Source organism: Silene latifolia, chromosome X, assembly GCF_048544455.1.
Source record: "Silene latifolia isolate original U9 population chromosome X, ASM4854445v1, whole genome shotgun sequence".
NCBI lineage: Eukaryota > Viridiplantae > Streptophyta > Magnoliopsida > Caryophyllales > Caryophyllaceae > Silene > Silene latifolia.
In genome coordinates this window covers 260,354,323-260,426,411 of record NC_133537.1, presented here as the reverse complement: position 1 = coordinate 260,426,411, position 72,089 = coordinate 260,354,323, and the positions used below count along the sequence as shown (strand labels likewise).

The window sequence follows — 72,089 nt, the reverse complement described above, 5'->3', positions numbered from 1 at the left end:
CACCACAACAAGCAAGCAATCATATGATAACATATTAGATTAAGCATGAATCTACCGACATGTTATATTCCCCCTAATCCCTGATTAACCCTAGCTAGGTAACTACTCACTCATGGTTGTGTTGAACATGCTAATAGGGGTGTCAATCATACTAACAAGTCCAAACATGATGAGTGATTAAGATAACAAACAATAATTAATGTAAAGAGTAAAAGAGTTGTACCAAACTTATGAAGAACAAATGGAAAGAAGGAATGATAGAAGAAAAACTTGATTGATGAATGAAGAGTTGTCAATTCTTCATTAAATCCCAAATAGTCTTCCAATTCCAATACTAGATCTAAGGGTTCTTCAATAACAATTAAGGAAGGATTAATATGTAATTAAGCTAATTGATTTCTAATCTACTCTAATGACTTGGTAATTATCTCCTAATACAATGGAGTATTTATACTAAGTACAAGTATTTGGGTAACTAAAGGCTTAAATGATGGTTAAGGTCCTAAGATGAAGATTAATGCCTTGCAAGTCACACGAGGAGTCCCACGACTTGCCCATGATTGACGCTTATGCTGCTTGAGGATCCGCCCGACCTGGACTCTGAAACCCATATCCTGGGCTTTGAGACGCCCGGATTTAACATCAAGTTGCCCGACTTGAGGTCGGCACGCCCGGATTGCTGCAGAGCTTGGCTTCTCTTTTTCTTGACTGCCTCAAGATCCGTGGGGATCGTTGAGGAGCCGTGGGGGTCTTCGCCAATGCCCATTTTACTTGATTTATTTACTTAGGCCTTTAGTATTAGTACCCTCTTTGTTGCTTGGTCGTTAGATGCGATCAATTTGGCTCCGCTTTTGCTTCCATATGCGCAAGGTTTAGCATTCTCCCCTATAAAGGACACTAAAACCTCATAGAATGTGCAAAGTAGGGAACATAAGATAGCAACGACCCTAATAAGCGCTAGAAAGCATGGAAACGAGGCTAGTTAGGGGACTAAATGTGCGCAATTATGGGTCACATCAAATATGCCCAAACCGAACCTTTGCTCGTCCCGAGTAAATAGGTGACTAAAAACTATGACCCTTATTAATATTACTAGCCGACATGAGATAATTAGCGGGTCTCACTCCGCCCCTTCAACTCACAACAAGACACTTATGAGGTAAGATGCCTTCTTGCAAGGCAAGGTGGGGCTTGCCAAAATGGCGATGCATCCTAAAATTAAGCACACAAGATCAAATAAAGGATGCATCTACAAAAATAATAGCCACTTTCCTCATCTAAGTGGAGGAAATCATCTAAAGGGGAAGCAATCTAAGGGTACACATTCCATTGTAGATATTATTTCTCCAAGCTACTAAGTCCAAAAGGTTACCAACAAATCACCTCCAAGTTGTGACAAACTAGGGTACTTTTATCCTCAATCGCTAAATGCTTTTGTCAAGAGTAGGTTCCTTATGGTATTAGAAACACTATAGGATCGAGGAATTCCATCTCTTGCCTAGATAAGAAAAAGGGTCGTCCCCTCTCCACCATGCAATAAGGAAAAGATCAACAATGGATAAAAGGGATCAATATGCTTTGAGTTTCACAATGGTAGTTTGCTTTTGTTTTGTTTTCCCCCAATTTCTTGTGGTATTTGACTTTTGAGAACATTTCTTTGTCACTTTTGATGTTTGGCAATTTTGATACTTGACAATTTCTTTTGCATTCTTTTTGAACATTTTCAAAGTAACCTCATTTTGTAGCAAGGGTACTTTTATTAAAGCTTAGGAGTCTATTTTTGCTCCTCTTTTCATTGATGCATTTTTGCAAACTTTTTTTTTATTGATTTTCACTTTGGTACTTGAACTCAATTTGGAGATTTATTGTGCCCATTCCCTTTTGTATTGGCAAAACATGATGATAGTAATGAAAGAACGGTCGCATGACATAAAGGGTCACCTTGGAATACATGGTAGCCAAGGAGTCATCACACCACAAGGTACTCTTGACTAGGCCTTAGTCCATGGGTCAAAAGATACTAGTATGACACACCCTAGGGTGTCTTGAGGGTATTCTAGCAAACAAAGTCTCAAGGAGAAATATTATCTATAAGGGCCTATATACACTTGCCAAGATTTCCAACTAGACATTTTCAGAAATTGTTTTTCTAAAATGCAACTACATGCTATGATGCAACTAGCATATATACAACCAAATGCAAATGCTACTATCACTAGTATGCCATATAAATGCAACTCCTAGAATTACATTGGTTTGCACCGCATCAAACAAAAAGAAGCCACATTGTTATTAACATAGAGAGAAAAAAGGATATTTGGAAAGATCATACCATGCGGTCTTCATTTTCCTCATGCCTCGGATATGGCATAGTCGGTCCAATGTAATAGGAGTGAACACAAACAAACAAATATATATAATATATACATTACTACACTACAAAAGGAAGAACATGTTTTTGGATTGAAAATTTTCAAATTTTTATCATTTTTTGAATTTTTGAGTTAAGAAGTGTTAGAATTCCCCGTCCCCACACTTTGAATGGACATTGTCCCCAATGGACAAAACAATAGGGAATTGTGTAAATGGAATGGAATGAATGATGCATGATTCTACACTAGATGCAAATTATATGGAATATATGACAAAGTGATGCAAACTAAGCTAGTCTAAGTGATGCATGCTTTCTATTGTTCGGAGAGATAATTTGAATTAACTCGGGCTGCTTGTGACTAAACTTCCCCAAACCGGTTAAATTAATGGGAGAAGTTTAGCCACAAGGCCATGCGTACAAAGATATGCTAAATGCAATTTGTCATTTTGGATTTTCAAGTGGGAACAAAATTTATCATCACCTTGATGTTGCAGGTGGAAATAGTCCTTAAATTTTAACAGGACACTAGGAATGGTCGAAACAACAATGATTACTTAAGTTAAGTTAGAATGCAATTCCAAAATTTGACATAAAAATGAGAGAGAGAGAGAGAGAGAGAGAGAGAGAGAGAGAGAGAGAGAGAGAGAGAAGAAAAGCTCACACAAGCCATGGTGGCTGCCTCTTGCCCGCTCCACTAAGCTAGAGAACTTCTTCATTTATCGCTATCCTCACCTCCAAGATCATCATCCCAATGTGCTCTAGACTCATCACTTCCGTAGGAATCCATGAACTCATCTCCTTCACTACTAACATCCATGGTGTCACCATAACTTGATCCCTGTCCTTCTCCATTGCCATTGCCATTAGCCCCACCATTTCCATGAGTCGAATTTGGAAAGAGTAATTTGACTTGAGCCCAAGAGGGAAGCATTCCCTCTTCATTTATGCGCCCTTAACGAGCCATATAATGGAAATTGGGGTAAAGAGCATAGTAGTGAAGGAAATCATATTTTACATATCACATATGCATGCAAAACAACTACAAGAGTGAAGAAAAATCGGTTCCTTACAATTGTATTTTCGGCTATATGGGCACAAGTAAGGTCTCCTACCTTCACTTGTTCTTGAGCTATGATGAGTATTAGGATGATCCTCCAAAGACCTCAAGTATAGAAGCCACTCCTCTTGATTTCACCCAAGATTATCCCTTATCTCCACTAAATGATATTTGCTAGATATTTGTTTAGTAGTTTACCTTAAAATTTATTACTAATACCCATATATTACACTAATAATATTAGTAATCTCATTTGAACAATTTGGATCATGATTTCTCTAATTTTGGAGAAAGATAAAAGAGTAGAGAGAAAAAATGCATGTAAATGAATGAACATGCATGCGTTGAATGAGTAGAGAACAAAAGTTCTCTAATGTCAAGAGGGGCACGATTATGGGGAGGTGGAGGACCAATATATGGTCCTTCCCTTTTTACTTTTGTTCTTATCTAAACCTTAGGCATGTAAGGCTAGGTAAGTAGTGTCATGATGGTGTTATTTTAGCTTATTAAAATAAACTACCACCATCCACTAAACCCTCTTTATTTCGGTCCATATTCATAAAATGGACTACCATTTTATTTTGTCAATTTGTCATTTGTCACACAATATGTCACATGTAGTATGTTACATGTTATTAATTAATTTTAATGCATATTTATCACATAAATATCATTTTATAAATTAATTAAATTACATTCAACAAATTGACTAGTGATTCTTGATCACATAAATAAAATGGGTCATTTAATTATAATTCACAACATCTTGTAATTATAATTAACCATTCATTCTTATCTCTATCGTTTCTCAAACAATAAGCAATTTTAGTAATAAAGCATTTTTATTACTAAAATAAATCTTATTTAATCCCATTACAATAAAATATCAATATTCTCTCTCACTAATTGAATTGTTCAATTTTAAGGAATTGATCAACTTGTATCGTCATACAATTAATCAACTTTACAGATTAGGTCATCATCCTTTAGGTGTGACCTTAAGGGATCAACTGACCACCACCGTCCCACGACAGTAACGTCAAACTCTAGCAAGCCAATCGTTACCGATTAATGTTGATCAGTTGACTATATATAATAGAATCATCCCAAGCGCATTCTTAATTATGAGATTTAATATGTCATTGACAATTGTGATCGCATTATTGTCGGGGACACTTACTCCAACAATCTCCCACTTGTCCTCGACAAGTGTGCGTCACCAATTCTCTTGTCCTATTACTATGTCCCACTCAATGCAAGGTGTCTTTCTGGTCGTACTTGCAAGTGATCATATTGATAGTGGTTTCCTCGATCTGGAGAATAACTGATTTGACCGGAATTATCTACCATAGATACCTTCCGAGCGTGGCCACTCATTTCCAGTTCATTATTCCTCGAGTGGCCCTGAGATATTGTTTTAACCCTGACAATGGGGTGGACAATTCCTATCGCACTATTCCCTTCGACTAGCCACAACCATCATAACCCAAAATATGCCCATTTGACCCCATTTACGAAGTTCGTAGTAACATAAATCAAAGTTAATCTAAAACCGTGCCACCTTAGGCGAACAGTCTTTAGTCAAAAGAATCGACTCATTAGAATACTATAGTAGCTCTCGCCATGACCAGGCTTTATAAATTTGCCAAAACTCTATAAGCGGTCACTACCCGACAGAGTGTTCCTTACAGTCTGCCTATGTGATCGACTAGTCATCTCACATGACTCTATGGCACTTGAACTTGCCATCAATCGCATCACACTCTAGTCACTTCGAGACGTCACCTCATACAAGTGATTATGGGTGAATACTATGTTAATCCGGGTTCACTTTAACGGGGTGCAACATTGTCATACAACCCGTTTGGATGTAACAAAGTACAAGAAAAGAGTTTTTAAAGTAAAAACTTGAACGACAAATGCGATTATCACATATGAATAGTCAATGCCTGATTACTATTTCATATTCTATAATCTAATTTGATCTTGTATGTAGTTGTTCATTTCAATCCAATTGAAATGACATAACTCATCATGTTTAGCCTATGATTAGGCCTTGCTAAGTAGGTTTTAGCAACTCCTTGCTCAACCTTGCTACATACTCATTTTCCTTTCGTAATGCATGTATTACAAAACTTTCTGAGTACGTGTCTAGATCCAATCTAGACATAGGACCTCTAGCCTTAGAATAGCTCCCACTGTTTTCACAGTGTGCGGGACTCATCCTTCTTGCGCATCTCATGATTGCAAGTGTACTCAATTTCCGTTGTAAATATCTCTCATTGTTCTTTATTGCCTAGAACGATTCTAGCAAATCTATTTCTTAAATAACATAGCCACAATGGTTCCTTAACCATCTTCACGTGTTTTGAATATGGTTTTGTCTGAAACCTTTCGCAATCTCAATTGTCATTTGTGTAACACCCTTACACAAATTAATTAATTGCTTCAAAAACACTTAACTTTCCATCCTTAATGCTTCCTCAAGCACTTAAGAATAATCTATATGGCTACTTGGTAACTATTACTTAAATTCGATTTTGAAACAATTCATCATACTCAAAGTATATGAAGTGTTATACATCATTGCTCATTTAATTGATCCGGCAGCGGAAGCAAATGGAATCAATCAAATATGTTCAACATGATTGAACTAGTCATGAATCTTATCAACATAGGACTTCTTATTTGATGCTAATATCATGTGGATTGATCTCCATAAATCCGGATATTGAAGATGTATTATAATACTCCAAAAGCGTCAAATCATTCCCAATGATCAATATGTCATCCACATATAAGACTAATTAAAATTTCCGTAACTCCCACTAAACTTCATCTATAAACACAACTTCTCAACCTATTGAGAAAAGTTTTATCACATGATCAAAATGTTGATTCCAACTCATTGATGTCCTACTCAAGACAATCTCTTAAGTTGCACATTATTTTAGGATTGCAAGAATCTACAAAACTCATGACATGTATTGAATACATTTCTTCTAATTGAAGAAGTGGGTTTTAGAATCACTCGCTATATATCATCATAATAAAATACAATCCCTAAGAAGATCTGAATAGTGCAAAACACTTTTCAATAAATCAAGCTTTGATATCTTTCTTTGATATCCAACAATTCCACTTGGAATTTATTTCGGATTTTCATGGCTCTAAGCCTTGTATTGAGTTGTGACTTAAACACTCTCACTTAAGTCATATGATCATTACTTTCCAGAAGTAACTTGAATCAAACAATTTCTTTGTAAGTTGCAAGCTCTTTACTTTCTAAAAGTAACACGAATTCATTATCTTCAACAAGTGATGAGTTCAACCTCCTAGGTTTCGAAGAAACAACATCATGTAGCCAAGAAAATACAATTTCTTGCGACATACAATTTTTGACACAATTCTTTTGTGGCTCTTGAATATTTTCTCCCACTCTGTCTTCTAGAAATAAACTTGTATTCTAGAAAGACAGCTTCACGAGCCACAAACTTGTTGTACTCGTGATTATTGAAAGGAAAAATGAGCATTTGTTTCTTGTGAAAACTTACAAGCATGGTACCCTAATTTTTCATATCTCATATGAATCGTTTTAGATTTAGTGGAAAAATAATTTAGACAAATAATAAAATCCCCAAAACGATCAAGTAACTCAAAGTAACTTGATTGAAGTCCAAACCATATCGAATAGGGTTTGATTTCTTTATCCAACCACACATTATCCCATAATGCGTGGAAAGAAAGATTAACTTGTGATACTATATCACATTACTTTGGCTAATATCAAAGTCTTCACTTTGATAATCCCATAACGATTAAATCGTGATTCCTGGAACTCTTTGAACTTCTTAAAAGATTTCTCTATGTACCTTATTAAGTGAACACATTAGTGTCAACTTAAATCGTTGGTAAAAGAAAATGATCAACCTATTCTGGATCAATGATTGACAACCTCGATCTCCTTTTTCAACCAAAAAGCACGAGACATGTTGCTTTGAACACAAGATACGCATATACCATAAGATTAACAATCTAATGGTTCCAAGAGTACTCGATAACTCTTTGCGTTCATCATTCCAGAATTTAAGGTTTAATCATGGGTTACCAATTTGAGTCTTGCATCATCTACATGATATATCATTCTAGTTTGGTTTAGAATATAATCACCTTTGATAATGGGCTAGCCATACATCAAATCATGGTGTATAGGGTCACAAAAGGGAAACCTCTTTTGTATCTTAACAAAATTATATTATTATTTAGAGTTTATTCACTTAATAGTCATAGTTAAGGTATAAATATAAACCCAAAACTAGATTGAGTACACAATGACTCTATATCTCGACATCATTGTTGCTAGTCGTCATATTCTAATCATCCTATGTATCAAATACAATGATGAAAACCACCACCGGTTTCTAATATTGACGAAGTAGTACTAGGAAAATTTATGTCAATCAAATAAACATTTAAAGAAGAAGGTCCCATTAGATGTCCCACAACTAACTTGATGATTCTTCAATAATTTGGGGTAGTTTCCTTTCTAGCGTCCAACAATTAAGACAATGGAAGCTTTATCGGTCGGGATTGATAGGTTTAGTATCGTTATTCTCAATAACTTTACTTTTACCATTACCTTGTATCAATTCCATTCTAATTTTACTTCTTTAAACCTCATCCTATTCTTAACGGTTTAAGAGAATGCTCCCACTCATTTCAATGAGTCTTTGCTAAGAGACATAAAATTGAAATTCATGAAGACTACTCTTCATTCGTTTGTTTAGTCTTAAAACTTTCATTGAAGTGGTTGCGGTATTTTGGCCAATTACGATTTCTAACAAATCTAGTCACCAAAATGATTTAACGTTTCAAAGTACTTAACTCAATTAAGCACATGAGAAACAATTCATTGTAAGTAGATATGTTAGTCAAAAATCAAAAACCCTTTTGATCACGAATAACTTTTATCTATATTCTTCACAAGAGATCCTTGCAATGGATAATACGAGGTTTTTAGAAGAAAATTCAAATTTGTCTTTAGTTACGTTGTTTTAATGGAGATTTGAACTAAAATCGAAATGATATCGTATATAATTTGAGGTAAAGAATTAGAACAATATGATTAATGGAATAATGAAAACAAAACATTTATCGTTATAATAATACTTGTAAATAATTTAACAAGTAAAGCATTTACATAGTGACCTCTACCCAACTATGATAAATGATTCCAAGATCCAAATTCATATTAACTTGGGCTTGCTTTGGCGATACAACTCTTATCAATATAACTCGGTGGATTAACTCTTTAATCGATTCTACTTTTAGAACTCTTGGTCGATAAAACTACATTAATATTTATCTTTAGCCCAAAACACATCCGGCTATGGTCGAGAATACTTTTGTTCAGTTCAACCCAAATTTCGAATAAATGTGTCCATGATCCAAATTCACATTAACTTGGGCACGCCTTGGCGATGCAACCCTCATCAACATGAATTCGGTGGATAGACATTTAGCACCCACTTCCCCTACGTAACAAGGTTTGTACCCCGGTTTGGCCGAGCGCACTCCCTCACGAAATAGGTTTTCATGGTTTCTAATTTTTGGTAAGGCTAAGTCTCAATTGTTTATTTAGCGAGAGGTCATGTCAATTTATTATCTATCACATTTTAAGTGAACTAAAGCAGTGAACTACGATAATTGTAATTGACACGGTCGATAAACTCGATTTAAAATGCATGTTTAGATATGGCGACTTAGCGATGCATGCAACATATAAAGAAAATGCTAAGCATAAAAAAAAATAAGTCCTAGTATGGCCTTCCTAAAATAGTAAATCTAATAAACTATTACAAATTCGGAAACCAACTCCATTGGTCCCTTGAACTTCGGTCTTGGCACGCATCTCGAGGCAACACCATCTTCTTTCAGAACTCCGGGAAATTACAAAATAAAATACATAATTTCCTATTATACATTTTTAATAAAAATAAATCTATTAAATTACAAAACGGTGATACGAGATCACAATAATTACAACCGAATCGATATTCCCATACATTTCGGGTAATACCAATTAAAAACTAAGGCCATACTAAGTAAAATTACATAATTCAAAAATTATATAAAATAAAAATATGACAATCATAAATAAAATGCAGCATTATAATATCTATGAACATGCTTAAGTTTTATGCTAAATCGCCTTTTAAGAGCCAATATCGTATATTTTATCGGTTTTTATGGATTTGCGTGATATTAAGCTTGTTAAAATCACAAAGTGTCTCATAAATTCATATTTATGTTCAAGTTAATTACCCTAACCATCTTAGGACTCAAAACTTAGTCTTCACTAATATTTTGACAATAACTCAACTTGATTTCTTAATATTGTTCATTATGGACCAAAAATACAATATTATACTATAAACTCCAAATTAAATTATAAAAATTCCAAATAATTTAAAATTTTGAAATTCAAACTCATGAACATTCTGGAAAAATACCATGATACTCATAATGTTCAAAACTTAGGTTAAAAATTTCGAAATTTTTTCAAGAAGAACATCGTTAAGGTTTATCGGTTTCATCAATTTATGACCATTAAAATATGAGCAAATTAACTTTAACCAACTTTTCACTTTTAGATCTGAAATATATGATAAAATAAAATATGTGACATTTTTCTTAAGTCATGAAGTATGTTTTAGCGTTATAACTAATTATAGTAACTATTTATGTGATTTTTCATCAAAAATTCATAAATCATGCAAAAGGATTTCACTATAGCCAAAAATTTTACACAAATCTTGTAAAATTTCATGTGACAACATACTAAATTTTCATGATTAAATTTGAAATATAACTCATATTAACCTATTTACCCATTTAAATACGATTTTAACTTATAAAATTCATATTTCGAGCAAAACAACTTATTTTAATATGAAAATTTACAGTCCATAATTATGTATTACATGTGAAAACATATCCATAAACCACAGGAAAATTCGAAGTTTAGCTATTTTTCGTCCAAAAATGACATTTTTCTCATAAAAATCACATTTTAATGCCAATAATATATAAAATGAACAATAAAAATCCATAAATAGTCCCATATGACCTAAAATCCATTTAGGACCAGAAAATTTTAACATGCAAAATTATTTCATGATTTATCTTCATAAATCCAAAATAATAAGTTTTATATGTTAACTAATTAACTCGGAAAAACAAACCCGATTTTGCATGCAACAACCATGTGCTCTGATACCACTTGAAGGAAATCATATTTTACATATCACATATTTTAGTTTAAAGTTTTAGTCATAAAAACTTAAGGATCTTATGCATGCAAAACAAATACAAGAGTGAAGAAAAATCGGTTCCTTACAATTGTATTTTCGGCTATATGGGCATAAGTAAGGTCTCCTACCTTCACTTGTTCTTGAGCTATGATGAGTATTAAGATGATCCTCCAAAGACCTCAAGTATAGAAGCCACTCCTCTTGATTGCACCCAAGATTATCCCTTATCTCCACTAAATGATATTTGCTAGATATTTGTTTAGTAATTTACCTTAAAATTTATTACTAATACTCATATATTACACTAATAATATTAGTAATCTCATTTGAACAATTTGGATCATGATTTCTCTAATTTTGGAGAAAGATGAAAGAGTAGAGAGAAAAATTGCATGTAAATGAATGAACATGCATGAGTTGAATGAGTAGAGAACAAAAGTTCTCTAATGTCAAGAGGGGGCACGGTTATGGGGAGGTGGATGACCAATATATGGTCCTTCCCTTTTTAGTTTTGTTCTTATCTAAACCTTAGGCATGTAAGGCTAGGTAAGTAGTGTCATGATGGTGTTATTTTAGCTTATTAAAATAAACTACCACCATCCACTAAACCCTCTTTATTTCGGTCCATATTCATAAAATGGACTACCATTTTATTTTGTCAATTTGACATTTGTCACACAATATGTCACATGTAGTATGCTACATGTTATTAATTAATTTTAATGCATATTTATCACATAAATATCATTTTATAAATTAATTAAATTGCATTCAACAAATTGACTAGTGATACTTGATCACACAAATAAAATGGGTTATTTAATTATAATTCACAACATCTTGTAATTATAATTAACCATTCATTCTTATCTCTATCGTTTCTCAAACAATAAGCAATTTTAGTAATAAAGCATTTTTATTACTAAAATAAATCTTATTTAATCTCATTACAATAAGATATCAATATTCTCTCTCACTAATTGAATTGTTCAATTTTAAGGAATTGATCAACTTGTATCGTCATACAATTAATCAACTTTATAGATTAGGGCATCATCCTTTAGGTGTGACCTTAAGGGATCAACTGACCACCACCGTCCCACGACAGTAACGTCAAACTCTAGCAAGCCAATCGTTACCGATTAATGTTGATCAATTGACTATATATAATAGAATCATCCCAAGCGTATTCTTAATTATGAGATTTAATTTGTCATTGACAATTGTGATCACATTATTGTCGGGGACACTTACTCCAACAAGTAGGTGTCTACCTTGTCATCATATTGTCGGTTGTGCAAAGCTTTAAGGAGACCCGTGGCAAAATCATCTCTTAGAAGAATGAATGGGTTGGGATGATTGTAGGGTTGGTATGGGAAAGGGTAAGGAGGGATAGTGATCCTTTCTTGTTCATTTCTTTGAGGTGGGTTTTCTTGTTGGTGTCCATTATTAGGAGGTGGGACTTGATTCGTTTGACTTGTGTTTCCCGGTATGAGATATGATGGTACTCGGGAAAGGGAGCCTCTGCTTGGTGTAACTCTTGTCAAGCCCTCCATTGGAAGGATTAGAGGGTTGCTTCCCTTAGTCATCCATTTGATTTTTCGCTCATAGCCCTCATAGGCTATCCAATGGTGATGTTGAAAAAGGAGAATTTCATTTATCCTTCTATTACCCGGAAGATGCATATATGAGTTCTTGTTGTTGAAGTTCGGGTTAAAAAACTTTGCATATCTTATCACTAGGCCTCCATTAACGATATGCTTCATCCCACTATCATTCCCATTTCTAAACCGCGCCCATCTTTCAAGTAGCACTAGTGGGGCATTGAACTTATAACCACTTTTTCATTGGATTTTCAAGTAGGACTCCATAAACGTGAGATCAAGTTCATTCACAATAGCGGGGTCACGACAAACAAGTAGGTTACTCGCTATGAATCGATAAGTAAACTGAATGATAAAGTTTTGAATATATAAAGCCGAGCAATCCTTGATTCTTGTTAAATCTCGGCATGTTAAGGCTCACCAAAGAGGTTCTACACTATAATTTTGGGGCTTTAAAGATCGAGTAGGTGATACATCTAGTCCTAGCACATCCGCGAACTCCACTAGGGTCATCATCCTAGTCACATTTTCAAGTCGGAACTCTATGCAAATTGTCTTTTTGAGGGTGGAGATTCTCAAGAAGCTTAGGCATTCAAGCACTAAGGGTCTATAAGTGAGTTCATTGATGTGACCATAATTAAAGCATTTTTAGTCCCCGAATTAGCCTTGTTCCCATGCTTTTTAGTGCATATTTGGGTCATTTATTGTCTTTAGTCCTTTGTTTTGCATATTCTTTGAGGTTTTGTGTCCTTGGTAGGAAAGGAGTACAAACCTTGCATTTTCATGGCAAAATGAGGCTAAATTGATTGAATTCAATGACCAAGCATCAAGCAGAGACAAGATTATAAGGCCTTTGTACATACTATAGTAGATGGGTAATGATGAGAAAAGATCCTTGCATCCCCGAGGAAATCCTCAAGGATTTTATGAAGAAAAAGGAAGAAAAGAAGAAGGAATGAAGCTGTTTGACAATCCGAGCGGATTGCCCTGAAGACGCCCGTCCAAGGCCTACAATCCGAGCGTCTTCCTCAGCTGGACGCTCGGCCAAAACCTCCACAATCCGCCCGTCTTCCCCCTCTGGACGCCCGTCCAGAAACACCCAAATCCGCCCGTCCCGTGCTTAAGACGCCCGGATTCCCTCACAGCCTATTTCGTCTTCTACAACTTCAAGGAAGGATGCGCATCTTTTTCTAAGACCGGCGAAAAAGAGACCGGAGTCTCCCTAGAGACCGGCGATTCCTCAAGGACTTAACCGTCATTTAAGCCCTTAGTAAACCCTAATTTATGTAACTAATCCCCACTATAAATACCCCATTAGTCTAATTAGAAGAGTATGTTCTTCTTAGCAATCTGTAGTGTAGTTAATATCAATCAAATCTCTCTTTAATCTTGTAATCAACATTTAATCAAGTTTTAATACAAGTTTTATTTCCTAAATCTCTCTCTTGTTCATCCTTTATTTTGGGTAATTGAAGATTATTTGGGTTATTATTGGGAGATTGACAACCTTCCAATCAAGCATCAAGTACTTCTATTATTCTTTGCTTTATTATTGGAATCATTAGTAGGTATAATTCTCTTAATCCTTTTTTAATTATTGTTAGTTATCTTCATTTATTCATCATGTTTTACTTTGTTGGTATGATTGACAACCTTGCTAGCATGTTCAACATGATAATGAGTGAGTAGTTTCCTTAGCTAGGGTTAATGGGTAATTAGGGGAAACCAACATGGGGAATGATTCATGCTTAATCTAATATGTTTTCATAGTTTATTTGCTTGCTTGTTGTGATCTCAACTTATGCACATGTTATGTTTGATGAAATGCGAGCCTTTGAATCCTTGCATTTTTTACCCATCACCTATCTTTTCAATGAGACTTGTAAGACATAAACCAACTCGAGTCTCATTAAACCATGCATATAGTTGAGTAGGGAAGATTAAGTCGACTTGTAGGTGTTGTACAATCTAATCGATTCGGCTCCGGGACCCAAACTTTCCTAGGATTGTAAGATATAAACCAACTCGATCCATCACAACAATAATTGCTTGCTTATAATTTGAGAATATGTTTGTATGATCAATTCCCATGAATCCCCTATGACCCCATGACACCCTAGTGCTTTTTATCAATTGTTTACATCCCTTTTAATTCATCTTGCTTGTTTACTTTCATTGCTATTTAGTTTAGTGATCTTCTACTCCAAACCCCAATTGTGACACCCTTAGACACCACTAGTTGCAGTAGAAAATCTCATCTCAATTCCCGTCCCTTGGGATCCGACCTTTACTTGCCTCTTTACTAGTTGTAGAGTTGTTTGTGAAGTTATAAATTGTGTTTTGGTCTAGGTGCTCCTAACGACAAGTACTGAAAACTAAACCCTCACGAGGGATCACGACCAAAAATGGCGCCGTTGCCGGGAACGGTGTTAACTTGATTTAGATTTTCTTGTATTTTTATTAGTTGTGTCTTTCTTTGCCTTGGGGAAGTAAAACTCCTTATGGTTTGTTCTAACTATTTTCAAGTTGTTTGATATTTTGCAAGATGGACCTTATAGATTGTTTTGTAGAGGACCACTTAAGTATATCTTTCTTCAAAGATCCCAAACAAGCATTGGAGGCCTTGGAAGCAAGTGAGGCTAAAAATATGTATTGGGAATTGGAGGTAGATCTTTTTGAGGCCGCTCTAGCTAACAAAGAAATTACTCATGCACAATCCGAATTAGTACATAACATCCTTGTGGAAGCATGTCAATCTATAGAAGATGAGCAATCCATCCTAGAAGACATCTTATAAGCTCAAGAGCAAGAGGAATTCGTCATGGAATTCGAATGTGACGAGATGGATGAGAATGAAGAACAAGTTGAATATGCAATGAGAATGGAATGTCTAATGGAGATGGAGCAAATTCTAAATGAACCTCCAAAGGAGGAAAGTGAGGTACAAACTCCTACTTTAAAACCCCTTCCCCCAAATTTGAAATATGCTTACCCTGATGAATCAAACCAAACCCGTTATTGTTAATGATAGACTTGATGAAAACCAATTGGGAAAATTGCTTGATGTGTTGAAACAACATGAGAAGGCTATAGGTTATTGTCTATATGACATTAAGGGGATAAGTCCCAACTTTTTTATGCATAGAATTCATCTAGAGGAGGACCATAGAACCACCATTCAACCTCAAAGAAGATTAAACCCCCACATGCAAGAAGTTGTCAAAGGAGAGGTTATGAAATTACTTGATGCGGGAATCATATATCCCATATCGGATTCTTTGTGGGTTAGCCCCGTTCAAGTGGTACCTAAGAAAGGAGGTACCACGGTGGTGACAAACGAAAAGAATGAGTTAATGCCCACAAGGAAGATCATCGGTTGGCGTATGTGTATTGACTATCGAAAATTGAATTCCGCAACAAGAAAGGATCATTTCCCCCTACCATTCATTGACCAAATGCTTGAGAGGTTAGCCTCCAACAAATTCTTTTGTTACCTTGACGGGTATTCGGGATTCTTCCAAATCCCTATACACCCGGATGACCAACATAAGACCACCTTCACATGCCCTTATGGTACTTTTGCATATAGGAGGATGCCTTTTGGTTTATGTAATGCCCCCGCCACTTTCCAAAGATGCATGATAAGTGTCTTCTCCGACTACCTAGAGACCATAATGGAAGTTTTTATGGATGATTTTAGCGTTTATGGAAAGGACTTTGACTCATGTTTGCATAATCTTTCTCTTGTATTGCAAAAATGTGAAGATGTTAGTCTTGTTTTAAATTGGGAAAAGTGTCACTTCATGGTCAATGAAGGAATTGTTTTGGGTCATTTAATTTCGGAAAAGGGCATCGAGGTCGATAAGGCTAAGGTGATTGTCTATGCTTTGGACAAATTCCGTTCCTACTTACTTGGATCCAAGGTGATTGTCTTTTCGGATCACCGTTCTCTCCGACATCTCTTGATAAAGAAGGAGGCAAAACCAAGGTTGTTGAGATGGATTTTGCTTCTTCAAGAAATTGACATGGAAATAAGAGACAAGAAAGGAGCCGAAAATGTAGTGGCGGATCACTTGTCAAGGATCCGGTTTCATGATGAACAAGGAGAAACACCGATCAATGACTCATTTCCCGACGATATCTTGATGGCCATTCAAACACAACTTGAAAGGCACATCACCCCATGGTTTGCCGATTATGCGAACTATAATGTTGGAAGAGTACTCCCTCCAAACTTGAACTACAACCAAAGGAAGAGGTTCTTATTTGAAGTAAAGAGGTACTTTTGGGATGACCCAAACCTCTACAAAGATTGTAGTGATGGGCTCTACCGGAGATGCATCCCTCAATGGGAAGTCCAAGGAATCTTGAAAGGGTGTCAATCGGGCTTCTATTGGCCTACAATGTTTCAAGATACAAGGGAATTCATCATTTATTGTGATGCTTGTCAAAGAACGGGGAATATCTTTTGGAGGAACGAAATGCCACGAAGGGGCATACTAGAGGTGGAGATCTTCGATGTTTGGGGGATCGACTACCAAGGTCCGTTTGTGATATCCAATGGGAATAAGTATATCCTTGTGGCCGTAGACTACGTCTCAAAATGGGTGGAGGCAATTGCCACTCCAAACGATGATGCAAAAACGGTCACCAAGCTCTTCAAGAAAATAATCTTCCCAAGATTTGGAGTTCCTAGAGCAAACATAAGTGATGGAGCAACGCATTTTCATGAAAAGAAACTCGCATCTCTTTTGACCAAATATGGTGTTCAACATAGAACTGGCTTAGGATACCATCCTCAAACAAGCGGTCAAGTTGAAGTTTCAAATAGAGAGATAAAGCAAATCCTTGAGAAAGTTGTGAACAAAACCCGAAAGGATTGGAGCACAAAGCTTGATGACGCTCTTTGGGCTTATAGGACGGCCTATAAGACTCCCATAGGAGCCTCCCCTTACAAGCTTGTCTATGGAAAAGCATGCCATTTGCCAATCGAATTGGAGTACAAAGCTTTTTGGGTAATTTGAGTACTTAACCTTGATCTCAAATTGAGTGGTCAAAAGAGGATGATTCAAATTCAAGGGTTGGAGGAATTCCGACTACAATCGTATGAGAATGCCAAGATCTACAAGGCAAGGACAAGATTGCTCCATGACAAAAGGATTAAGCAAAAAGCCTTGCACAAAGGGGATAAAGTCCTCCTATTCAATTCCCGTTATCGATTTTTTCCGGGAAAGTTGAACTCTAGATGGATGGGTCCCTATGTGATCACCGAAGTCGGAAAATCCGGAGATTTTGAAATCAAGGCGGAAGATGGAAGCAAATTCAAAGTCAATGGTCAAAGATTGAAGCCATACTATGAGGGAGCATTTATTGGAGAGGTCGAGGTCACTTACCTCGGGCCTCCTCATCCTTGAAAGAATCATCAAAGGGAGAGTTTGGTGGAGTCCTCCCTAAACCACCACTTGCAAATATACTAACCCTCTAACTTGTATTGATAATTTTGTTACATTTCCCTTTATCATAATCATAAATTCTTTCCATGAGAGTAAGTGAGGGAGGGTCACTAATGAATTTTGAATGAAGGAAGGAACCAATGTTCAAGTGTGGGGAAGCATTTATTGAAGACAAGGAAAATCAAAAGAAACCCGCAGCAGGGAACCCGAGCGTCCAAAGAGAGAGTCCGCTCGGTTTGTACAAAAACGTCCATATTTCTGAGAATCCGCTCGTCTTTAGGGAATCCGGGCGTCTTTGGCAAAATCCGTCCGTCCAATTGAACTGTAAAATTGAAATTTTGGGATTGTTGATGAATCCGAGCGTCCCAGCAGAGAAGACGCTCGTCTTGAAGAATCCGCCCGTCTTTGCAGAAAGACGCTCGTCTTTTTGCCAATGCATTTTAAGAAAAGTTACTGTCACAGAATCCGCCCGTCTTTGGGAAAAGACGCCCGTCTTCTTTCAGAAAAGACGCCCGTCTTATGCTCGAGATGCTTGTGTTGGCTGCGTCAAATTTTTGCAAAAATAAGCTGTAAGGGAATCCGAGCGTCTTCCCTTAAATCTGATCGTCCCGAAATGCTGGAATCCGAGCGTCTTGTGCACGATTCCGCTCGTCTTCCTGTGGTAAATCAACCCCGATTTTTCCTAATTTTATTACACCCCACCACACAATTTGTGACACATCACCCTTCCTTCCACTTGTATTATAAAAACCCACCTCCTTATGACTCCAAAGCATATCCCAATGACTCTTTTACCCCACAAAATCAAAAAGCCCCAATTTTCTAGGGTTCCAAAGGCAACATTCAATCCACAAAGAGCATCTTTATACTTTAACAAATCAAAAATTCCAGCTCAACAATCAAAGAATGGCACCAAAGGGATCTTCCTTTAGGGATAGAAGAAGGCCAAGGGTAAGAGGAAGTTCTTCTACCTCCCACATCAATACCTTAAGAAGAGAGCATGAAGAAATTGTAGATCTTACAAGGCTTGATGACTTCTCAAATGTTGAATTCGTCAATGATGTGCAAAGGCTCGTTTTCCACCGGCTTCTTCGTAAGAACATTCTCCCTACTAAGTTTTTATGTCATAGTACTTTAAAGAAACTTGGGATTTATCACCAAATGGAAGCTCTTTTTGAAGTATTGGGTCTCTCTACCCTATTCCACATGCACGAGCAAACTTACCTATCCCTTGTGCTTGAATTTTTGAGGTTCTTGAAAATTACAACCTTGAATAGAACAATATGCATAGAATTTAGGTTGGAAAGTGTTTCAAGAATGATGACTCTAGTGGAATTTGCTAATCTGCTTGGTCTCGATGTCTCGCCTACTCGGACATCAAAACCGAAGAGATATAGTGTTGCACCCCTATGGAGGGCCATGACCGGCCGAGATTTCATATACATCAAGGAGTGTCTAGCTTTCCACATTCAAAATCCTATTTTGAGACTTACTTACCGGTTCCTTTCCGGCACTCTACTTGCTCACCGAGACCCGGCAATAGTGAACGAACTTGACCTTGTGTTCATGGAGTCTTATCTCAATATCCAAAGAAGGGGTGGGTACCACTTTAATGCGCCTCTTGTGCTATTCGAAAAATGGGCAAAGTTTAGGAACGGTGATGATGATGGGATGAAACACATTGTTAATGGAGGGCTCATTACGAAGATTGCAAAGCATTTCAATCCAAAATTCAATGAGAATAATGACTATGCTCCTCTTTTCGGAAATACAAGGATAAATGAAGACCTTCTTCTTATTCATCATCATTGGATAACCCTTGAGGGGGTTGATAAAAGGATCAAGTGGATAATGAAAGGAAGTGATCCAATCTACCTACCAATGACCGGATTACCAAGAATCTCACCAAGAAGGGGACCTTTATCACCAATCCCATCCTACCTCATCCCTCCAAACCCAACCCAAACAAGGCAAGCACCACCACCTCCAAATCCCTAACAACAACAACAACAACAACAACAAGAGCAACAACCTCAAGATGAGAAAATCAAAGTACCTCCCTACCCATTTCCTTATCAACCGTACAACCATCCCAACCCCTTTATCCTTCCCCGTGATGACTTTGTAACGGGAATTCTACAAGATTTGCACTTCCGACAATATGAAGCTACCGTGGACAATTATTATGCACTTTATCCTCAATACCATGATATGATTCAAAGGGGAAAGATTAGTGAGGAGGGAGCCTTTCCCTCTTGGGCACAATTGGATTTACTCTTCCCCAATTCGGAGAGGGCAAATGAAGGGGCAAACGGGCGACAAGAGGAAGGGAGCGACAAATCTTGCTGTGGGGACACGGTGGAGCTTGGAAGTGAAGAGGACGAGTTCATGGACCCGAATACAAGTGATGCATCCAAGGAAATATGGGATAGTGATCTAGAGGGAGATGACGACGATCTCTAGAGGATCTCTTCATAGCTAGATGGAGCGGGCGTGAGGCACCCATCTCAAGCTTAAGTGAAGTTTCCTCATCTCTTCTCTTTATTTTCAATTTTCATGAAAGAAGTTTATGTTTTGTTAACTTGTACAATATTTGACTTTGTCTTTAGTTGGAGAGTCCTAGCAACATAGAGGACTAACACCTTGGCCCCATTGAGGTGTTCTTATTTTATTGTTCCCACTTTTGAAAATCCAAAATGACAAATTTAGATTCATAGATTGCATCTTGTGTGCATGAACTACCCCCAACTTTAGGACATTAGAAATAATGTCTATCTCGGTTTGGGGAAGTACATGCATACGCAACGGGAGGTAATCTAAATTACGCTCTCCGTCATAAACAAAAACCATGCATCATGTAATGTAGATTAGTATAGCTTGCATTTAGTGTAGAATTCATGCATCATATTTGCATAATTTCCCATCATTTTGGCCATTGAGGACAATGCCCATATTAGTGTGAGGATGGGGAATTCTAACTTAACTTTTATTCAAAAATCAAAAAAAAAAAAATCAAAAAATTTCGAAAAACCATAAAAATTTGAAAATTTGAAAAACCAAAAACAAGTTCATTTCCTTTATAGTATAGTCATGTATATATTGTGTTTGTTTTATCCTTGTTCACACTGATTGACTACGCCACATACGAGACATGAGGATCATGAAGACCGCATGGTACGATCTTTCCAATCTCCTTTTTCCTCTTTATGTTAATGATTATGTGGCTTTATTTTGATTGATGCGGTATAACAATGTGAATCTAGGACTTGCATTTAGTTTATATGGCATGTTAGTTGGTAGAATCATTTGCATTAGGATGTTTATATGCTAGTTGCATCATGGCATGTAGTTGCATATTAGAAAAATTTTGCGAAACCGTCTACTTGGGAAGCTTGACAAGTGTATATAGGCCCTAGTAGATGCTTTTTCTTCTTAAGACTTTGCTTGTTAGAATGCTTGTAAAACACCCTAGGATGTGTCATGCTAGTATCCTTTGACCCATGGATTAAGGCCTAGTCAAGAGTACCTTGTGGTGTGATAACTCCTTGGCTACCGTTTATTCCAAGGTGACCCTTGAAACCATGCATGCATCCATCATCCATGTTCTACCACATTTTTGTTATCAAAGGAAATGGGCACAAAAAGAAATCAATTTGAGTTCAATGAAATGAAAAGTGAAAGAAAGTTTGCAAAAATGCATCAAATGAAAAGAGGAGCAAAAATAGACTCCTAAAGCTTCAAATATAAGGCCCCCTCACTACATATGGGGTGACTTTGAAAATGTTCAAAAGAAATGCAAAGAAAAGTTGAAAAATTGTCAAGTGTTGAAATGCCAAAAATCAAAAGAAATGGCAAAAAGAAAGTGTTCTCAAATGTTATATGCCACAAGAAATTGGGGGGAAAAACAACAACAAAGCAAACTCCCAAAGTGAAACTCAAATTCTATCGATCCCTTTATCCATCGTATCCATTTTTGTGCATGGTAGAGAGGGGACGACCCTTCTTCTTGTCTGGACAAGAGGGGGAATTTCGCGATCCTCCAGTGTTTCTAACACCATAGGGAGTCTATTCTTGACAAAAGCATTTAACGATTGAGGACAAAGGTACCCTAGCTTGAATCAACTTGGAGGTGATTTATTGGTAACCTTCTAGGCTAAGTAGTTTGAAGAAATTGCATCTATAAAGGAGTGTGTACCCTTGAATTGCTTCCCTTGTAGATAATTGCCGCCACTTAGATGAGGAAAGTTACTATTCTTTTGTAGATGCATCCATTACTTGATTTTGTGTGCTTAATGTTTGGATGTGTCGCCATTTTGGCAAGACCCACCTTGCCTTGCAAGAAGGCATCCTACCTCATGGTTGTCTTGTTGTGAGTTAAAGGGGTGGAGTGAGACCCGCTAATTGTCTCATATCGGCTATGTTATTAGGTTAGTTTAAATAATGGTCCTAGTCTTTGTCACCTCTTTACTCGGGACGAGCAAAGGTTCGGTTTGGAGATATTTGATGTGACCATAATTAGAGCATTTTTAGTCCCCGAATTAGCCTTGTTCTCATGCTTTTTAGTGCATATTTGGGTCATTTATTATCTTTAGTCCTTTGTTTTGCATATTCTTTGAGGTTTTATGTCCTTGGTAGGAAAGAAGTGCAAACCTTGCATTTTCATGGCAAAATGAGGCTAAATTGATTGAATTCAATGACCAAGCATCAAGGAGAGACAAGATTAGAAGGCCTTTGTACATACTATAGTAGATGGGCAATGATGAGAAAAGATCCTTGCATCCCCGAGGAAATCCTCAAGGATTTTATGAAGAAAAAGGAAGAAAAGAAGAAGGAATGAAGCTGTTTGACAATCCGAGCGGATTGCCCTGAAGACGCCCGTCCAAGGCCTACAATCCAAGCGTCTTCCTCAGCTGGACGCTCGGCCAAAACCTCCACAATCCGCCCGTCTTCCCCCTCTTGACGCCCGTCCAAAAACACCCAAATTCGCCCATCCCGTGGTTAAGACGCCCGGATTCCCTCACAACCTATTTCGTCTTCGACAACTTCAAGGAAGGATGCGCATCTTTTTCTAAGACCGGCGAAGAAGAGACCGGAGTCTCCCTAGAGACCGGCGATTCCTCAAGAACTTAATCGTCATTTAGGCCCTTAGTAAACCCTAATTTATGTAACTAATCCCCACTATAAATACCCCATTACTCTAATTAGAAGAGTATGTTCTTCTTAGCAATCTTTAGTGTGGTTAATATCAATCAAATCTCTCTTTAATCTTGTAATCAACATTTAATCAAGTTTTAATACAAGTTTTATTTCCTTAATCTCTCTCTTGTTCATCCTTTATTTTGGGTAATTGAAGATTATTTGTGTTATTATTGGGAGATTGACAACCTTCCAATCAAGCATCAAGTACTTCTATTATTCTTTGCTTGATTATTGGAATCATTAGTAGGTATAATTCTCTTAATCCCTTTTTAATTATTGGAATCATTAGTAGGTGTTGTACAATCTAATCGATTCGGCTCCGGGACCCAAACTATCCTAGGATTGTAAGATATAAACAACCTCGATCCATCACAACAATAATTGGTTGCTTATAATTTGAGAATATGTTTGTATGATCAATTCCCATGAATCCCCTATGACCCCATGACACCCTAGTGCTTTTTATCAATTGTTTACATCCCTTTTAATTCATCTTGCTTGTTTACTTTCATTGCAATTTAGTTTAGTGATCTTCTACTCCAAACCACAATTGTGACACCCTTAGACACCACTAGTTGCAATAGAAAATCTCATCTCAATTCCCGTCCCTTGGGATCCGACCATTACTTGCCTCTTTACTAATTGTAGAGTTGTTTTTGAAGTTATAAATTATGTTTTGGTCTAGATGCTCCTAACGACAAGTACTGAAAACTAAACCCTCACGAGGGATCACGACCATTCATACATGTGGAACATTGTTGAGAGACCAAATAATTCAAATAGTGCTTCGGTTTGGTGGTAGATTCCTAGCTTTCTTAATGTTTCATAACAAACGAACTTAGTGGGGAGAATGTTCTTACCCATTAATCGGTGGAAGACAATCCTTTGAGCATCGTTAACGAATTCAATGTTTGAGAATTCATCTAGGCTTGCAAGATCATTTATCTCTTCATTTTCCCTTCTTAGAGTGTTGAGGTGTGAGGTTGATTAACTCCCAATGACTCTTGTTCTTCTTTCTTCTCTTGTCATGAATCTCCTTGGGATTTTCATTTTGATAGAGAGGAAACAATCCTTCTAAATTAGTTCTATTTGAATGTCTTAAACCTTAGGTTTTTGGGTGAGCTAAGGTTTTAGAGAGATTTGTTTATTTGGAAGTGATATTGGGTGATTTCAAGTATTTTAGAGGGAAGTTTATGTTTTGATTTTGGAGGGAGAGATGATGTATCTTGATATGTGTGGTGGAAAGAGGCGTTTAAAGTTGAAAGAGGGTGAGTACCACGGGAGGGAGACGGGCGACTCTTGTTTTTTTACAAAATTCAAACGAGCAGTTAGGGACGCTCGTCTTGGAGTCGGGTCGCCCGACCTAGTAAATGGGTCCCCCGATCTGGGTATACGACGCCCAGATTTTAACACAGTGGAAAAATTGTCTTTTTAGAAGGCGGTAGGGACGTGGGTCCTCAAAATGATCCGCACAAATTTCAGCCCAACAGCGATTTCCTTGGAATGCATGAGGCGACGCTCGGCTTGGTGCTGGTCCGCCGGTCTTAATGTTAAGTCCCCCGGCCCGCGCTTGGGATGTGCGGATTTATGTCTAGTGCAAATTTTAACTTTTGATAGCTCCTTCAAGACCCACGGTTCGAGCTGAAGTCGAGCGACTTGATTGGCTGGTCGCTCGAGCTGGGGTCAGCTCGGGCAGATTTCCTTCCAGAGCAAAATCCACTCTATGCTTCTTCCCCATCCCCGACGAGCTCAGGTCTGCTCGTGGGGGTCCTCTCCCCATATCAATTCTTCTTCTTTTCCTCGTTACCTCTTCATTACAAAGGCTTGATTTAGCCAAGGCATGTGCTTTCCCACACTTGATCATCAAGCACTACACATTTAAAACACATTAGAACCCCTCCCTCACTTTCTCTCATGTCAAAAGTTGTAGTTAAAACAAGGAATTAAAAATGCAATGAAGTTGAAATGCAAGTAAGTGGGTTAGTATATTTACAAGTGGTGGTTTATGGAGGACTCCACCAAACTCTCCTCCATTTTAATGCTAGATCTCGGGGGGAGAGGCTCAAGGCGAGTTTTCTTAACCTCTCCTACAAAAGCTCCTTCATAGTAAGGCTTGGTACGTTGACCATTAACTTTGAACCGATTCCCATCTTCCGACATTTACTTAAAGTCTCCATAATTTCCAACGTTTGTGATAACAAAAGGACCCATCCATCGTGAGTTCAACTTTCCGAAGAAGAGCCGATATCGAGAGTTGAATAGAAGGACTTTGTCTCGTTTGTGCAAGGCCTTTGTTTTGATTCTCTTATCATGAAGCATTTTGGTTCGTTCTTTGTAGATCCTTGCATTTTCATAAGAGTGAAGCCAGAATTCCTCTAATCCCCTAATTTGCAAGATCCTCTTCTCACCACTTAGCTTGAGATCAAGATTGAGTGTTTTTATGGCCCAAAAGGCTTTGTATTCTAATTCAAGTGGTAAGTGACAAGCCTTTCCATAGACTAGCTTGTAAGGTGAAGTTCCTATGGGTGTCTTATAAGCCGTCTTATAAGCCCAATGGGAGTCATCAAGCTTCATGCTCCAATCCTTATGAGTCTTGTTAACAACCTTCTCAAGGATTTGTTTGATCTCTCTATTTAAAACTTCAACTTGACCGCTTGTTTGAGGATGGTTTCCCAAGCCGGTTCTATGTTGAACACCATACTTTGTCAAGAGAGATGCAAGCTTCTTTTAATGGAAATGTGATCCACCATCACTAATGATCGCTCTAGGAACTCCAAAACTTGGGAATATTTCTTTCTTCAAGAGCTTGGTCACCGTCTTTGCATCATCGGTTGCGGTAGCAACTGCTTCCACCCACTTGGACACGTAATCAACGACAACTAGAATGTATTTGTTGCCTTGAGATGATACAAAGGGACTTTGGTAATCTATCCCCATTACAACAAAGATTTCAACTTATAATATGCCTTGTTGTGGCATCTCATTTCTCCAAGATATGTTGCCGGTTCTTTGGCAAGGGTCACAATGGAGGATGAATTCTCTAGCATCTTCAAACATGGCAGGCCAATAGAAGCCCGATTGCAAGACTTTGGAAATTGTTCGCCTTGCCCCATGATGTCCTCCATAAGGGGATGAGTGACAACCTTCCAAAACCCCTTGTACTTCCCATTGTCGGACACACTTTCGATAAAGACCATCACTACATGCTTTGTAGAGGTTGGGATCATCCCAAAAGTATCTCCTCACTTCAAATAAGAACCTCTTTCGTTGGTTGTAGTTCAATTTTTGAGGGAGAACTCCTCCTACAATGTAGTTTGCAAAATCGGCAAACCATGGTGTGGTATGGCTCTCAAGTTGTGTGTGCATGGCCATTAGAACATCATCAGGAAAGGAATCATTTATGGGTGTATCTTCATCTTTGTTGTCAATTCGAATTCTTGACAAATGATCTACTACTACATTTTCGGCTCCTTTCTTGTCCCTTATCTCTAGGTCAAACTCTTAGAGTAACAATATCCACCTCAACAAGCGTGACTTTGACTTTTTCTTCACCTAGAGATGTCTAAGAGCATGGTGGTCCAAAAATACAATAACCTTTGATCCAAGTAGGTAGGAGCAGAATTTGTCCAAAGCATACACTATAGCAAGAAGTTCCTTTTCCGTGGTATCATAGTTGATTTGTAATGTGTCAAGGGTGTTTCTTATATAATATATGGCATGTAAAGCTTTCCCCACTCGTTGGACAAGAACCGCGTCAACGGCATAATTACTTGCATCACACATTATCTCAAAAGATAACTCCCAATTCGAGGGTTGAATGATTGGTGCCGAAATTAGAGCCTCTTTGTTTATATCAAAAGCTTCAACACACTCATTAGTAAATTGGAATGGGGCATCCTTAAGCAAAAGTTGAGTTAGGGGTTTTGCAATTTTGGAAAAATCTTTTATGAATCGTCGGTAAAACCCCGCATGACCGAGAAAACTCTTCACCCCTTTAACATTCACGGGTGGTGGTAGTTTCTCTATCACTTCAACCTTGGCTTTGTCAACCTCGATGCCCTTTTCCGTAATTAAATGACCTAGGACAATACCTTCGTTGACCATAAAATGACACTTTTCCCAATTTAACAAAAGACTCATATCTTCACAGTTTTGCAAGACAAGAGATAGATTATGCAAACAAGAATCAAAGTCTTTTCCATAAACAATAAAATAATTTTTGATTTTAAATTTTAAGTTAGAATTTCCCATCCCGACATTAGTATGGGCATTGTCCTCAGTAGCCAATACATTAGAAATTATGCAAGCTAAATGAGAATGCATGATTTCTACACTAGTATGCAAACTATATGACATATATATAAGTGATGCATTCTAATCTATCCTATATGATGCATGATTTTATTGGTTGGAGAGCTAATTTGGATTGACTTCCATTCCTTGTGCTTGAACTTCCCCATCAAGACACTATTTTTAGTGTCAAAAAGAGGGAAGTTCATGCACAAGTTTAGTATGCAATGCATGAAATTAATTTATTTTGGATTGTACAAGTGGGAACAAAATATGAGACACCTCAATGGAACCGAGGTGGGAGTCCTTTAAATGGTGCTACGACTCAAGACAAGTACTCAAGATAAATATCAAAAACATGATAAAGAGACAAAGCTAAAGGAGGTGTAGGAAACTCACAATGCAATAGGTTGAAGTCAAGTAATCAACCCTGCATATGTGGTATCTTCCAATAAGCCTTGTAAACCTCAATTGTCGCTCATTGCGACATCCTCATCACCGGCATCATTGCCGTCATCATCATCGTCACTTGCATCATCAATTTCTTCATTATCATCTTCATCATCCACCTCCATTGACTCGGAGGCTTCACCACTCTCATCATCATTGTTTGAACCTTGCTCTTCTTCTTCTTCTTGGCATGAATCACTACCTTCCCCGTCTTCAACGACAAAAAACTCATTTCCATTGGCCTCCCGATTATCCATTTTTGCATCTTGAGAAGCACTTGGGAAGAATATCTCCTTATCCGCCCAACTAGGCAAAGGACATGAAGGATCAAGTAGTCCTTACCTATCTTGATGTAGTAGGGGTGGATATTGAGCATGGTAAGCATTTACCCGGTCTTCATAGGCTTCTTTATGCATTTGTTGCATTAGTTGGGTCAAATAGTCGTTGCCTACCATGACATTGGAGCCACTTGGTTTGAAGACTTGGTAGGCAAAGAGATATGGTGGAGTCACAATGGTGGAGGAGGAGGGCTTTGCATTTGGATCCCTATGTTGCTTCATTATCACTTCGACTTCCTTGGAGACGGGCAATAGGTAGTCTAGTTTACGGACGGAGAGACGGCAAATCTTGCTAAGCAAGACAAAGGACTTAGCTTCTTTGATGAGCCACTCATATTTGTTGTCAAGATTGTCATTCTTCACCCAATGGAATTTGTTGATCATAGTGCTCATATCAAGGAGGTATCTCCCTTTAACCGGTTTGTAGGTGTTATCTTTGTTGAAGTCCGGGTTAAAATGCTTGGCTAACCTCGTTACTAAGCATCCATTTACAATGAAAGCCGCTCCGTCTTTCCCATTATCAATCTCAAGCCACCGATCAAGCAATAGCCAAAGAATATTGTACTCTTTAGTGAACTTTCCATTGATATTCATGTAGGACTCAAGGTAGATAAAATCAAGTTCGGTGAGGTGATTGGTGCCTTTTCTAGCAATCAAGGTATTGACCACAAATTTGTGCCATACTCTTATGCACGGATGATGAACATATAAAGCATGACACTCCCTGAAAGAGTCAAATTTTCTACCGGTAATGGCTTTCCAAAGGGGTGCGGCATCATATTTTAAAGGCTTCTTCACATAATGATAATATTGTAAAAGACAAAACACATCACCAAACTCACTCAAAGTCATGTTTCTACTCTTGTTCTCAAGACTGAATTCAACATAATATCGAGTCTCTATCTTAGACACCTTCAAGGAGCTTATGAACTCCATGGTTAATGAAGGGTAGGTCAATTCTTGCATTTCAAATAGGGCTAACAACCCCATGGACTCGAAAAATGTTCTAGTTCGCGTAGGCACACCCAATTTTTCCAAAGTGTCTTGACAAATAAACTTGGTAGCCACAATAGTCTTTTTAGTAAGGGATAAAAGTGCATTCTTATGAACATCGGTTAAGAAAGTTACCTCCGGAAAATTCGACAATTGTTCTATAACTAGAGTAGGGGTGGTAGCTTCCTCAATAGGAGTTGCGTTTTTTTGGATTTTCTCCCTTGGTTGGGTCACTACCAAAGCCTTAGATGCAAGAAGGGCTTGTTGTATCTTTGATAAAGTTGGAGCTTTGGGTGCCTTGGTTCCAACTTTGGTTCTTGCCATTGTTTTCTCCTTCTCAAATTGGTATCAACAAACCAAGATTTTGCTTGACTGCTTCCTGTTTCCTCAAAATTCAATCAATTCCTCAATCAATTAAGGATTTTCGAATTTTTGCCCAAACCCTAGAAAATTTATTCAATTTGGGAGGAATTTGATGTTTAGATGGTCTTTTGTTGATAAAGGAGTGATTTAATCTTGTTTTGAGCAAGTTTTGTTAGGGTGGTGGTGAATTTTGTTAAGAAATTGGTGTTTTTGAATGAGGGGATTGAGGGTTTAAATGGGAGAAAAGGTGTGTGTTTGTGTTTGTGAAAGATAGAAATGTAATGGGAAGGAGGGGATAAGTCCCGTGTTTTGCTTAAGTAGCAGCTAGGGATGCGCGGATCAGACACGAGATGCTCGGATCGTCTTACAACATTTCCAGAAATTGCAAACCAGTGCCAGGACGCGCGGATCAGTCTCAGCTAGAGCGGATTCCTTTTGGGAGCGCTCAGATTCTCCTGGGGACGTGAAGATTTCCTTAAATCGTTATCTTAAAAACTTGAAGCATACCAGGATACGCGGATTGATGCCAAGACCGTCTTAAGAATGGGGACGAGCGTCCTGATGATGATCTGCTCAGATTTTCTTACATGGCACTTTCTTCATTTCAAGCTTTCCTAGGACCCGCATCCTAAGGCCAAGACGCTCGGATTCTCCTCTGGGATGCCCATATCCTCTTAAGCTCCCATGAGCTCGGTTATGCCTGTGGGGATTCCTTTTCCCATATCATTCTTTCTTCTTCTCCTTCGCTAAATATTGTGGGTGCACTACAAAGGCTTGGTTAGCCTAGGCACTTGCCATCCCCACACTTGATCAAACACTACACATCAAAACACGTTAAAATACCTCCCTCACTTGCTGTCATGTAAAAAATCTTGATCAAAGCACAAAAATGCAAATCCAAAAATGACAAAGATGCAATAAAAGGAATAAAATGCTAGTTAAAGGGTTAGAATATTTAAAAATGGTGGTTTAGGGAGGACTCCACCAAAATCTCATTCTTGGATGAGATGTCAAGGGGGCAAAGCCAAGGTGTTGTTGATGTTGCTCAACACCTTGTAGAAGTAGTCGAAGGCTTGCTCATTTTAATTATAAAGATCTTGCATAGATCTTTGTGCATTGTTTTCTTCATTATGGTATTCCGAGTCGAGATGATGACAAGGGTCACCAAAGCCTTGGTCTATGGTCATGGCATTTCCAATGTAAGGATTGACTAATCCTTCAAATTCGTCATCCCATAGACCACAAACTTCACTAGCTTGTTCCCCAATGATGTCATGAGTTGACAAGGGCAACTCTTCTTCTTTGTTGTCATGGCCAATGAGGCCTTCTTCATTGCTTGTCATGATGGGTTAGCTATTCAAGCTCTCATTGTTGTTGAAAATTCCTTGCTCTCCGAATAGAGCTACTTGAAGGTCATCCACTTTCTTCTTCCATATGGGTGGTGATTCTTTACCCATGGTTTGATTTTTGCATAGAGATTCTAACTTCTTTCTATCATTTTCTTGGCTATAATGATCGATCATAAAGCATGGCTCATGTAGTCGGGGAGCTCTCATTGTTTTGTCAAGATTGAAAGTGATTGTCTCATCCCCCACTTCAAGTGTGAGCTCTCCATGTTTCACATTGATTACCGCTCCCGCGGTGTGCAAGAAAGGTCTTCCTAAAATGATAAGAATGTTGGAATCCTCCTCTATGTCTACAATGACAAAGTCTACCGGGATGAAGAATTTGCCAATTCTCACGAGCACATCCTCCCATACCCCTAAAGGTATCTTTGTTGATCGATCTGCCATTTGAAGGGTAATGTTGGTGCATTTGAGATCTCCCATTCCAAGCCTCTTACATACCGAGTATGACATGACATTTACACTTGCTCCAAGGTCACATAATGCTTTGCTGATTGTAGTGTCGCCAATGGAACATGGAATGGAAAAACTTCCCGGATCTTTGAACTTTGGAGGGGAACTCCCTTGAAGAATAACACTACTCACTTTATTAAAGGCAATAGTCTCTAGCTTTCAGATTGATTTCTTCTTGGTAAGAATATCTTTCATGTATTTTGGATAGGCCGGAACATGACTGATCAATTCCGTGAATGAGATTGAGACTTCTAAGCTCTTAACAATTTCCATGAACTTTCCAAATTGCTCATCAAACTTAGGCTTGGCTTGACGACTTGGGAATGGAAGTCTAATCACAATAGGCTCTTTTTCCTTAGCCTTATCTTCATTCTTCTTCTTTGAAACTTCATTGGTGGTAGGATCTACCTCCTTAGAGTTCTCCACAACTCTTTGCTTGTCACTAGCATTCACAATATCTTCATCAATTGGCCTCTTCGACCCTTTATATCTTTTACAACTTCTCAAATGGATAGCACTAACCGTTTCATGTCTTGGGGGATTACTTTGAGGTGGTAATTTCCCTTTTTGTCTTTGAGAGCTAGAAGATGCTAATTGGGTCATTTGAGTCTCTAGCATTTTGGTGTGGGCAAGTATGATGTTGATGGTGATTTCTTTGGCTTGGCTATCTTTTTGCATTTGGGTGAAGAATTCTTGTTGGTTCTTTTGCATTTGGAGGACCTTTTTTTTGAATATCAAAGCTTTGGTCATTGGATTGGTTATAGGAAGGTTGATTTTGATATCCTTGGCTTTGGTTGAAAAAGGATCTTTGAGCTTGATTTCTCATTGGTGGTGGGGTGTATGTTTGTTGAGGGTTTTGTACATTTTGCCTTTTGTAAGAAAGATTTGGATGAAATTTGGTACTCTCATTATAGTAGTTAAAATAAGGGGTACCACTCTTGTATGCTTGGAAAGCATTCACTTGTTCATTTGTTCCCCTACATTCATTTTGGTCATGTCCCAAGGTTCCACAACTTTCACATACTCCATTTGGAATTGAGGATGATGCCACCATAGCATTGCCATGTTGTTTGGGTGATTTGGAAGCTTAATCAAGCTTAGCCATGTCCTTCTTAAACTTCAAATTGATGGTGTCCGTATGAGCACTTAGTTGAGCACCCAGTTGTGTGATGGAATCTACCTCATGCTTTCCTCCTCTAGTGGCCTTTCGAGGCCTACTATATTGGGAATTATGAACCGCCATCTCTTCGATTTTGGCCCATGTTTGATTATCATCAACTTCGGTAAACATACCATTGGATCCTATATTAAGAACATTGCGAGAGTCTTCATATAAACCGTTCCAAAATTGTTGCATAAGGAAACACTCACTAAGTCCATGGTGTGGACAAGAACGATAAGTGTCCTTAAATTTCTCCCATGCTTCATATAATGACTCCTCATCCCTTTGTTTGAACCGAGTAATTTGGGCTCTCAACATATTAGTCTTCTCCGGAGGATAGAATTTCTTGTAGAAAGCGAGTGCTAACTTCTTCCATGAATCAATACCAAGGGTAGCCTTATCTAGGCTCTTCAATCATTGCTTTGCGGTACCGATCAAAGAAAAAGGAAACAATACCTATCAGATTTGGTCTTGAGTAACTCCGGTTTGAGAAATTACATCACAATAGTCACAAAAAGTCTCCATATGTGAATGAGGGTCTTCACTAGGCATCCCTCTAAATTGACTTCTCTCAACTAATTGTATGAATGCGGATTTGGTAATGAAATTACCGGTTAAATGTGGTGGTGTAGGAGTACCATTTGGTAGGTTCTCCTCGGTTGGTACGGAATGTGATGAAAATTTAGGCATTATGGGTTGATTTTGTGGTTGGTTTGGAATTGGGTTATCCTCTCCTTCTCTTGCAAAAGGGTTGGTAAGCTCAATGTTATTTGGTTGAATGTCTTCAATCTCTCCAATACCTACAACTCTTGAATTACCTCTAGCAACTCTTCTATTGTTGGTTAAGGTCCTTTAAATCTCGAAATCAATATGTAACTATGGACATGGGCCACAGTTCGGTCTGTGGATTTGGGCCACCTACCGATCTGCGGTCACGGGCCACCTGTACGCCAAGCCAAATTGTGGACATGCAGCGGTCTTTTGAAAGCCACACTCGACGGTGTAAAAGTATGCTTTCGACCGGATCGTTTTAGATCGGTCGGTTTCGTCTCGGTAAAGGTCTCGAAACGATTAGAGATGTTCAGAGTCACCACCAAGCATTTTTGGGATGCCTGGAACCCGTTCGAATCCACTTTATACCTAGATCAACCAACGCAAAAAGCGGTGTTTGACATAGGTACTAAAGATAAGGACTCGTCCCCCTTTTAGCATTCTATGCCTAAAATGACTCTCATACGCCCTGGATAAGACCATCCACTATCCAAAGGTTCTGAGTAAGGGGTGAGGGTACGTATTGGTAAGCCCTTTAATCGGACACCCAATCCCGCCCGCGTTAGCGGCCTCTACTGATCGATCGTGGATGTTTAAGTTCAAAAGTTGATAAAACGGTGTAAATGCGTGAATGCACATCCAAAAGTGTTAACCTAACATGTGAGAGCTTTCTATGTCGGTTGATTATGCGTGTACCAAGAAATTGGTGTCAAAGTTGGATTTAGATTGATTTGCATGTGAAAACGAAAATTAAACATCCATTTACCAAATTCGGATTGTGATGCTTAACACGATCCATTGTTTGAAAAAGGTGTCAAATGACAAAGTATAAAAACGTAAGCTTGTCAATCTGATCCGTCACGTATTCGGATTAACCATAATCGGGATTGTCCTAGACAAGTACCAAAATGAGACAGAACGATGCCACGCAGCCCCATTTGGGCGCGAGCCTATTGGCGAAGGAAGGGGCTCTGCCCTGGTTTTAAAATATAAAAACAGATGGCCTCTTGGGGCGCGAGCCATGAGCCAACCCAAGGAGCGTCTCCTGGTTGTAAAAAAGGTTGTTTAAAACCGTATTTATGTTTAAATGATTTGCAAGTATTGTTTGCATGACTCGGAATAATTACTATTATGTTAGTAATATTCATTGTCATATTTGCAAGTTTGAAAAGCATAGCAAAATGTGTAAAAGGAAAATGTTTGATTTGAACTAATTATGTTAAGTTCAATTATTTGTAATTAGTCAAGTTTGTCACCGTACTCGAATTAAACCGACATGATATAAAGAACGAAGGATGATTATGAATTATGATTTATATGTTTGCAAGTGTAAGAAAATGAGAAAAATGGTAAATAAAAGAAAAGGGTGTTAAAATACCCATTAAAATGTAATTAACCAATAATATCATCGAGTCACGGAATAAACCGTCATGGTATAAGGAACCAAGTATGATTTTTGTGACGGTCAAAATATGTTTATCATAAAAATGAATTAAAATGGTAAATAAAAGAAAAGAATTTCCTTTAAAATGTAATTAACCAAATAATATCACCGAGTCACGGATTAAACCGTCATGGTATATGGAACCAAGGGTGATTATAATTTATGGTTAAAAAATTTGTCATAAAAATGATTTGAAACATTTGAAATGGTAAAAACCGATTGCAAATAAGAAATGAAATAAAGAGGAATGACGAGGACAAACACGTTTGAGTCTGACCCGAGAACCCACAAGAGGCGCGAGCCTCTTTGCATAGCAAAGGGCTTCTGTCTCCTGCTAAAACTCGGTTTTGGCTCGTCTAACCTATATTTGAATCGTGTTATGCATTGTTCATGCATATAAACTCATAAAAATAGTAAAGACATGAAATAAATGAGATATTTACACCCTCAAACTTACGTATATTGATGTTTGCGAAGTAGACGACTTTAGAGACAGTTTTCTCGTTGTGACTAATCGCGATCAAAGAAATTTAAAAAGGTGCCTTAAAAAAGGATTTAGTTTTGAAAATATGTTGAAAATATGTTAATTAAAATATGTTGATTGATGAATTGAGTTGGCCAAATGGGTCGGTCGAATGCACGGCGATGGTACCAAACAAAAAATGTAAGGCTTGTGTTTACGATCGGTAGGTCGTAAACACGTGTTGATTTTGTGACATAGGAAGTCGGGTCTAAAAGTTTAAGGGAGAATGAGGGGGCAGACTCTCGCGTGTGTATTTTGGTGTGTGAAGGGTGGTATTTATAGAGAAATGGGGGTGGTAGCAAGTCGGTTAAGTTTGCTTGCTGGCCAAGGGCGTTCCTAAAGAGGCGCGAGTTACCTCGTGATGGAAAGGGGTGTATTGTCCCTTTCAATTTGGACGTGGCCAATTCTCCATCCATTGTTTGGTTGGTGGTATTGAAATGAGATATTGTGTAATAATATGGGCACCAGCTGTGATAAGGAGTCGTACCCGAGGCATCTTCGGGATACGTCCTTGAGTTGTACCTTGTTTGCGGACAATGGCTCGCCAGCTGTGAAAAGGAGTCATACCCGAGGAATCTTCAGGATATGTCCTCGAGTTGTATCATGCTTGCGGATAAAGACTCGCCAGCCACGGTGCATATATGAGGAGGGCTCGCCAGCCGCGGTGCGTTGTAAGGCTCGCCAACCATGTTGAATGTGTTGCGTTTTGAGGCTCGTCAGCCATATGCGTTGTAAGGCTCGCCAGCCATCTATGGTCGAATGATCGACCGTGGAAAATAGCATGTGTGACATCGGGCTTATTTCAAGATATTGTCTGGTAATGACTTCCAACCAGGTTGACGTTGATTGTTCGGCTAGGGAGCGACGAACTCCAACATGTTGGGGTCTAAATGAACGCCATGGGGATAAATCATTTGAGAAAGGCTCTATGTAAAACCATTTAGGGAGAGCGTTGCATCGGGATCATGAATGATGTTACGGGGATCTTTAAAAGACCTGTGTGACTTTCATTTGAAAATCGGCACTCGCTGCGGAGTTAGAAACTTCTCAGGACTCGTCGGGGATATGAGTTTCTGCTCGTTGGAAGGTAGTGTGTGCCATGTAATCGGAGGGGTTAAAGCTCTTGGACTTGAGGGGTCGGTGTTTGTTGGGAAGAACCCAGTACTCAGTTGGAGTGAGTTTGTCTTCTCAAGATTACGTGCATGGTTAGTGACTACACAAATCCGCAGTCGCATAGACAAGTACGTTGAATGCAAGCATATAAGGACATAAGCTTATAAACATGTAAGCAGTTAGCATATAAGCAACTAGCATGTAATATCTCACGCGAAGGGAGATAGAAGTTTTGAATGTTGTGAAGCTTAAAGATGAGTCTTGTTACTCGTAGATCTGTGATTTAATAGATTGGAGACACGTGACCTTTATGATATTGACTCACATAGACGCACACTGACAGACTGACAAATAGACGGTCGTGAACGTGATACAGGCTTAGTATCGACACAGCACGAGGGTGACTCTGACAGACTTTGCTTATGTATGTGCAACTCCTTAGCCATGAAAAGATGACAACGCGTATCAAATCACCGGAGTAGAAGATCCGCTCAGCTGGGGAACATGAATTGATTATCTTCTTCAGACATCTTTGCCTCCGTTTGCTTGTTTGAGATCCCTTCTTGAGGTATAATGATTCGGAGAGCGGAACCAAGACCTTGTCATCGTCCGAACCGAGCACTAGATTATGGGCGGTTATATTTTGGACTGTAGTTGAGACTCAAAAGATGTTTGTGGATAGAGGACGGGTGGCGTCTTGAAAGAGAAGCCCCCAGAGTGAGAAGGTGGGAATTTTGACAAAACAAGGAATGGGCGACGTCTTAAGGAAGAAGCCACCAGTAAAGAAGTATAAGATTATTTTTTTGCAGCTGGGTGGGCTGCTTTTGAGGATTGATGTTGATGATTGAGATTGAAATGGGTGTGCGGTTGTGTCCCTGTTAGGGGACTGCCTACGTATTCGCGTGTTTGCAAAATCAAACCAGATCGTAGTTCTGAGCTGGTTATTGAAGATTGAAAATTGGAAATGTTGTGAAAGGAGTATGCGGTTGTGCCCTTGCAATAGGATTGCCGACGTATTCGCGTGTTTGCAAAATCAAACCAGATCGTAGTTCTGAATGTGTGTGCCTAAGTGAGTTGTTAAGACCTTAAAGTGATTTTGAGGTGATTTTGAGGCTGAATTTATACCGTAGAAACGAGGTTGCCTCCCCGAGAAAGTGAAATCGTTGATGACTTCGTAAATGACTTCAGGGACGAAAACCCTCCCATTGGTATGACTGCAGCTGAGAAACGACTCCAATACTTAGAGGAGCAATTGATGTATATTAAAGGGGATGACATTTATAGGGAGAATAATCGCAAGTATGAGGCCGTGAGTTCCAAGTTGCCAACCAACTTCAACATGACGGATATCCCTAAATTCAAGGGGCGTGAAAACCCTTTGAATCACATCCGTGCCTTCAAGGATTACATGTCTATCAAAGGCATCAAACCCGAGATGTTCTTAAGGATCTTTCCTTCATCTCTTGACACCATCCCAAACCAATGGTTCTAATCTCTAGAACACAAGAAAATCGCTACTTGGGAAGATGTCGCGATCGAATTTGCTAAGCAATATGCGGATAATGCTGAGATCCAAGTTAACATGCGCACTTTAGAGGTTCTTACCCAAAATGACAAAGAAGGTTTCACCGACTTCCTAAGTAGGTGGAGGAAGACTAGTACCAACTAGTTGAATGCCCGGATGAGGCTACCCTCGTGGAGAAATTCGTGGATAACCTAAAGCCCATCTATGCAAATCATTTGAGATACCAAAACATCAAAACTTTCAAAGACTTAACCGTACTAGGAACAAGGATCGAAGATGACATCAGTAAAGAGCTCTTGTCCAAAACGGTAGGCCGAGGATATCAAGGCTCAACAAGTCGTTCTTACGGCTCCACTAGCAAGACCGATGAAGTTAACCTCCTCGAACCATCCAAGAAGAGTACCCCACCAAGGAAAATTACAAATCTTGGGGACACTTACTCCAATGCTCTAAAAAGGTTAATGAAACAAGGCAAACTCCAACCCATAGGCCCTACGCCCGAACCTGAAAAGAAATCCAAGTTCTAGGACGAGAATTCATACTGCGAATATCATAGGGGTAAGGGGCATGACACAGAAAAATGTTACAAATTGAAAAATGTGCTTCAAGACATGATTGAGGATGGTCGACTACCAATACCGCCGGCAGGTAAGCCCAACAACACTCAGAATCCTCTTGGAATTCTAGTGATCACAAGTGAAGAATCTACCTTAGATTGTTCACACCTCATTTCTCCAAATAAGATGAGATCCACGCGATCGAGAATGAAGGGTTCTACTCTACCATCTCCCCTACCATTACTGACTTCATCGCATGGGCAAGGAGTGTGGATAGGCAAGTTTCGGAATTGGAAAATGTGGTTACAATTTTACATGACCCCAACGTGACACTTAAAGAACATGCGCCACTAATCTTTTCCCAAAATACTACTATGCAAGAAGTAGTCGCCGTGGTTGATAAACTAATCGACCAAATTACACAATTAGAGGACGAGATCATGAGAATGAGGGAACTAGCTAATGTCAATGAAGTATGGGCCGATGATGATGAGGACGAGTATCTCATTGAACACTCCCTAGTCAAGGAACTAGTCCAAGATGGTGAAGACCAAGATGTGGACCACCTAACTCGTTCGGGGTGTCCATATCAAAGTACTACTCAAAATGGTCTAACCAACGTTATAACACCAAATGATAACAAAGATGACTCTACTGATCATTTGCTCAAGCAATTACAGAAGACAAAGGCTGATCTTTCAGTCTGGCAATTAGTAGCAAGCTCATTCCCACATCGCCAAGCTTTACTGCAAGCTCTTGCCAAACTAAATGTAGCACATGACTCCACACCCGACAATGTAGTCAACTAGGTCTTCCAAGAATCACCAAAGCTAAGTAATCCTATTACTTTCTCAGATGAAGATTTGCCGCCCTTTGGCGCTAGTCACAACTTAGCTCTTTACATCACTGTCATTTGCTTAAAGAAGAACGTGCCAATGACCTTGGTAGATGATGGCTCTGCGGTCAATGTCATACCCCTGAAAACGACATACAAACTAGGCATGAAAGAGTCGGATTGGACCCGTACCAATCACGGGGTTCGCACATATGATGGTACACGAAGAAAGGTAGTAGGACTCGTTAACCTAACCATAGCCACAGGGCCAATTGAGCGAAAGGTTAACTTCCAAATAGTGGACATTGAAGCTTCCTTCAACATACTTCTGGGAAGACCTTGGATTCACGCTTCCAAAGCGGTAACACCCACCCTTCACCAAAAGATCAAAATCCAACTAAATGGCAAAGTGGTGACGATCACTTCATCGCCCATCAAGGCAATAATCGAAAAGAAGTCGAATAATCAAGTCCTTGCGGATCCAGTACATGAACTTGGGGGCTTTCAAAGCATAAGTGTCATAGAAAGCGAGTTGGCACCCCTATACTACGATCCCTACTCCAACTTGGTGGTCAACCACATACTCAAATCCCAGGGATACTTCCCGGGAATGCCTTTGAACCCTGCTCGAAGAAACACCTTCTCACCCTACAAGGAAGGCAACTCAAAAACAATACCACTTGGACTAGGATACAAACCCACTAAAAAGGAAGTTCTCGAGATGCTCGCTCAAGTTCAAAGCTGTAAGCACGTAGGAGTCCAAATGCGACCATATCTCCCTACCCTAAATCGATACTTTGTTAGGGAAGGAAGTCAAGAACTCTTTCACGGATTTCCCGAACCTTGGCACTACCTCGGAAGGAAGCTAGCCGGAATCGAGATCTTTCATGATTGCTATTTCATTCCTCCAGAAACGGTTCCTACCGTCAAAGCACGTCAAGCACCTTGCTTAGACGAACAAGCTGTTTTTCTACTATTTGGAGAAGATCTATTTGTTAGAGCCGCGTAGGATGAGATCATTACTATGATACTTCAAGACAACCACTTCAACCCTACCGCGTTAATCACAGAAACAAACGCGGGCCAATAGAAAGGATGGAGAAAATCAATCAAGTGGACCAACAATCAAGGAAGACTCTTCAAGCTCACCACTGGAGAAGGAGAGATGTTCAAAGGAGAACCTGAAGACGATGAATTCGAGTCAGAGTCAGAGTCGGAGTCTAGAGAAGTCACTAGGGAGTCTCCTCCTGTCGTCGTCCCCATTCCCTTTGTTTCTCCTAGCTTAGCCTCAAATAGTAACAGTAGTTCGGGAAATGTCCCAACAACTATCCCTTTACCGCCACTGACCACAGATCAGATGGCTTCTTTGTTTCAACTTTTCTTAAACTTTAATATGAATAAATCAGGTTCTACTTACTCTTTGTGTTATCTCGAATGCAATTCTATTTACGATGATACTGAGGATGACCCAGACCCAGACTCAATTGAGATACCTCCCTACATAGCCAAGGAAATACTACAAGAGGGGGAAGGGGGACCGGTAATAGAGAATACCGAACCCATCAATGTAGGAACCGAACTAGAACCCCAAGAGCATAGGATAGGAACAACCCTAAGCCCCACCGAAAGGGCCAGTTTCATAGACTTCCTACATGAGTTCAAAGACGTTTTCGCTTGGTCCTACAAAGACATGCTAGGGATCGACAGGGATATTGCCTAACATAGAATCCCAATTAAGCCAGGTTTCAAGCCCGTGAAACAAAGCTTCGTCGAATGAGAACAGAATGGGCTCTCAAGATTAAGGAAGAAGTCGATAAGCAATTCAAAGCCGGATTCATCAAAGTTTCCGAGTACTCTGACTGGGTAGCCAACATAGTACCCGTACCCAAAAAGGATGGGAGAATCCGTGTTTGTGTTGATTTTAGGGACTTAAACAAAGGAAGTCCTAAAGATGACTTTCCTCTACCACATATCGACATATTGGTAGACAATACCGCAGATCACGCGTTACTATCCTTCATGGATGGGTACGCGGGTTATAATCAAATCAAGATGGCCATAGAAGACATGCATAAGACCGCCTTTGTCACTCAATGGGGAACCTATTGCTATACGGTCATGCCGTTTGGGTTAATCAACGCCGGAGCTACATATCTATGCACCGCAACTACACTCCTACATGACATGATGCATAAAGAAGTTGAGGTCTACGTAGACGACATGATTGTCAAGTCCAAGGATAGAGAGGGGCATATTGCGAACCTTCGCAAATTTTTCTCAAGGCTACGAAAGTACAACATGAGGCTCATTCCTCGGTGCGCATTCGGAGTAACATCCGCAAACTCCCGGGATACGTCGTCAGCCAACGAGGTATAGAAATAGACCCTTCCAAGATCAAAGCTCTGATCGAAATGCCACAACCTCAAACGGAAAAAGAAGTCAGAGGATTCCTGGGAAAAGTGCAATATATAAGTCGATTCATATCGAAACTCACCATGATCTGTGAACCTATCTTCAAAAAGCTCAAGAAAATAGATCACACCATGTTGGATGATGACTGTCAGAAGGCATTCGACCGAATCAAGGAGATATTATCTAAACCACCCGTGCTCATGCCACCTCAACGAGATCAACCTCTTGGTTTATATCTCACAGTAACTGAAACGGCCATGGGCGCCATGCTTGCTCAAACCGTAGGAAAGGAAGAAAGGGCTATCTACTACCTTAGTAAGAAGTTCTTGGAGTACGAGTGCAAATACTCACAACTCGAAAAGACATGCCTCGCTCTTGTGTGGGCAACAAAGAAGCTACGTCATTACATGCTTAGCTACTCCGTCAAAATATAGTCCAAAATGGATCCTGTCAAATACCTCTTCGAGAAACCCGTCCTCAACGGACGACTAGCAAGATAGACCTTGATGCTCTCAAAGTTCGATCTCAAATGCGTGCCTCTGAAAGTTATAAAAGGGCGCGTCGTTGCCGAATTCTTTGTGGAAAATCCCATCAATGATGCACAAACAATAGACACTTGGTCATTTCCAGACGAGGATATACTCCAAACCGATGTAGACTCCTGGGACCTTTACTTTGATGGAGCATCAAACTTAAGAGGATTTGGAATAGGAGTGTTGCTCATTTCTCCTGAAGGAGAGCATACACCAATCTCTGTCAAACTTGACTTCGAGGTGACAAATAACGCTGCAGAATACGAAGCATGTCTCATTGGACTACAAGCGGCAGTGAGCTTAGGCATTAAAAACCTCCGAGTGCATAAGGATTCATCCCTGATCATCAATCAAGTTACGGGATCTTGGAAAATCCGAAGCGAAAGCCTAGCACCTTATCAAGCCAGAATAGACCAAGTTGCTCAATTCTTTGATCACGTGACCTATCTACACCTACCTCGGGAAGAAAATCAATTTGCAGATGCTCTTGCAAAACTTGCATCTTTGATCAATATGCCAGATGACATGGTGGAAATGCCTTTATGTATCGAACGATGATCAGAGCCAGCTTATGTCCACCAAATCACCGATGAAGAGGAAATCACAGAGGAACCTTGGTTCTAAGCAATCCTAAATTTCAAGCTCAACGGTACCTATCCACAGGATATGGACAAAAGGGGATAACGTGCTATACGCCTACTAGCTTCTCAATACGTTCTCATGCAAGGAGAGTTATACAAAAGAACACCTCTTGGTGTAATCCTACGTTGCCTTGATCATTCACAGGCGGGAAAAGTGATGGAAGAAGTTCATGATGGAGAATGCGGTCCTCACATGAGTGGGCCCATGATGGCAATGAAAATCACACGTTTGGGGTATTATTGGACCACAATGGAATCTGATTGCATCAAATACGTAAGACATTGCCACAATTGCCAAATCTTCGGGAATGTACAGCATGTTCCTCCTTCATTGCTCTATACGATGACATCTCCTTGGCCATTTTCTGCCTGGGGAATTGACATAATCGGGAAGATAACTCCAAATTTAACAGAGGTTACTTGTTTCATCCTTGTGGCAATTGACTATTTCACCAAATGGGTAGAAGCGGCTTCCTACACTAGTCTCACGGCTAAAAACGTGGCAAAGTTCATACAAAACAACATCATCTGTCGATACTGTTGCCCACATGAGATCATTAGTGATAATGGATCACATTTCTAAGCCGAGACTGAGAAATTGCTAGCCAAGTACAAAATTAGGCATCACCACTCTTCGCCATATAGACCACAGACTAATGGCGCGGTAGAGGCGGCAAACAAGAACGTTGTCACAATTCTCAAGAAAATGATCGACAACTATCGAGATTGGCCAAGCAAAATACCCTTTGCTTTGTTGGGATACCGCACATCTGTTAGGACGCCCACTGGGGCCACCCCTTTCTATTTGAACTATGGCATGGAAGCTGTATAGCCAGTCGAGTTAGAAATACCATCATTGCGTATCTTACTCGAAAGTCAAATCCCGGAAGCCGATTGGGAGAGAGATAGATGTGAAGAACTCATCCTCCTGGATGAACGTAGGCTACGCGCACTACATAATGTCCAAACATATCAAGCACGTATCAAACGAGCCTTCAGTAAAAGGGTCAAGCCAAGGAACATCAATGAAGGAGACTTAGTACTCAAGTCGGTTAGAGCTCTTTTACCTGTCGATCCACGGGGAAAATTCAAACCTAATTGGGTCGGGCCATTTCTAGTCAAGTCGATACTTCCAGGGGGCGCGATAAGAATCACAGACCTAGATGGGAATGAATTTGCCAACCCGACAAACCTTGACCAACTAAAGCGGTATTATGCCTAGAATAGGAACAAAAACGCGCCTCGCGTAACCTCACGTGTCGCTCTTGTGGCACTAAATAAACGGCCCCTGGCCAAGCTGAAATAAGCTAATGTTACTCTGCTCTTGTATTTTGACAATTTGTCATCCTCATATCATCAAAAAAACTGAAATTGCACCTTAAGAGTAAGTAAAAAGCTCATGCTTATTTTCTAAGTTCATTACAAGCTCTTGCTTAGAAAAATTATTCTTTTACATTTACTCGAACTACGTGTAAGGGTTTAATTTCATTTTTTTAATGAATACGTAGGCAATCCTTCACAGGATACAACCCACTTAATCGCTTTAAATGTAAATAGAAGGACATTTGCAAATGCATTTGGAATTCGACAAGAATAATAAATAGAAAATCACAACGGTTTCATAACCAATTAACCTCCTTTATTTCATTCAATAATAATAATATGTTACATAATAATAATAATGCTAAAGAAAAAGAAAAAAAATAGGCTAGGATTCTAAAAACCCCACCTTCTTATTACAATAATAATAATAATAAATAATAATAAAAGACATAGGCTACTCTTCCATTTTTCCTTTGCCTTTGTCCTTCTTATCATACTTCTTGTCGCGACCTCGAGCCGGACGCTCTTGCGCCACTTCGGACCTAATCACCAACGGTCTTTCTCGAGGCCTAGCCTTTCCATTCTTGTCAATCACTTTGTCCACGACAGGAGAGGTCTTCGGTTTGTTCGAAGGATGAACAACTCGAAACCCGGCTTCTTCCTCTCCCTTAGTCAGATGCTTCTCCTTCTCCTTCTTCACCTCGTGAACCTTGTAGTCAACAGGTTCACGCTTCCTCAATCTCTCACGCTCCTCCGGAGTAGTAGCTTTCCTCCACCGCAGATAAGAGTCCGACACCCATAAGGCACTAACAGATGAGTTCAAGAACCATACGTTTATTTGAGCCCATTTAATGGCCCACTCCCTTCGGCTCTTAGTAGTAAGCGCCACGGCGTCATGGGACAAAGTGTCAAGCTTCGGATTGTCCGTTTCACCCAACTCCGTCTCATCAGCCTCTCCGGGAAGATGCATACCATGAATTCCAAGCCAGGAATGCGCACAGATCGGGTAGGATCTAAGGAAGATACTGTAATACCCGGTATTTTAATATGATATTATATTAGGCCGAGTTACCAGCTGGGTCGTGTAGTGTATTTGTGACTCGGGTAATTATGTGACTCGGGTTTTAATTAATCTAACTAGGCTAGGCCCGTATCGTCTTAATAGCACCTATCCTATATGTATAACCCATCTAACCAAACCCTAATCTCCCTATCACCATATTCATTTTAACCATGAGAAAAGAGAGAAAAGAGAGAAGAGGGAGCCGTGTGTGAAGGGAGCCGCGTGAGGAATTGCGAGGCGATTTCTCAGCCTATTCTCATCCTATTTCGTGATGGATTAGTGAAGGATCATAAGTGATTGCTTGTGTGTGCTTGGATTGCGAAAAGGTAGGGAAATACACTTGACTTATTATCGTTGATGTTGAATTGTGTTGACTTGTTTGTGTTTCGTATGACCAAACCGTGAACGTTGACTTGCTTCATGGTCGTGATTTACGTTATGATTCATATACTGGAAGGTGATTGACTGAATTGATCGTATTGAGTATGTTATCACAACATTTGGTAACCGGCATGATTTTATGATTGATCAGTTCAAAGATATATATATTGTGTTGCATTAATTTCTTTTGAGCATTCATATGCATTGGAGATGGAGGATGTTGTGGTGATGTGGTGTGGTGAAGATGATGTTGTGATAAGGCCCAAAGTGGGTTCTCACAGACTTGCCCTGGTGTCCTCAACAAGCGAAATGCGGATCGGCTACGGTCGATATTTAGTCTACATGGGATCGGTATGGCTGGGTGTTCCGAATTATGAGATATGAGTTGAGATGGAGATGGAGGTGACGGAGGAGCATGCATATCATATTTTGTTGTTTCATTGTATTCCCTACTCAACCTCGTGGTTGACCCCGTGTATTCGTGAACACCGTGACGATCCAAATATTGGGGAGCAGGCTTGACAGTTTATGAGATAGGTGAGCTTGATGGGCGTGAGACACTGGATCCGAAGACTTAGTAGCTAGATCATCATTTAGAAGACTTTCACTTTCATTTATGTTAGTTCCTTGTAATTTGATGTAAAAGAGGTTTTGTAATAATTAAGTTAAAGTAATTATATATTTTGCCTTGGAGTTTAATTTGTTATTCACTACCTCGGAAACCGAGATGGTAATGAATCCGGTTTATTAGGGAATGTCTTGCTAAAGGCTCCTTCATAAATCGGGTGTTACAAAGTGGTATCGTGAGCGAACGATCCTCGTGCCTAAACCAATAAACCCAATGAACGTAGGATGTGTCTAAATAAAATGAACCCCTGGGAATAAATCGTTAGGAGCTCACAGTGCGGTTAAGAAGGCGCCCTTAATACATGCTCTTTTGCCCTCTCGCTTTTGAACTGTAACCCGAGAGAAAAATGAGTGAATGGGATAGTTAGAAGGAAAACCTTGGATATAATCGAGTTGATGTATACCTTGAGACCCATATATTCTAACCATTCTGCAAGACAACGTCACGGTAAGTATTTTGTATGAATGATGACGTGATCATATGATGTTGTGGAGATGAGAAATAAATTTTCGTGTTCAGATTGATAATCAATGAAGTGTTGGATTGTGGTAATCGTGAGCGTGAAAATAATTGCGAATTGATGATATTTATCTGGATGGATGTGAATGACGTGTTGATAGTGCTATTATGTCTAGTGATATGCGGTTATGTGATCCCGAAGCCATGCTAGTATAGTATTGTGATAGTAATCGAAACACTATCAATTGCTTGTTTCTAGTCATAGCAATCGTGATTTAGATGTAAGGAGTAGATCGAGATGCGAAGGGATTCTATGGGATAGATGTTTACGTAAGTACAAAGTGTGAGATTTAAGTTGGGATGGGTTAGTATACATAGTATGTTTATAAGAGCTTGTAACATAGCAAAGAATGACCTAGTGCTGAAACTCGTTTTGTTGATTTTACTCTTTATTTGACCTTACTTCCATTTCTTTTCTGTTTATTGCCTATAGATGAACATTTTATGAGAGATAGCCTCGTGAGTTAGTGTTCATTTGGCGTTGGTTTCATGCTTATAGGATATATGGATTAGGAGTAATAAATATTTTAGTGGGCTGTGGTCAGGAAGTTCCTGTGCAGTGATGTTTCGACCAACGATTTTGTAAAAATCCTCATTTAAATTGTATTAATAATTTTTACATAATTCCAACTCCATAGTTCAGAAGATTCGCATATGTTTTCAAATTGATAAGCCACGAAAATTCTTGATGTCTCTATATTAAATGGTAAGTTTTGCAAACTGACCCAAGTTTCGGACCAATTGCTGTCACATACTTGTTTGAACCAACTGAGTTGTAAAATCCTTTAAAAATTGAATTCTTGAGCTTTGGACCTCATTCTTTTTCTCACGAATTATTAACTCTCTGTATGTTATAAAAAGTAATATAACTCAAGTTTTTGTTGAACGGTTATTTATTCGTGATTTTTTTTGAAGTTACAACGTGAATCATAACTTTTAAAATGTGAATGCAATGTTGAGTTTTCATGCAGTTGTTCGATTATTTCATGAGCCTTATTAATGTGAAATTATAGTATCCTTATATGATGATAGTAGCACACATATTCATTGGTTATGTATCTTAACTAGTGATAAAAAAAATTAAAGTTTAGTTTATAACATTGTTGGCATGATAGTATGAGTGAAATTGAATAGCTTAATTTGATTCTTAATCGAGGGTGAAATATTTTATACGAGTCCAGTTGTTTGCATATTTTATGCTTGGCATGTTATAATATCTCTGGTGTGTTCATCATATTTGTATAGTGGTCGGATATATATAAATATAAAACTATATTGTCATATCTAGGTAAAGTTGGTGGCGTTAAATGTTAACTTGATTGTTCTAATATACTCGCATGAATATTTATAATAATTATGTTCAAATGTTTACACATGGATGGTAGTAATGAGTATGTCTAAATGTTCACACATGTAGGATGTCATCTGAGTTCTAATGTCTTTTATGTGAGTCTGTGTGCCTATAGTTATACTTATTACTTTCATTGCATTAATTTATTTCAGTTGAACCTAAACTTATGATATGATAATAAAATAGTGTTGTTGCTCCTTATTGGATATGTTCATAGTTGTATTGTCATGAAATGCTAAGGTGATTGTTGCAATTGTCACGATATTTGAAATATAGTTTGATATAGTTACGATATTTGAAATATATTCTCGAACCGTCGCTATGAATTATAATGAGATAACCCTTTGATGATTCACATGTTATGCGTATGTTTAAATGATAGTCGTTATAGTTACGTTTAATTGAGCCGCGAGTTGCCTATTTGTTCTAACCGTGCAAACCAGAGAACTTGTTCACCTTGCTAATCTTTTGTCATAGATAATCTTTTACAAGTTATATGATGGTATATGTACATGTTTAAGTTGTTTATGCGATATCTTTTATTTTGCTTTAAAATGAATTATACCGAGTTGATGGATACAATTGAATGGTATGGTTGCTAAAATGTTAAACATATGTGTGATATGGAAGTAATTTTGTTGTTATTGTGAATCATATAACCATTAATACTCAATTGTAATTTCAGTTGTTTGACTTCTACATTATTAAGTTAATTACTCATGACGCACAGTCGATGGTTCCGTAAGGAGTTTAACAGGGAATTTTATAATGTGCCTCCGATCTAAACTAATAATCTTCTTACATTGACTATATGGTTAGACTCTTGTCTAGTTCTTATGACGTGATAAATCGTTTTAAAATTTAACATGTGATTGAGTTGGTACTTATACTTTTGTGTGACCATGCAACCCGTGATAAATAGATCTGTAATAAAGAGGTAAAATTTTGATTGAACACAGTTAATTTGTAGTTACTTGCTTTACATCATGGTACGAATCGTATGCTTTGCTGAGACGTCACCAGGGAATGTGTACTATCTAAAAGGTCTCCGATTAAATGTTGTAGTCGTGTTAGCCGTGAATATAACTGAGTAAAGAAGTGCAACTAAAATCCTGATGTTGAGGTAATAGTCGTTCATTAGTAAAGATAGGACTGAAATGAATAAGATGAACCTGTAAATTACGAAATATGAGTCGACATCTAAGCTTGTATTGTTTGAAGGAATTGAGTTAAGTTTATCTAATTTTGAGTCAAATGGATTCTATGGACGGCTCTGTTATAAGATTTATGTTAAGAAAGTTATTCACCGTCCAAAGATGAAAGTAAAAGTTTTGAAAATGAAGTTAAATTTTGTCGTGTGAGTATAAATTCGAATGAGATTTCCAAACAATGTCCGGTTGTATGGTTTCATGATATTTGCTAGTCCTGGGAATGAAGCTAGAACGGAGTCACAAATAGTGGGTTAATTTAGTCATGTTGTTCGTTCATGTAGTGAATTAGTGGGTTGTGGTTAGTTACGAATGTCAAAACGGGAAATGTAATGTGGTGATTTAAGTGAGTTGTGTGTTAACATGGTATGTTGATATTAGCATGATATGTAATGAATATTTGTAAAATTGGTGTAGTTAAATACATTTAATCTTTTATGTCATGGTGTTGGGTGCAGTTTAAATATATTTAACACCAAGAATGAAATTTTATGTATGATAGTATTGTATGTTAACTTTCCAATATCGCTGTTTACTCGCTTGACTGACTCGACCAATAAGCTTGTAAAATTTGCCAATCAATGTGCATTCGTCATTCGTCATTCGACCAATATTTCTTAGAAAATATGCTATTTGACATGAACCATATGTGAGCACCTAAGCATCTTCATCTTTGTAACCTGAGTAGTAATGTATAAATTAGATTGACAAGCAGATCCTGTGAATATTATTGCATGTATTGATTGATATGAAGAGTGTTTAGATTAATACTGAAATGTCTTAAGTTATTCAACATGTGTAATACTCCGTATTTATATGTCTTGGGGTACTCTATCGAGTAGCCCTTACTCTGTCGAGTATGGGCAAGTTGCGAAATAAAATAGTTTCTGACCTGTTGGGTACTCGATCGAGTAGTCAGTACTGATCGAGTAAGGGGGTACTCGATCGAGTACCTTGGGTACTCGATCGAGTGTCCGGTTTTACGGGGAGTTTTCTATGGTTTTGTTAATTATGATATTAAGGTATTTAAACATATTCGTCATTGTTTTAATTCACTTTTACAAAACCTAAAACCCTGTTTAAGAGAGAAAGCAGCCACTTCATCTTCCTAATCGCATTCTTAGCAATTCCCGGAGTTCAGACGGTCGGTTCTTGTCGTTTTTCGTGTCGTTGGATTCCTTGCGTCGAGGATAAGCTTTTAATATAGTTTTTATAATGTTTTGTTAAGATTGGTTAAACCCTAATTTAGGAATTGGGGGTTTTGGTGTGTAGTTTGTGATGTGTAGTCTTTATGTGCTGTATGATAGGAGGAGAATTCGTAGAGGAGCCGTTTTGATACAGCTGTAGATACCGTCTGCTTGTTGTGCTTTCCAGGTAGGATTTCCTACTCAGTATTAGTCCCATAATGGGATATTGGTGATGTGCTGTAGTTAGTTGTTTGATATGATGATTGTGATTATGATTGTGATTGTGATTGGTTGTCTATGGCTCTCGAGATGCATTCTCGGCTGAGTGGGGTCACTTGCGGGAGTGACTTCACGCCCTAGTTTCACCCTTCGTGGAACCCGCCACGGGAGGGGATGTGCACATTAATGGGACAAGGTTATCGCTCGTACGATGAGCGGGGCTTAGGTGGGAACGGCAGTGCAGCCCCCCACCGGGCGGGTGGTCCAAAGGACGGTCGATTGAGATGATGGGAGTTGGTGGTGTGTGTGTGTGTGTGTGTGACAGTTCAGCTGTCTGTTTGTCTTATTATTGTTATCTATATTGATTGTGTGATTAGTACTGACCCCGGTGTTGTTTTGTAAACCTGCGGTGATCCATTCGGGGATGGTGAGCAGATATTGAACAGGTATAGAGATGAGTACTGGGATAGCTGGGATGGCCACGACATGACGATAGAGTCTTCCGCTGTAGTTTAGCATTTATTTACATTTCAGGTTGATAACGAGATAGTTTGGAATATTGTATCGTACTTTGGTTTGGTTTTGAGGATTGTATTCATTCATTAAACTATTTATAATAAACGTTGTTTCCGTTTTGTCTATTTGATTATCATACCTCGGGCGACCGAGATGGTGATGTCTTCATACCCGAGTGGTCCTGGTAAGGCACTTGGAGTATGGGGTGTTACAAATGGTATCAGAGCGACGATCCCGAAACCTGTAACCAATGAACTTAATGAACATAGGGAGTCAATTAAAATGAACCCGGGTAAAAGTTGTAGGAGCTAGTGCAAAGGCTTGGGAGACGTCCTAAAGTCGCGGGGGTCGCCCTACAACTTTGAACCGGTCACATGGGAAAGTGTTTGTCGAGTCATATGTGTGCTTGGTTAACTTGTTAACAATGTGATGAAGTGTGTGATTGTTGGATGTTGAAGGAGAAGTTGAGAATGTGAAAGAAAAGTAATATATGTGTAGACTTGATGTTGGAATAACATGTTGGGTGTTTACAATGTGGCTTTAATAGCATGATGAATTGATCTTGTTGATAGTAGAAAAGATGCGTAGCATACTTATTATGATATCATGTGGTTTTATAAAGTTTAACATGTTAGTATATGACGTAATATGCGGGTAGCTCTTACGTATTAGTGATACTCGATCGAGTGGGACCGACTCGATCGGGTGGGTTTTTAAGCGATTTTGAGTCCGAATCGAGTTTTGGGGCACTCGATCGAGTAACTAGGGGTACTCGATCGAGTAGGGGTCACCAATCGAGTAGCCTAGATACTCGATCGAGTAAGTAAGAGATCGAAGGTCCGTTTGGTTCGGAGTTTGGGTACTTGATCGAGTACGTGGGGCACTCGATCGAGTAGCCCGTTACTCGATCGAGTGTTTTTGGGAACTCGATCGAGTGGGTTCTGGGCAGCGTGTTTTCGTGTTTTGAGGTTTAGTACGTGTGTTTATGTTTACCCTTTCTTATATAGCTTCAAGATGCCGCCCAAGAGAACTGCTTTGTACGCGAGAGCTGAGCTTATGACCACGGATGACATCGTTAAGATGTTAGAGCACCAGGATGCTCTTACTGAGACCCTGAAGAGAGTGAATGAGGACAAGGATAAGAGTAAGGAGAAGGAGGTTGATCATTCTAAAATCAGCCTCTATATTGCGAGGTTTAACCCGAAAGAGTACAAGGGGGTTGAGGAGCCTAATCTGCTTGATAGTTGGTTGAGAGAGATGGAGAACATCTTAGACTTGGTTCATTGTCCGATGAGATGAGAGTGGAACAGTCGCGTTTTATCCGAGGGAGGCAAAGAGGCAAGTGGTGGGATTCAATGAAGGTGAGTGCTAAGGAGATATACACCAACCAAGGCTTACCCGCGATACCTGGGGGGAGTTTCGTAGGGCCGTGAGGAAGGAGTTCGTACCGGAGCATGTGAGGAGTAAGTTGAGGGAAGAGTTCGATAAGTTTAAGATGATCACGAGATGTCTGTCGCCGAGTACTACAGACAGTTCAATGAGAAGTCCAGGTATGTTGAGGATATGGGTTTAAGTGAGGAGAACCTGGCATTGAGGTTTGAGAGAGGGTTGACTACCAAAATTATGGATAAGTTACCCGTGGGAATCCTTACCGATGTTAAGGAAGCTTATGAGAGGGCTGGGAGAGCCGAGAGGTTGGTGGAAATGGCTCGGGAGAGGTCCGGCGGTGAGAAGAGGAAGTCGGAGAGCGAGGGTGGTGGCCAATCTAATTACAAGAAAGGCAACTACAATCGCCTAAAGGATTTTCTTCCGGGTCCGGGTTTACATCGGGACTTCCTTTGGGCGTGGCCGTGGAAGTGTGAGTAATAGTTGGGGAGTGATCTGCTTTGGTTGTGGTGGTGTAGGCCACAAGAGACATGAGTGCACGAGTGCACCGGATCCGCTCGCAGACCTCGCACGAGCTTTGCGAGCAGCAACACCGGGCCGGATCATGGCCAAACCGGGAGGTCGAGCTACCAGAGTGGAGGCAACCGCAACGGCGGTAATTCTTATCAGAAGACACCGATGAACAACAACAACAACAATCAAGGGTCGGGTGCTAAGCCGACCGCATCGCCAAAGATCTTGTCCGGGAGGTGGGCGAAGACCAAAGGCAAGTTGTTCATGATGGACAAGAAGGCAACTGAGGAAGATGCGCACGTTATCACCGGTACATTCCTTGTTAATGGTATTCCTACGTTTGTTTTGTTTGATTCGGGGCTTCTCGACGTTTGTGTCTTCGAGTCATGTAAAACAGTTGGGTTTGAGAGTATATGAGTCCGTTAGGGAGCAAGTTTTCATACCTTCGGGTGAGTCCGTATCGTGTGGGAGGTTGTTTAGAGATGTATCTTTGATAGTTGGGCAAGTCGATTTCCCTGTAGACTTGCTAGAGTTTCCTTTTAATGGTTTCGATATGATAGTTGGGATGGATTGGTTAGGAAAGTATAAAGCTAAGATAGACTGTCATCAAAAGAAAGTGTCCTTAAGGGGTCCAAAGGGTGTAAGTGTGTCTTATCGTGGGTTTCTAGTCAAACCCAAAGTTAAGTTGATTGCAAATGTCACCTTAAAGTCGTATTCGAGGAAGGGATGTCCGTTGATCTTGTGTCATGTGAGAGATGACCGGATAGAAAGTCCAAAGATTGATGAGATACCAGTGGTGGGAGAGTTTGCAGATGTTTTCCCGGAGGAGATTCCGGGGTTGCCACCGAAGAGGGAGATATATTTCACCGTTGAGTTGAAGCCAGGGACGGGGCCAATCTCTAAGGCACCGTACCGTATGGGTCCTAAGGAGATGGAGGAACTTAGGAAGCAGTTGGATGATTTGATATAGAAGGGATACATTAGACCAAGTGTATCGCCTGGGGAGCACCGCCTGCTTCGTGAAGAAGAAAAAGATGGGAGCTTGAGACTCGTGCATAGATTACGGGAGCCGAACCGTGTGACGATAAAGAACAAATATCCTTTGCCAAGGATAGATGACCTGTTTGATCAGTTGAGTGGTGCAACAGTCTTTTTTAAGATTGATTTGAGGTCGGGGTACCATCGGTGAAGATTAGAGAGGTGGACATACCAAAGACAAATTTTCACGTCAAGGTATGGCCATTATGAGTACGTGGTGATGCCGTTTGGGTTGTCTAATGCGCCGGCAGTGTTTATGGATTTGATGAATAGAATCTTGAGACGTTCTTGGACCAGTTTGTAGTAGTGTTTATCGATGATATCTTGGTCTACTCTAAGACTAAGGAGGAGCATGAGGAGCATCTGAGGATCGTGTTGCAGACTTTGAGAGATCATGAGTTGTATGCTAAGCTGTCCAAGTGTGAGTTCTGGTTAGAGAAATTTGCTTTTCTCGGGGCATGTAATCTCTAAAGATGGGGTAGTCGTGGATCCTAAAAGATTGAGGCAAAGGACAAAGTGGGAAGCACCAAAGAATGTTCTTTGAGGTTAGAAGTTTCTTGGGTTTAGCCGGATACTACGTACGGTTCGTGAAAGATTTCTCCAAGATAGCTAGACCGATGACAGCGTTGATGAGGAAAGAGAACAGGTTTCTTTGGGATGAGGGTTGTGAGACGGCGTTCCCAAACATTAAAGGAGCGTTTGACCACAACTCCCGTCCTAGCATTGCTGAAGGGAGCGAGAATTTCGAGGTTTATACGAGATGCCTCAAGAATGGGTTGGGATGTGTGTTGATGCAGAATGGTAAAGTGATTGCCTATGCTTCTAGGTAGGTGAAGCCTTATGAGGAGAACTACCCTACTCATGATCTGGAGTTGGGTGCAGTGGTGTTTGCTCTCAAGATTTGGAGACATTACCTTTATGGAGCAATCTTTAAGGTATTTTCTGATCACAAAAGTCTTAAGTACATCTTCACGCAGAAGGAGTTGAACATGAGACAGAGGAGGTGGATGGAGCTGATTGGTGATTATGACATGGAAATTATCTACCATGAAGGGAAGGCCAATGTTGTTGCTGATGCTTTGAGTAGAAAGAGTGTACATTCCTTGTGTACGACTCTATCTTCTTTGATGAGGCTGAGGGATGAGGTAGCGAGCTTTGGGATACATATGATGCGAAAGGGGATGCCATGGGTGATATGACAAGACATCCGGAGTTTTATGATGATATTCGGGATAAGCAGGATTTGGATCCTAAGATAGTGGAGTGGAGAGTCGAGTAGAAAAGGGACAGGTGTCCCGCTTTTCTATTCATACAGATGGTAGTTTGAGGTTTGATGGTAGGTGGTGTGTTCCGAATGACGAGGAGTTGAAAAAGACAATCATGACAGAGGCGCATTGCACACCATATTCAGTTAATCCAGGTGGAGACAAGCTATACAAAGATTTGAAGAAAACGTTTTGGTGGCCTGGGATGAAGAAAGAGACAGCTGAGTTTGTGTCCCGTTGTTTGACATGCCAAAGAGTTAAAGGGGAACAGAGAAGACCACAAGGTAAGATTCAGTCTTTAGAGGTGCCTGAGTGGAAGTGGGAATCCATTTCCATGGATTTCATTGTGGGTTTGCCGAAGAGTCAACAAGGTAACAACATGATTTGGGTGATAGTGGATCGTCTGACTAAGTCAGCTCACTTTGTTCCAATGAAAGATACATGGACTAAGGCACAATTGGCTATGACCTATCGAAAGAATGTGCTTAAGTTACATGGAGTCCCTAAGGACATAGTGTCTGACAGAGATGCGACGTTTATATCGAGGTTTTGGAAGGAGTTGCAGGAATCGTTGGGAACGGCTTTGAAGATGAGTACAGCATTTCATCCTGCGACAGATGGGCAGACTGAGAGAACAATCAAGACTCTTGAGGATATGTTGCGAGCTTGTGTGATGGATTTTGGTGGTAGCTGGGAGCAAAGGCTGGATTTGATAGAGTTTTCTTACAACAACAACTATCACACCGCATTGGTATGGCACCGTTTGAGGCTTTGTATGGGAGGAGATGCAGAGTCCAATCTGTTGGGACGATAGTGCTTGAGGCAAAGGGTTTTAGGACCAGAGATGGTGCATGAGATGGTGGAACAGATTAAGATGATCAGGGAACGGATGAGAGCAGCCCAGGATCGACAAAAGAGTTATGCAGATCTACATCGTCGGGACATAGAGTTTCAGGTTGGGGACAAGGTTCTTCTGAAAGTGTCTCCGATGCGTGGAGTTATGAGATTTGCGAAGAAAGGCAAGCTAAGTCAGAAGTTTATAGGGCCTTATGAGATCTTAGAGCGAGTTGGGGAAGTTGCTTATCGTTTGGCTTTACCAAAACAAGCGTTAGAGAGAGTGCATAATGTGTTTCATGTATCGCAGCTGTGGAAGTATGTGAGTGACCCGTCACATGTGTTGGAGGCAGAGAGCTTAGAGCTAGATGAGTCTTTATCATACCTTGAGGTGCCTAAGCAGATTCTAGACCGAAAGGTTAGAAAGACTAGGAGTGGTGAGACAGTTTTGCTTAAGATCCTTTGGTCTAACCACGAGACTGAGGAAGCTACATGGGAGGCGGAGGATATCATGAAAGAGCGTTACCCTTTCCTTTTGATCAGGTATGTATGGTTACGGGGACGTAACCTTGTTTCTTTTAGGGGGGTAGGAGATGATCGCGAGAGTTTTTAAGAGTTTTATACACCTTTTATATGTTGTGTCGGTATGTTTGTCGGGATAAGTTGGGTTAGTATCATGCTTTACGTTGTGTTTGTTTGACCTTCGAGTCGGGAGGCTTATGGGAGTACCTTTGTTTAGTAGTGGTTTGAACTTCGGGGACGAAGTTCCTTTTAAGGAGGGAAGACTGTAATACTCCGTATTTATATGTCTTGGGGTACTCTATCGAGTAGCCCTTACTCTCATTCGAGTATGGGCAAGTTGCGAAATAAAATAGTTTCGACTGTTGGGTACTCGATCGAATAGGCAGGGGTACTCGATCGAGTAAGGGGGTACTCGATCGAGTACCTTGGGTACTCGATCGAGTGTCCTATTTTTACTGGGGAGTTTTCTCGGGTTTTGTTAATTATGCGATTAAGGTATTTAAACATATTCGTCATTGTTTTAATTCACTTTTACAAAACCTAAAACCCTGTTTAAGAGAGAAAGCAGCCACTTCATCTTCCTAATCGCATTCTTAGCAATTCCGGAGTTCGACGGTCGGTTCTTGTCGTTTTTTCGTGTCGTTGGATTCCTTGCGTCGAGGGTAAGCTTTTAATATAGTTTTTATAATGTTTTGTTAAGATTGGTTAAACCCTAATTTAGGAATTGGGGTTTTGGTGTGTAGTTTGTGATGTGTAGTCTTTATGTGTTTGTATGATAGGAGGAGAATTCGTAGAGGAGCCGTTTTGATACAAAATGTGTAGATACCGTCTGCGTGTTGTGCTTTCCAGGTAGGATTTCCTACTCAGTATTAGTCCCATAATGGGATATTGGTGATGTGCTGTAGTTAGTTGTTTGATATGATGATTGTGATTGTGATTGTGATTGTGATTGGTTGTCTATGGCTCTCGAGATGCGTTCTCGGCTGAGTGGGGTCACTTGCGGGAGTGACTTCACGCCCTAGTTTCGCCCTTCGTGGAACCCGCCACGGGAGGGGATGTGCACATTAATGGGACAGGGTTATCGCTCGTACGATGAGCGGGGCTTAGGTGGGAACAGGCTGCGGTCCCCCATCGCGGGTAGGGTCCAAAGGACGGTCGGTATTGAGATGATGGGAGTTGGTGGTGTGTGTGTGTGTGTGTGTGATGATTCAAATTGTCTGTTTGTCTTATTATAGTTATCTATATTGATTGTGTGATTAGTACGACCCGGTGTTGTTTTGTAAACCTGCGGTGATCCATTCGGGGATGGTGAGCAGATATTGAACAGGTATAGAGATGAGTACTGGGATAGCTGGGATGGCCACGACATGACGATAGAGTCTTCCGCTGTAGTTTAGCATTTATTTACATTTCAGTTGATAACAGATAGTTTGGAATAATGTATCGTACTTTGGTTTGGTTTGAGGATTGTATTTATTCATTAAACTGTTTATAATAAACGTTGTTTCTGTTTTGTCTATTTGATTATCATACCTCGGGCGACCAAGATGGTGATGTCTTCATACCTGAGTGGTCCTGGTAAGGCACTTGGAGTATGGGGGTGTTACAACATGGCTTTTGCTCCGATCCGTGGCGATGTCTTTGTCAGAGCGATGCGTAGCTTCCTTGAGAGAGCTTGTATATTGATTGTCTTTAGTAGGGATTAGTTAACTTGAACGTGAGTTGTGAATCTTTTATCCTCTTTCGATTGTTAGCGTAGTTTGAGAACTTTTGTTATAATAATGAAGGTTACGGGGACGTAACCATGTTTAAGGAGGGTAGGATTGTAAAATCTTTATACTTTCATGTGTGATTTCTCAGTTTGGCTATATTGGTTATGCGTTGTGTGGGTTATGTTGGAGTGTTACATGATGTGTTTCTGTTATGGTTAAACTTCGGGGACGAAGTTTATTTTAAGGAGGGTGGAATGTAATACTGCGTTTAATATTCAATTTGGTGGGTGCCTTACATACTTTTGTACATGCGTTTCATAATTCGTTTGCGTTGGTTGGTAGAGAGGGTAAACTTCGGGACGAAGTTTGTTTTAAGGAGGGTTGACTGTAATACCCGGTATTTTAATATGATATTATATTAGGCCGAGTTACCAGCTGGGTCGTGTAGTGTATTTGTGACTCGGGTAATTATGTGACTCGGGTTTTAATTAATCTAACTAGGCTAGGCCCGTATCGTCTTAATAGCACCTATCCTATATGTATAACCCATCTAACCAAACCCTAATCTCCCTATCACCATATTCATTTTAACCATGAGAAAAGAGAGAAAAGAGAGAAGAGGGAGCCGTGTGTGAAGGGAGTCGCGTGAGGAATTGCGAGGCGATTTCTCAGCCTATTCTCATCCTATTTCGTGATGGATTAGTGAAGGATCATAAGTGATTGCTTGTGTGTGCTTGGATTGCGAAAAGGTAGGGAAATACACTTGACTTATTATCGTTGATGTTGAATTGTGTTGACTTGTTTGTGTTTCGTATGACCAAACCGTGAACGTTGACTTGCTTCGTGGTCATTGTTGATTTACGTTATGATTCATATACTTGAAGGTGATTGACTGAATTGATCGTATTGAGTATGTTATCACAACATTTGGTAACCGACATGATTTTATGATTGATCAGTTCAAAGATATATATATTGTGTTGCATTAATTTCTTTTGAGCATTCATATGCATTGGAGATGGAGGATGTTGTGGTGATGTGGTGTGGTGAAGATGATGTTGTGATGAGGCCCGGCGGGTTCTGCAGACTTGCCCTTGTGTCCTCAACAAGGTAATTGCGAGATCGGCTACGGTCGATATTTAGTCTACTGGGGATCGGTATGGTGGGTGTTCCGGTTATGAGATATGAGTTGAGATGGAGATGGAGGTGACGGAGGAGCATGCATATCATATTTTGTTGTTTCATTGTATTCCCTACTCAACCTCGTGGTTGACCACTGTGTATTCGTGAACACCGTGACGATCCAAATATTGGGAGCAGGCTTGACGGGTTTATGAGATAGGATGGGAGCTTGATGGGCGTGAGACACTGGATCGGAAGACTTAGTAGCTAGATCATCATTTAGAAGACTTTCACTTTCATTTATGTTAGTTCCTTGTAATTTGATGTAAAAGAGGTTTTGTAATAATTAAGTTAAAGTAATTATATATTTTGCCTTGGAGTTTAATTTGTTATTCACTACCTCGGGAAACCGAGATGGTAACAGTCCGGTTTATTAGGGAATGTCTTGCTAAAGGCTCCTTCATAAATCGGGGTGTTACAGATACTCCAGTGACAGATTTGAGATGCCACCATGGTACAACCCATCTAATCAAGGGACCATCATCACTCTTCAATTTGTTTTCCCAGTAATTGCACACTCGAGTGAAGTCCACCATGTAAAGCCTGGTCCTCATTGCAATTGAGCGAGCATGATAAGAAGGAACATGAACTGGGGGCTCGATCAATCGAAGGCACTCCATAAGCCAGACCTACCAAAAACAGGTATTAAAAAAAAGGAAAAAAAAAGAAAAAAAAAAAGAAAGAGAAAAGTGTTCTTTTACCTGCAAAATAATGGGACTTCCCAAATAAGGTAGGTCGCGATTGGCTTTCCTGTTATCCAAACCCAATAGGATCTCTCCTAAACATAAACAGTGGGCTCTGCGCCCCATTTGCTCAACTAGGCCAGGAGACGGGGATCACCTCTCAAATCCTCATCAACATGCCCTTGAAGGACATATACATGTAACAAGCAAAATCCGAATGCCCTTCGCCTAGCAACATAAGAGATGGTGGGGTCGGCCTTGTTAATGAATCGGTCAATAAAGTCCAACATTCGCACTCCTTTCGAGGTCACTAAACGGTCCACCTCAATTCTTGTCAACTCAAGCAAGTCCCTAAATTTGTTCTTATACCCTTGTGAAGTAGAAGGAATAGCAGGCAAGTGTTCTGGGTCCCACCCACCGATCACAGCAATTTCTTCAGGAAATGGGCAAATGTCACCTCCGGAAAAAGCAAAAACGTGATAATTCGGGTCCCAATAATCAAGACAAGCATCTAGGAATGGTTTGACCACCTTGATAAGCTTCAAACTCAACAATGATCCAAGATTATAGGCACCCAAGTCGTGTTTCTCCACGCTAGAGAACTCGTTGGTCCACTCTTTTAGACGAATCTCTAAAGTATTCATGATGAATGATTATTTTGGGAGTTTTATGTAATAAGACTAAGGAAGAGACGAAAGAATTGTGTGAATAAAACCTCTATCGACGTTTCTATTTATACTAAAATCTGTTTCCTAAAATCCGCCAGGAGGATACACCGGGGAACAGGCGCAGCACCTGCTGCGCCTCTTCAAAGGGACGCACTCCTCTCGCGCCTCTTCCTCAAAGAACGTTTACGTGATTTTCCGCGTTGGATCTTTCCTAAATTCCTTAACGAATAATTTCCTATTCATACGGGTTATTATTTTGGTAAATACGTCAACGTTACCATCGTCCATGTTTCCTAATTCCGCAGACGCGCATCTCGAGACGATATCGACATTTTCGTCATTTTAGCACACTTGGAATCATTTCACTCTACATTTCAAACTTATATGTTTTTATTTTTTATTTTTCTTTTTTAGGGGGTAACCCTCCCTACCGTCCGGTCATTTCTACAAATTTTTGCATTACATTTTTGCATTTTCGAGTCAAACCCTCCCTATCGTCCGGTTATTTCCGACCAAATTTTTGCATTTTTGCATTTTAAAGTCATTGTTTTGCGCTAATTTAGGCCATATGTATGCATACATGTTCTATGTGATTTCTATGTAAATTTCGGCAGCATGACGGCGTAAACCGTCATCTACCAAACCTGTTCAAAGCTAACCTGCAGGAACAAGCAACACAACCCAGCAGCAAAGGCACTCGGGCCATCATATACAACCAAAAGAGGGACATATACAACAAACTGGGGGCTTGAGCCCCAATCAAAATCCAAAATGTCCAAAATGTAGGTCCTAAAATGTACAAATGTGCAAGATACAGACAAACAACAACAAAACTACTGCCGGTCGCCGCCTAACTCCGCAACTCTCGCCTCGAGAGCAGCAACCTCGGCGTCGCGGACCTCGAGCTCCCTCAGCAAACGAGCTATCTCCTCCTGAGACTGAGCCGACTCTCGCTCCAGCTCGCGCTCCCTCTGCAAACAACAAATTGGCTCATGTCAATCACTTCAAGCAATCATAAGAAAAGGTTAGAAAATTAGAAAATGAAGTAGACGAAAGGTTCATACCTGACGACCTCGACCGCCAACAAGTGCCTCGACGGCAGTAGGTCGCAGCCGGTTGGCTACCCTCCATAACGCCACAAACGGACCAAAAATTCGTTATGAATTCGTTATTTGTGGGCCCATCTTTGGTGCGCTTCTTCCCCGATGCCATTTTATCCTTTTTGGTCCGTTTGACGATTATTCTTCGTTCAGACCCGCGTTTCTAAGCTGACTGCAGACTATCATACATTATTTATCGCTTCCAAGACCTTGTTTGTCACAACGAGCAAGTATTCTCTGACAGGTGTTTCGACACGCCTTCATTATATTCCCCTAGCAAGAGTAAGCGGATAGACAATCCCTCTCGAGACATGGAGATAAGTTCCTGATGAGGTTTCCCCAACGAGAGTTCACGACATACAATCGTCCTTCTCGAGTTCTTCTGAAGTTTGTTTAAAGACGACCCAAGCAGATTTCTCCCGGCGGTTCTACTTTGTGTCCTGCTATTCACGATATTTCTTGTTTCCCCATGGAGTGCGATAAAGGTGTCGTTCTCCAGAAGTTCCCAGACCGGCAGAGTTCTCACACTCAAGCCTTAGTTACCCCTCAGGTTGAAATTATATTTTGGCCTCCTTCCCATTGATGCTTTCCTTTAGGGTCCCTACCCCTAGCACAATCCTTACTTATCTTTTAGGTCTTTTCCTTTGGCTCCTACGCTTACCCTTAGCTCCTACGCTTACCCTTAACTCCTACGCAAATCCGGAAGCATCTCAAGAAAGAAGTCTCAGGTATGGTTTCTTCTTATGGCTGGCGATCCTCCTTAGGTAGTCTAATGGACTTTAAACGACCCTCCCTGATAGTCGACAGACTCTAAAATGTTTCCGACGACAGGTCCTTGGCTCAGACCCCTTGAGCCGCCTCGCGTCGCCATAGTCGTCAGGTTGTAATCTTCCATTGACCTGATGGCTATACTTTGACTTTCGCCTTGTCCAAGCCTCAGTCAAAGTGGGGGCTCTGTATATACCTCATTTCTACACCTCCCGCAAACCACCCGGTGATGATTGGGCCGCATGTTTTGTACACGGAATGATTTGTGACAGTTCGTAAGTTTATCGTCAAGTGATTGCTCAAACACTGATGTCTACCTCTTACTTGTCATCTACGCGCTGATACAGTCATTTTGACAGTAATTAGAGTACATTTGGAGTCCGGGCCTAAAACCGTCTTCATTTTCTAATAACCGCTAAAACCTGAGTCAGAATGTTCTGGAATGTTCCGGATATTTCTATTCCATATTTCACAATCTTTTAATCTTTGGTAAACAATTTCCCGTAATATTCACATAAAATATTAAGGAAAACCAAATTTTTCCGTTATTCCGTAAACTAAACACGGAAATCTTTCTTCCGCAGGAGGAAACCACTTGGGAACAGACGCAGCAGGTGATGTGCCTCTTCCAAGAGACGCAGTGACTGCTGCGCCTCTTCCCAAGTCCTTTTCTGAGTATTTTTTTCGTATCTTTTCATATCTTTTCGAGATTCACTTCCAAAGTTTCTCCGAAAACCATAATTCCTTCACGTGATTAGTATAAATAGGAGCCTTCGCTCCTCATATCTCTCACGCGAGTGTCCGCCCTTCTCTTCTCCCTTTGCATTCTAGACCACGTTCTTACTTTTTGGTGTCTACGTGCTTGAACATTCGACCACATAAGCTCGGATCCTTCTGAGTACCAGCCTCGTTTTGCATGACTGACCAATTTGACCAACTCCACCATAATCAACTTAATTAATCTTAATCGTTTTCCTCTTACGAGGGCACTTTCGTTACATTCGAGTCGAGCATCACTAAAACATAAACTTAGTTCATCTCGTTTCGCCAAACATGTAAGTCTGAGGGTGTAAATCCTTTTTTATTAATTGTTATTTACTTTTTGTATCATTAATGTGAGATTTATGTCGAAAGTATTCTTAAAACCGATTTGTAAAACCATGTTTAAAACCCTTTTTACGGATTATCAGAAGACAGACGTCAAGAAAGGACGCAGCAACTGTTGCGCCTCTTCGAAGGGACGCAGCACCTGCTGCGCCTCTTCGTGAGGCTGCCGCAGTTCCTGCTTCCTATCTTCTTCCTTCGTCTTCTGTCAATTCATTTGTTTTGTTATTTTCTTTTGTTTATTGTTCATTGTTCATATGACGACTTAAGCATGATAATTCTAATAATTCAACGTATTGTTTATCATTGTTATCATATAAGTCATCATTAAATCCCGACTTAAATCCCAAGTAATCCAATATTTGCTGGTTTTCGTCATTAAAATCAATCCGGGTTGTAGTGATTCGATTCTTTCATATTGAGTCTCTGGAATTCGATCTTTGGTATATTTCCATCTGTCTATTGTCATGTTCATCATTAGTTATTCATTAATTCGTCATATTTAACCTATTTAGTTTACCCATGTCACTAATCAATCTTTCATTCATGTAATTAATTCATCTATATTCGTTTCATCCATGTTTTATCGTTCTTATGACACATTCACATGTAATTAATGCATTAAATCACTCTCATCCGAGTCGAATATCATAATCAATCATTAAATTCACCCACGAATATTAACGATTTGCAGTTCCGGCTTCACAGCTAGAACTCAGCCTTGGAACAGACGCAGCAACTGCTACGCCTCTTCCAGAGGGCGCAGTTCTGCTGCGCCTGTTCTAGGTTGACTTCTGTCTCTGAACTTCCGTTCTGCTTTGACCTAGTTTAATTAGTTTACGTATGTAATTAACTATTAATCGTATTATCGCCTAATTCCTGTTCGTTAATTCGTTTGTTTATTCTTTCTCAAATTATCCATTTTAAAAGTATTTTCGACATAAATCATGAATCCGATATAATTATTGTAATTTTTTTTTTGCATTATTGTATTTCTTTTATTGTACCATTTGTATGCCTTCACATGTAATTGAACTTAAATTCCTACTTCGACCTAATTGTTTGCTAAATTAATTGTTCACCGACTTAGTTTTAATTCACATGCTAGGATTAAAACTTGGATGTTGCATTGCATGCATATAATCGACGATATATCGAGTATAGATAACTTCCCTAATCATTAGTAGAGGCCGCTATCGAGGCGAGCGGGATTAGGTGTTCGATCAAAAGAACTTCCTAATACGTACCCTCACCCCTTACTCCAGATCTCTGTGAACATCCGTGTTCATTGGCATCCACGAGAGTCATTCTAGACATAGAATGCTAAGGGTAACAAGTTCTTGGTGTTCATGTCACTACTTTGTGTCTTGACATGGTACGAGGTATTCGAACAGTTTCCAATTTTCCACAATAAATTGGTGGCGACTCCACAAATGCAAACGCTTGTTCTCCTCCCAAGCACCCCCGTGGGCCCGCGTCCACAGTTACTTGATCGAAGAATTGGGCAACTTGGTCTATCCTGGCTTGATAGGGTGCTAGGCTTTCACTCCGAATTTTCCAAGATCCCGTAATTTGGTTGATGATCAAAGATGATTCTCCATATACCAGAAGATTCTTGATGCCTAAACCTACTGCTGCTTGTCGCCCAATGAGGCAAGCCTCATATTCTGCCGCATTATTTGTCACCTCGAAGTCGAGTTTGACAGAGAGTGGTGTATGCTCACCTTCAGGAGAAATGAGCAACACTCCTATTCCAAATCCTCTTAAGTTCGCCGCTCCATCAAAATAAAGGTCCCAGGAGTCTACATCGGTTTGGAGTATATCCTCATTCGGAAACGACCGGGTGTCTATTGCTTGTGCATCGTTGATGGGATTTTCCGCGAAGAACTCGGCAACGGCGCGTCCTTTTATAACTTTCAGAGGTACATATTTGAGATCGAACTCTGAGAGCATCAAAGTCCATCTTGCTAGGCGTCCATTGAGAACAGGTTTTTCGAAGAGGTATTTGACAAGATCCATTTTGGTATATTTTGACGGAGTAGCTAAGCATGTAATGGCGTAGCTTCTTTGTTGCCCACACAAGAGCGAGGCATGTCTTTTCGAGTGGTGTGTACTTGCACTCATACTCCAAGAACTTGTTACTAAGGTAGTAGATAGCCCTTTCTTCTTTTCCCACATTTGGGCGAAGATGGCACCCATGGTCGCATTTCATTTTTTACTATGAGATATAAACCAAGAGGTTGATCTCGTTAGGGTGGCATGAGCACTGGTGGTTTGGCTAGTATCTCCTTGATTCGGTCGAATGCCTTTTGATAGTCATTATCCCACATGGTGTGATCCGTTTTCTTTAGCTTTTTGAAGATAGGTTCACAGATCATGGTGAGTTTCGATATGAATCGACTTTTGTACTGCACCTTGCCCAAAACTCCTCTAACTTCCTTCTCTGTTTGAGGTTGCGGCATTTCTATTAGAGCTTTGATCTTGGAAGGGTCTATTTCTATCCCTCGTTGGCTAACGACATATCTCAGGAGTTTGGCGGATGTTACCCCAAATGCACATTTATGTGGATTGAGTCTCATGTTGTACTTTCGTAGTCTTAGAAACATTTGTGAAGGTTTGCAATGTGACCCTCTCTACCTTTGGACTTGACAATCATATCATCTACGTATACCTCAACTTATTTATGCATCATGTCATGTAGTAATGTAGTTGCGGTGCGTTGATATGTAGCTCCGGCATTGATTAACCCAAACGGCATAACCGTGTAGCAATAGGTGCCCCATTGAGTGACGAAGGCGGTTTTGTGCATGTCTTCTATGGTCATCTTGATCGATTATACCACATATCCATCCATGAAGGATAGCAACGCGTGATCCGTTGTATTATCCACCAATATGTCGATATGTGGTAGAGGAAAGTCGTCCTTGGGACTCGCTTTGTTTAAGTCTCTGAAATCAACATAAACACGGATTCTCCCATCCTTCTTGGGTACGGGTACTATGTTGGCTACCCGGTCTGAGTATTCGGATACTTTGATGAACCCGGCTTTGAATTGCTTATCGACTTCTTCTTTGATCTTAAGAGCCCATTCTGTCCTCATTCGACGAAGCTTACATTTCTACGGGTTTGAAACCTGGTTTGATTGGTATTCGTGCTCTGCGATATCCCCTGTCGATCCCTGGCATGTCTTTGTAGGACCAAGCAAAACGTCCTTGAACTCGTGTAGGAGGTCTATTAAACCGACCTTTCGGCGGGGCTCAAGGTCGTCCATATCTTAAGTTCTTGGGGTTCTAGTTCGGTTCCTATGTTGATGGGTTCGGTGTTTTCTATAATGGTCCCCTTCCCCTCTTGTAGTATATCTTTGGCTATGTAAGGAGGTATTTCAATTGAGTCCGGTCCGGGTCATCCTCATTATCATCGTAAACAAAATTGCATTCAGAATAACACAAAGAGTAAAGCGAACCTGATTTATTCATATTAAAATTTAAAAAGAGTTGAAACAAAGAGGCCATCCATTCGGTAGTCGGTGGCGGTAGAGGGACACATTTGTTGGGACATTTCCCAAACTGCTTTGTTACTACTGATCTTGAGCTAGGAGGAACAAGGGGAGTGGGAGTGACGACGGGAGGAGACTCTCTGGCGACTTCTCTGACTCCGACTCGGACTCCGACTCGACTCGACTCGAATTCATCGTCTTCTGGTTCTCCTTTGAACATCTCTCCTTCTCCAGTGGTGAGCTTGAAGAGTCTTCCTTGGTTGTTCGTCCACTTGATCGATTTTCTCCATCCTTTCTGTTGATTCGAACTAGTTTCTGTGATCAATGCGGTAGGGTTGAAGTGATCGTCTTGAAGTATCATGGTAATGATCTCGTCCTGCGCGGCTCTAACAAACCGATCTTCTCCAAATAGTAAGCTAACAGCTTGTTCGTCTAAGCAAGGTGCTTGACGAGTCTTGACGGTAGAAATCGTTTCTGTGGGAATAACGTAGGAGTCGTGAAAGATCTCGATTCCAGCTAGTTGCTTTCCTATGTAGTGCCAAGGCTCGAGAAACCCGTGAAAATGTTCTTGACTCCCTTCTCAAACGAAGTATTCATTTAGGGCAGGGAGGTAGGGCCGCATTTGGATTCCCACATTTTTGCGGTTTTGGAATTGAGTGAGCATTTCTAGGGCTTCCTTCTTGGTGGGTTTGTATCCTAGTCCTAGTGGTATCCTTTGAGAGTTGTTTTCTTTGTAAGGTGCAAAGGTATTTCTTTGGACAGGATTCGATGGCATTCCCGGGAAGTATCCCTGAGATTTGAGTATGTGGTTGACCACTAAATTAGAGTAGGGATCGAAATACAAAGGTGCCGACTCATTCTCTACAAGGTTTATGCTATAGAAGCCCCCCAAGCTCATATACTGGATCTGCAAGTACTCGGTTGCTTGACTGCTTTTCTATTACCGCCTTGATGGGTGACGAAGTGATCGTCACCACTTTACCATCTAGTGGGATCTTGATTTTCTGGTGGAGGGTGGATGTAACAGCTTTGGAAGCGTGAATCCAAGGTCTTCCCAGAAGTATGTTGAAGGATGCTTCAATGTCCACTATTTGGAAGTTAACCTTTCGTTCAATTAGACATGTGGCTATGGTAAGGTTAACTAGTCCTACCACTTTTCGTCGTGTACCATTATATGCGCGAACACCTTGGTTGGTAGGGGTCCAATCTGACTCTTTCATGCCTAATTTGTATGCTGTTTTCAATGGTATGACGTTGACTGCCGAGCCATCATCTACCAAAGTCATTGGCACATTCTTCTTTAAGCAAATGACAGTAATGTATAGAGCCAAGTTGTGACTACCGCCGAAAGGCGGCAAATCTTCATCCGAGAAAGTAACAGGGTTACTTAGCTTAGGCGAATCTTGGAAGACCAAGTTGACTACATCATCGGGTGTGGAGTTATGCGCCACGTTTAATTTGGCCAAAGCTTGCAGTAAAGCTTGGCGTTGGATCTTTCCTAAATTCCTTAACGAATAATTTCCTATTCATACGGGTTATTATTTTGGTAAATACGTCAACGTTACCATCGTCCATGTTTCCTAATTCCGCAGACGCGCATCTCGAGACGATATCGACATTTTCGTCATTTTAGCACACTTGGAATCATTTCACTCTACATTTCAAACTTATATGTTTTTATTTTTTATTTTTCTTTTTTAGGGGGTAACCCTCCCTACCGTCCGGTCATTTCTACAAATTTTTGCATTATATTTTTGCATTTTCGAGTCAAACCCTCCCTATCGTCCGGTTATTTCCGACCAAATTTTTGCATTTTTGCATTTTCAAGTCATTGTTTTGCGCTAATTTAGGCCATATGTATGCATACATGTTCTATGTGATTTCTATGTAAATTTCGGCAGCATGACGGCGTAAACCGTCATCTACCAAACCTGTTCAAAGCTAACCTGCAGGAACAAGCAACACAACCCAGCAGCAAAGGCACTCGGGCCATCATATACAACCAAAAGAGGGACATATACAACAAACTGGGGGCTCGAGCCCCAATCAAAATCCAAAATGTCCAAAATGTAGGTCCTAAAATGTACAAATGTGCAAGATACAGACAAACAACAACAAAACTACTGCCGGTCGTCGCCTAACTCCGCAACTCTCGCCTCGAGAGCAGCAACCTCGGCGTCGCGGACCTCGAGCTCCCTCAGCAAACGAGCTATCTCCTCCTGAGACTGAGCCGACTCTCGCTCCAGCTCGCAGTCCCTCTGCAAACAACAAATTGGCTCATGTCAATCACTTCAAGCAATCATAAGAAAAGGTTAGAAAATTAGAAAATGAAGTAGACGAAAGGTTCATACCTGACGACCTCGACCGCCGACAAGTGCCTCGACGGCAGTAGGTCGCAGCCGGTTGGCTACCCTCCATAACGCCACAAACGGACCAAAAATTCGTTATGAATTCGTTATTTGTGGGCCCATCTTTGGTGCGCTTCTTCCCCGATGCCATTTTATCTTTTTTGGTCCGTTTGACGATTATTCTTCGTTCAGACCCGCGTTTCTAAGCTGACTACAGACTATCATACATTATTTATCGCTTCCAAGACCTTGTTTGTCACAACGAGCAAGTATTCTCTGACAGGTGTTTCGACACGCCTTCATTATATTCCCCTAGCGAGAGTAAGCGGATAGACAATCCCTCTCGAGACATGGAGATAAGTTCCTGATGAGGTTTCCCCAACGAGAGTTCACGACATACAATCGTCCTTCTCGAGTTCTTCTGAAGTTTGTTTAAAGACGACCCAAGCAGATTTCTCCCAGCAGTTCCCGCCTGTGTCCTGCTATTCACGATATTTCTTGTTTCCCCACGGAGTGCGATAAAGGTGTCGTTCTCCAGAAGTTCCCAGACCGGCAGAGTTCTCACACTCATGCCTTAGTTACCCCTCAGGTTGAAATTATATTTTGGCCTCCTTCCCATTGATGCTTTCCTTTAGGGTCCCTACCCCTAGCACAATCCTTACTTATCTTTTAGGTCTTATCCTTTAGCTCCTACGCTTACCCTTAGCTCCTACGCTTACCCTTAACTCCTACGCAAATCCGGAAGCATCTCAAGAAAGAAGTCTCAGGTATGGTTTCTTCTTATGGCTGGCGAGCCTCCTTACGTAGTCTAATGGACTTTAAATGACCCTCCCTGATAGTCGACAGACTCTAAAATGTTCCCGACGACAGGTCCTTGGCTCAGACCCCTTGAGCTGCCTCGCGTCGCCATAGTCGTCAGGTTGTAATCTTCCATTGACCTGATGGCTATACTTTGACTTACGCCTTGTCCAAGCCTCAGTCAAAGTGGGGGCTCTGTATATACCTCATTTCTAAACCTCCCGCAAACCACCCGGTGATGATTGGGCCGCATGTTTTGTACGCGGAATGATTTGTGACAGTTCGTAAGTTTATCGTCAAGTGATTGCTCAAACACTGATGTCTACCTCTTACTTGTCATCTACGCGCTGATACGGTCATTTTGACAGTAATTAGAGTACATTTTTCATTTTCTAATAACCGCTAAAACCCGAGTCAGAATGTTCTGGAATGTTCCGGATATTTCTATTCCATATTTCACAATCTTTTAATCTTTGGTAAACAATTTCCCGTAATATTCACATAAAATATTAAGGAAAACCAAATTTTTCCGTTATTCCGTAAACTAAACACGGAAATCTTTCTTCCGCAGGAGGAAACCACTTGGGAACAGACGCAGCAGGTGATGCGCCTCTTCCAAGAGACGCAGTGACTGCTGCGCCTCTTCCCAAGTCCTTTTCTGAGTATTTTTTTCGTATCTTTTCATATCTTTTCGAGATTCACTTCCAAAGTTTCTCCGAAAACCCTAATTCCTTCACGTGATTAGTATAAATAGGAGCCTTCGCTCCTCATATTTCTCACGCGAGTGTCCGCCCTTCTCTTCTCCCTTTGCATTCTAGACCACGTTCTTACTTTTTGGCGTCTACGTGCTTGAACATTCGACCACGTAAGCTCGGATCCTTCTGAGTACCAGCCTCGTTTTGCATGACCGACCAATTTGACCAACTCCACCATAATCAACTTAATTAATCTTAATCGTTTTCCTCTTACGAGGGCACTTTCGTTACATTCGAGTCGAGCATCACTAAAACATAAACTTAGTTCATCTCGTTTCGTCAAACATGTAAGTCTGAGGGTGTAAATCCTTCTTTATTAATTGTTATTTACTTTTTGTATCATTAATGTGAGATTTATGTCGAAAGTATTCTTAAAACCGATTTGTAAAACCATGTTTAAAACCCTTTTTACGGATTATCAGAAGATAGACGTCAAGAAAGGACGCAGCAACTGTTGCGCCTCTTCGTGAGGCTGCCGCAGTTCCTGCTTCCTATCTTCTTCCTTCGTCTTCTGTCAATTCATTTGTTTTGTTATTTTCTTTCGTTTATTGTTCATTGTTCATATGACGATTTAAGCATGATAATTTTAATAATTCAACGTATTGTTTATCATTGTTATCATATAAGTCATCATTAAATCCCGACTTAAATCCCATGTAATCCAATATTTGCTTGTTTTCGTCATTAAAATCAATCCGGGTTGTAGTGATTCG

The 72,089-nt window shown here is 40.1% G+C and overlaps 1 non-coding gene across 1 annotated transcript; it reads left to right on the top strand.

Moving 5' to 3' along the window:
* The first annotated feature begins 32,666 nt into the window (after positions 1–32,666).
* LOC141625288 (small nucleolar RNA R71) lies at positions 32,667–32,773 on the top strand. The gene has a single exon (XR_012535077.1). It is a non-coding gene; the product is annotated as a small nucleolar RNA R71 (small nucleolar RNA).
* The last annotated feature ends 39,316 nt before the right edge of the window (positions 32,774–72,089 follow it).